At 35.0% G+C, this 72089-nt stretch overlaps 2 protein-coding genes across 2 annotated transcripts; both read right to left on the bottom strand.

Moving 5' to 3' along the window:
- Positions 1 to 33807: 33807 nt before the first annotated feature.
- LOC121417774 lies at positions 33808 to 48329 on the bottom strand. The gene is made up of 10 exons (XM_041611509.1): positions 48179 to 48329; positions 46888 to 47211; positions 43226 to 43474; positions 42295 to 42624; positions 41555 to 41772; positions 40802 to 40936; positions 39630 to 39783; positions 38467 to 38500; positions 34578 to 34843; positions 33808 to 34021 (listed from the first exon to the last, which is right to left on the bottom strand). Exons 1-10 carry the CDS (start codon positions 48327 to 48329, stop codon positions 33960 to 33962), a joined length of 1923 nt encoding a protein of 640 aa, XP_041467443.1. The 3' UTR covers positions 33808 to 33959.
- A 5818-nt stretch (positions 48330 to 54147) lies between these two features.
- Positions 54148 to 64794, bottom strand: LOC121417773 (serine/threonine-protein phosphatase 6 regulatory ankyrin repeat subunit B-like). The gene is made up of 9 exons (XM_041611508.1): positions 60835 to 64794; positions 60000 to 60182; positions 59276 to 59445; positions 58893 to 58924; positions 57851 to 58195; positions 57417 to 57664; positions 56511 to 56639; positions 54770 to 54929; positions 54148 to 54197 (listed from the first exon to the last, which is right to left on the bottom strand). Exons 1-9 carry the CDS (start codon positions 64762 to 64764, stop codon positions 54148 to 54150), a joined length of 5247 nt encoding a protein of 1748 aa, XP_041467442.1. The 5' UTR covers positions 64765 to 64794.
- Between the last annotated feature and the right edge of the window lie 7295 nt (positions 64795 to 72089).

The raw sequence follows: 72089 nt of genomic DNA, 5'->3' as shown, positions 1-72089 counted from the left end.
GCTCAAAATTGTACCTGTTATGGACTGCTTGCATTTAGCCATGAAGACTTTACATATTTCAACATTCAAAAATTGCGAGCGCGAAGCGCGAGCTGAAAAATTTTGACCTTTTTTACCTGAATAATGAAATGCTAAGCACTTTTTGTAATCTTGGAAGGACTCAAAGTATTTTATTGATGCGAGCGCGAAACGCGATCGGAAAAATTTTGGACACACTATTCATGCTTTATCATGAAAAGGATAAGTTATTTATCTGCGAGCAGACACTTTTTTATATTGTGATCTGAAACTGGATAATGATTTAAATAGAGAACAATCTGCGTATCTGAATTAACGTGTGTTTTAGATTTCGACCTAGAATTTGGGTATTCTAAGTAACTTTCTCATCATGAAAATCAATAAAGAGAGCGCAAAGCGCGAGCTAAAAATATATGATACTCCGATCTAACAAAGGGTGATTTTGACCATGACAAAGCCCTACGTTTAGCATATTGAAAATGTTATATCCCCTGCATCATGAAAATATGGTTATAATACATCCATTTGTGAAGATATCAATGACTTTTAAATATGGTTATAACTTTCTTCATATACCAATCAAAACATCGTTTGCATACAATGACGTGAATGTAGGGGGTGGGGTGTCTTACTATCATAGCATCTTTGTGGAAGCCGGGGGATAATTCGTGTAAAAAAGAGGTATATTTTATACATCAAATTAAGATTAGGCCTACGATGAGTAACTGAGGACATTAACAACGTCAAAGCCGTTAATGAAATACAGAGGCAAGTTAAGACAGCAATATTTCCCACACACTTTACAATTTCATCCGTTTACAGGATACTTTAAATCACATTAATCCCATGACAATCTAATGAATATTTCAAATATGCCCCCCCCTCCGAAAAAAATATATAATTAAATAAATGAATAAAAGAATAAAAATAGATAAATATATAAATGAATAAATAAACAAACAAATGTTGCATCACCTCCTAATTTAATCTTAAAGATTATTCAAAACCTTTCCTTTCTGCAGTATTTTTCTTTCGAATTGCATTACTATGCTATTTCCACCATTTTGAAAGTCATTCTGTGGCCTGTGAAGGCTGTGATCACCTATAATCATTTCATACGCACCCTTATTCCCGATAATAATGATTCCCATCCAATTTTTAACCAGTGAGCAAATGAGTTTTCGTTGAACAAAATATGAACTGTTCAATGCTCATTTGGTCTTTATATTTCTTTTTTTTCGTTTCTTCTCTAGTTTTATTTATTGATAATCTACCTTTATAATTTTCCGTAATTATATGCACATCTTTTTCAGATAACGACCGAAAAATTCAGGATAGCCCTTGGTGTGGGGGTGTCCCCAAAATATTGAACTTCCAGAGCAATATCATTCCTAATATTCACGTCAAATTTGGGCCCCGGCCCTCCCAACGAAATTCTGGATCCGGGTCTGGGAGGGGATGAGTTTCACCTCCTGCACGGATCTCATCAAATTTAAATCAAACGAAATTGTCTCTTGCGTCTCCATATGCCAATATCAACACAAATTTAGTTGACTTGCTGCGATTAGAAACAAAAACTGTTTTAAAAAGAAAAGATGAGCTCCCCAAAATAGGAAAAGACAGGAATTTAAATTAATTTATCTTACCCCGCGAAGCGCGAAAGCTATATAAGACGTTTTATCTAAAATAAAAATTGAGAACAGAAGTGGTATAAAATGCCTATCTTAACCTCACACCGGATTTCATTAATTGAATTAATTTCTTTAACTCGCAAAACAAAGTAGAAAGAGGGTATATGCAGGGAAGAAATCTTTCTTCCTGCGAATGGCGTTGAAGCTCTGAATTTGAAAAAAATTATCAGAAACTTTAGCCTGCTCTAATTTTGATATTTCTTAGATATTACGAAGAAAAATATAACACACAATGTGACAGGAATGATGCAAGCTAGAAGAGGGACCTTTTCTGGCTATGATATGATAGAGTGTACTATGTATAGCGTTCCTAAATGCCTCATTATTATTATTTCCCATGCACGCGAAGCACGGAAACTAATGATGTGACTTATCTTGGAAAAAAAAAATTGTCAGGTAATTTTGCTCATAATATTAACCGCTTCCTTTAGTATTGTTAAGAAATTTCAGTTATATTCACAATTTCAAACCAATGGCGGAAACAGGACAGGAGATGGATGTGCAGCGATTTAGAATAAAGTACCTACTTTTACATGCGGCACAAATTTAATGCTTCCCACTTTGCAGCAGATACTTCGCCCCCCCCCCCAAAAAAAAAAAAAAAGTTTACAGCTCTCAACAGAAGAGCCGAAATTTTGTGTCAGTGCAATACAAAAAATTATTGTTATACCCTTAGCACCCATGTATACTTTATGATTTCTTGCAAGAATGCGATTTCCATGGCTCGCAAGGAGAAAAACAGACAGTGTGGAAGGGGGGTGAAAAGGCAATTCATCGCAGAGCGCGGAATCAAAATGTTGTATAAGGTAGGAAAGAACATCTCGTTTAGGTTTTCATTCTTATGACCAAAAAAGAAAGAAAGAAAGTCATAAAACCAGCAATATTACAATTTGGAGCTCTGTATAAACAACCTACAATAATATTTTTGCGTTTTTCATTTGGAACTTCAACAAATATTGATTCAAAATATTCATTTCTCATACAAAGATCATCTCTGCGTGTAAAATCAACATTATTCTGAATATAAAGAGCAGCTCCACCGCCTTGTTTATGTTCTCTACAAGTATGAACAAGTGAATAATTATGAATATTAAAAATAGAAACAGCAGTATTAGATGTAAACCAGGTCTCTGAGATACCAATAAATGCAAAAGGGTATTCAAGTGAACTTAATAAGTATTCAAGCTGTTCAAAATTTTGTCTTATACTTCGGCAATTTAAATGTAAAAAAAAAATTAGAATTAGCATTTTTAAATCTTTCTTGAAAATTTTCCTGAAAAAATATTTACAGTCTGACATAGGATACTCAAATAAAATCTCATCATTCTGCTGTATGTTATGTAAATTTTTTAAACCATTCAGAGTAAATGGGTTAACTTTCAGATTGCAAAACTTATCATGATTCATAGGTGTATTTAAACTAAAAAACTCATTCAGCGTCAACAGATATTCATCATCATCAGTGATATGATTAAAAGGAAGTGTTCCAAGACTTTGGGTACAATGATTACATATAGAGTGAGGAAGGGTGCATCTCTTTTCAGATTTACATTTTTCATTACATACACCACATATTACATTACAATACATTAATACAATGATACTGTAAACATTTATAAATGAAAAAACAAAAAAACAAAAAAAAAACAAATAGAAAAAGTTTGAGTTCTTGAGAGTTAATTTGGATATATGGAAGCAATGATAAAAAGTCATGACAATAAAAATAAAATTCTAATGCTTGATGAAAGACAGCATCATGGTTTCAAGTTTTCATCTTTTAGGGAGAACTTGGTATTGGTAACTGAAAACAGTTTCATGTGAGTTTCTTGAATTATCCTGTACATAATGGTTCTGTATTTACATGCAAAATCAAAGATAGTCCAAGTCCTCTCTTGTTTTGATGACTTTTCGCTGGGGCTTTGGACCTTCAGAATGCGGTATCACAAAGACACGCCCATCTAAAGTCCAAGCAGCCTTCACTTTTACATGTTCTTTTGCATCTTGTAGAAGTTTTCTGTTTCTGTCCGTAAGGTCCTCCTGAATACCGATTCCTGTGTTCTTAAGTTTTTTCCTATTGGTAATAAGACTCTGTCTATGCTTGTAGCTCATTAGTTTCACTATGATGGCTCTAGGTGGAGGTTGAGTTCCAGGTTTCCTTGGTTCCTTCTGTTGGCCAATCCTATGACTACGGTCAATGTGGGTTGGTTGCAGATCAATGCCAAGTTTGGTTTGGGCCATTTTACAGATGATAGTATCAGTATCCTCTTGAGCTGATTCCTTGATCCCAAATATTCTAACACAGTTTCTACGTGAATACTGTTCGAGATTATTGATGTCATAGATGGCTTTATGAACCTCATTTGAGATTGCTTTTACATCATTCTTTAGACGAGTTATATCATTTGAGATTGCATCCATCTTGCACTTTATCTCATGTATTTCACCATCATGCATTTCCAAGTGAGTTTTCATTTCAAGCAGCCTCTTGTCTATAGTCCTATTGAGCATGGTAGTGATTGCACTAAGAAAATCTTCATCTTCAAGCAGTTCCTTTATCAGCTTTTTATTGTTCCTGGTAGACATGGATTAGTCTTCTATTGTTGCCAAGGTTCAATACACTACTAAGTAGGTAGGTTGAATGTGCAATAGGACAATAACAGCAATCAACAAAAGGCTTTCAAGATCAAATTGGGAATCTCTCTCAAGCTGATGAAAAAAAAACTCACGTGAAAGCTCTAATGTGGGACTGGTGTCCAAGATCAGTAGATCAACTCCATACAGACAGATAATTTCATTGGAAAGTTCTAAAAATGCTGCTCACCAAAAGTCCACATAAATGACTTCTCCTGCTTCCTTGTAGTAAGATCAAGGTCTAGAGTTTAGTCATATTGATCAAGATCATCACAAATTACGTAGAAAACAGGATCATTACAGAGAGCTTGTTAAGAGCTTGTTGAAGGGGTGACAAGGTTAAATAATATAATTTAATAATTTAATAATATATAATTTAATAATATAAACAATGATAATAATAATAATGATAATATTAATAATAATGATAATATTGATAATAACACTGGTAATATAATATAATATAATATACATAAAAATGATAAAAATAATGATCAGATTTATCATGATGATATTTCCATAGAAAATAGGCCTACAAACTCAAGGAGTTTCCAAATTTGAAATTTTCAGCCCGACATATATATTTATTCCATAACTGAAAAGTTCTATATCCAAGGGGGAGGGGGGGGGGGGCAGACAAAAATTTCAAAGGGAAATTTAAATATAAGAATATTTACAGAATTACCCGTCATAAAAGTTTCAGGGAAATGTAAATCCTTTAATGATTGTTAATGGTGGATTTTTTGACAAAAAAAGATGAATAAAAATGTTATAGGCCTATAGCAAAGGAGATCTGAAAGAAAAAAGCAGATTCAAAGCCGGGATTCAAAGAAATAAAAACTGTATAGTTCGGGAATTCATAGTTTCATTTATTCTTAATTTAAAAAGGAGCCGTTTTTTCCTACTGAAATTAATTATAAATTTATATATTTTTTATACGATCGTTTGTTATTTCTCAAAATCATATTTATTCGATTAGATCCATTAAATTAACGTGTTTTCACCGGTTTCCCACAGAAGCTAACGCATGGTTAACAAAAGCCTTAATGCATGACTGACCGTCAACAAAGCGGAGTGTCGAGTGAGTTCGAACAATAACTTGAAAAACCTCTTCATTTTATGAAATTATTTAAATTCAAGCTTTTTTTTTAAAATAACCAGAAATTTGCTATTTCTTGAACATTTTCTGTAAATGAGGTATCAAATTAAAGTGCAGATATTGAACGTTTCAAAAATGTGGTTTTCTTTTTTGAAACCCAGATACAGCCCGCCAAATGCCTTTTTGGTATCCCCTCTTCGAATTGTTTTTTCTCACTCAAGCGTTAATACGAAGTACTCGAAGTAATTTAAGTAAATGTAGGTACTGAAAAGGGGAGATTCTAAGCTTTACAACGATAGGTAATTTGTCTGTTGTATTTGTGATTGAATTATGATCAAACATCGATAAATCTCGGTTTCTTTTTTTGTGGGACGCACTCTATAGTAGAGCATTGCAGAAATCAAGACAGTATGTAATAAGTGCATATTAATATTCTCTGTAGAAGACTTAGTGAAATACTTCTTAATGAAACCTGAATTCTGTATTTGACACTGTACTGTTTGACATATACTATCAGACCTGGGTAGACATGGACATATTGGAATCAAACACAACCCCAAGATTTCTACACTTACCTGAAACTATAATTACAGAGAATCCTATTTTAATGTAGCAAACGTTAGACTTAAATGACTGAGCCTAGAACAAAGCAACATGAATCCAGAGTTAACATTATTTACTTGTGTGAGCAAAAAGAGCAAAAGACAAATGATACGACATGCTACTCTGAACACCACGAAGAAAAGTGAAGAGGCAAGAGAGAAATCTCCTTGCCAAAAAGTTTAGGACAAACAAAGCCGTAAAACTAGACCACCTGTCCACGACTAGATCGCCGGGCGAGGAGATTTCAAAATTCAACCTTGGAGTCTAGACTTTGGATAACCGCTTGTTAACGATCTTCTTTCGTTAACGGTCAAGTCGACCTCAGCAAAATGTTGATTTGAATCAATAGAAAAAAAACAGAGAAGCACAATGCTGAAAATTTCATCAAAATCGGATGTAAAATAAAATAAGGAAATTATGACATTTCAAAGTTTCGCTTATTTTTAACCAAATAGTTATATGAACGAGCCAGTTACATCCAAATGAGAGAGTCGATGATGTCACTCACTCACTATTCTTTTTATTTTTTATTGTTTAAATTATACAATATTTCAATTTTTACGAATTTGACAATTACGATCTCCTTGCCGGAAGCACAAAATGTTAAAATAATGGAACTCCACATGCTCAGGGAGGAATGAAATTTCATTTCACATGAAAATGACGACAAAAATAAAAATATTTCATATTTCATATAATAAAATACAAAAGAAATAGTGAGTGAGTGATGTCATTAGTTCCTCATTTGCATACCGACTGAGATGTGCATAATAACTGTTTTGTGAAATTAAGCGATTCTTTAAAATGCCATAACTTTCTTATTTTACATCCGATTTTGATGAAATTTTCAATGTTATGCTTGTTGAATTTTCTCTTTTTTTTAAATCAAGTTTTTGTTGGGGTGGGTTTGTTCTTTAAAAGTTATCATCTAAAATCTGCTTGAGACCAATGAGGTATACAGAAAACAGCAGGGGACCTTGATGCACCCACAAATGTAATAACGCCCAAAAATGTAATAATACTTTACCCACAAATGTAATAATTTTTGATCGCCCACAAATGTAATAATGACTCTACCCACAAATGTAATAAATTTGAAGGGATTTTTGGCGAATCCGTTCTAAACTAAAATCCTATAGAATTGCGTTCATATAGCACAAAATTGCAAAGTCTTTTTTTCAGACAAGGATAATAAAACATTAAAGTACAAGTCCAAAGTCTTCTTTTCCAGACCTGGCCGTTTAAAAAATTGTAATATAAGTCCAAAGTCTCTTTTCCAGACCCGGTTGTTTCAAAAATTATAATATAAATCCAAATTTTTTTTTTCCAGACCCGGTTGTTTCAAAAATTGTGATATAAATCCAAAGCCTTTTTTTCAGACCGGGTTATTTCAAGAATTATAATACAAGTTCAAGTCTTTTTTCCTGTCCCGGTTGTTTCAAGAATTTTAATACAAGTCCAAAGTCTTTTTCCAGACCCAGTTATTTCAAAATTTATGATATAAGTTTTAACTAAGATACGATAATGATATTACTGTGGAAAAAATGGGAATCGAGCTTAGTTTTTTCTCCAGACCGAATTAATTCAAACTGGTGGAATAAATGTCTTTGTTGTTGTTTCAACTTATATGGTGTATATTGTGAATATATGCACTCAGAGTAAATTGAAAATCAGGGGTAGTCTTTTCTCCAGACCCGGTTATTTGTTATTTCAACATTATAAATAGCAGTTTAAAAACAGTATAAAGACCCCATAATTTTATTCATGCTGGATATAGCGTAGTCTTTCAGCCCGACCAAGTATTTTTTTCCAAAAAAAAAACGCTAATAGTAAGAATTAAAAAAAGTCTAAGACCAAATAAACCTTCAACCTAAGAACCTGTTTTAAAAAGAGGTTTAGAGTGTCCTCTTTATTCCAGATCTAAAACAATTACGAAAAAAATATTCTAACATAAGACCTTATATTATTATTCTTGTGGACTAACACGAGTTTTAAAACGTACTCTTTCCTCCAAACCCGGCTATTAAAAAGTAACTAAAAAACTTCAAATCTAAGTCCAATTTTCCAAAGTTTCACCAAGTAAAAATATGTCTTTACACCACACTCATTTTTTTTTTCAAAATAATACTACTACCCCTACAAAACATTGTAATAACGCGTGGGTAAAGCAGACATCCTTTCTCCAGACTTGGTTATTATTTGAAAAATAAAATAGTTTTTACAAATATTCTAAAACGAATACCCAATAATCTAATTACTGTGGAACAACATGAAGACCAAATGTCGAAGATCGACTTTCCTCCAGACACAATTATTTCAGGAATAAAAAATAAATAAATCTGAATCCCAACAACAAATCTAAGAACCAACAATCCTCCAAATTAAGACCATGCAGTAATGCACATGTTTAGAGCGTTGTCTTTATTCCAGACCCGGTGATTTAAAATGATTTAAACAACCTTAAAAAACAAAAGATTCATATTCTTATTCTTGTGGAACGACACGAGTATTATGCTTAGTCTTTCGTCTGGACCCGGTTATTTAAAAGATAAAGAAATATTGAAAAAAAAAACACATTTAAGACCAATCTTCAAAATTAAACCCACTTCAAATGCTTGGGCTTAGAGTGTTGTCTTTACCCCCAACCCCCCCCCCAAGCATACAAATTAAGCAAAACATTAATCTAAAAACTTAGACCCCAGCATACTTGATTTGACAAAACAAGTTTATTGAAAAAATACAGAAAAAAGAAAAACATTTAACCCTCTTCCAGCCTTACATCCTGTAATACATGATGTAATTATTCATTCCCTTTTTCTTCCAGGCAAAGAAATTTATGATAAAAAAAACATCAAAACTTAGAGCCCGGGGGGGGGGGGGGCGTTTCATGGAAAGGAGTTGTCTGACGTTTTATCCGACACTTACCATAGAAGCACTGCTTCTTAGCCAATCAACACCAAGGAGAGTTGTCAGATCTGACAACTTGTCGGACATAAATGTTGATGAAATACTCCCCAATCATCTTATTCATGTTCAACAGGCACAAGAATATGATTGAGTCTTAGTTATGAGGATTTCATTAATCTAATTTTTAAAAATGACAAGGTCTGGAATAAAGAAAACTCTCTAAAATTTTATTCATTGAAGGTTCTTAGTTTGAAGGATAGTTGGGCCTACACCACATTTCTTTGTTATTCAATGTTGATAAGATTGCAGGGTCTTTGTTTTGTTGTTGTTATTGTGTTTTAAATGACTTTTATAACTGGGTCTGGAGGAAAGACTATGCTATATTTCCATGTTTTTCAACATAAAGAGGATCGTGGGTCTTCGTTTGCTTTTTTAATTGTTACTAATTTATTATCATTATTCATCATTTCTTATTTGAAAGATCTGGGTCTGGATGAAAGACTGCGCTATATTTCCATGTTATTGTACATAAATAGGATCGTGGGTCTTTGTTTGCTTTTTTTATTATTACTAATTTATTATTATTATTCATTTGTTATTTGAAAAATCTGGGTCTAGATGAAAGACTACGCTATATTTCCATGTTATTTAACATAAATAAGAGAGTTGGGGTCTCTGTTACCTTTCCACCAGTTTTAATTAACTGGGTCTGGAGAAAATACTAAGCTCGATGCTCATTTTTATTCCACTACAATATCATTTCTTATGTTTGTTTGGACTTGCATTATAATTTTTGAAACGACCGGGTCTGAAAAAAGACTTTGCACTTGCATTATAATTTTTTAATTAACCGGGTCTGGAAAAAAGACTTTGGACGTATATTATAATTGGCGCAAATATTCACTACTGAATGACACGCGCCGTATAAGCTAAAACAACAACAACAACAATTTTTTAATTAACCAGGTCTGGAAAAAAGACTTTGGACGTATAGTATAATTTTTCAATTAACCGGGTCTGGAAAAAAGACTTTGGACGTATGTTATAATTTTTGAAACAACCGGGTCTGGAAAAAAGACTTTGGACTTATATGGTAGTTTTTAAAACAACCAGGTCTGGAAACAAGGCTTTAGACGTATATTACCATTTTTGAAACAACCGGGTCTGGAAAAAAAATACTTTTGACGTATATTATAATTTTGAAAAACCAGGTCTTGAAAAAAGACTGTGGACGTATATTATAATCTTGAAAAACCGGGTCTGGAAAAAGACTTTAGACTTGTACTGTAATATTTTATTAACCGGGTCTGGAAAAAAGACTGCACTTTTGTGCTATTTTGAAAGCATTACTATATGATTTTAGTTTAGAACGGATTCGCCAAAAATCCCATTAAATTCATTACATTTGTGGGTAAAGTCATAATTACATTTGTGGGCGATCAAAAATTATTACATTTGTGGGCGTTATTCAGGGTGACCAGACGTCCCGTATTTCACGGGATTGTCCCGTATTATGCTCCTTTGTCCCGGCGTCCCGACAAACCCATCCCGGGCCGCCTATTTGTCCTGTATTTCAGAATATTGAATAAAATGTTGTTATACATTTAAAAGTGACGAATTTTCATTAGATAACCAACAGCTGACGAAACAGGGACAACAATTAAATCGATAACTGTAACTTTTGCAAGTTCTGCAGTGATCTCTTAATAACCCGATACGTTGATTGCAAACGAACTGGCCTCCTACCTGTGTGTGACAGGCTACAGCTAGGCATGTAGGATCGGAGCAAATTCTCAATGGTACAAACAATCTCACGTGATAAACAGTTTTTCACCAAAATAATCACAAAATCGGCAGGAAATTTTTATAATTATACTATGGATTCTCAGATTAATGATTGGAGATGTAATCGGAGGAACAAGTTATTGACTTCAAATAGATCTATAGTTGTTTCAGCTTTCGTTTTGAGTCTTGGTCTGTACGATTCCGCGATGTTACATCTAATTTTTAAGTTTGACAATAATTTTCACTTTGAAATTTTATTCATTTCTAAAACATTTTATTTTTTAAATTTTAAAAATACATTTTTAAAAACACCAAATAAAATTATGATTTTTATTAGATGATTGGATTTTTTTGTTTACTTGAAGTTTGAACTTTTCCCTTTTTCTTTCTTTTATATATACCCTATCCTTTCTGCTTGCCCTTTTTTGTTCCATCTATATTTATTTCCTATCTTTCTTTCCTAGACGTTTTCTTTTCTCTCTCTGTTCATTTTTCGCTCTTTCCTTCTTTCTCTTACTTTCCTTCTTTATCAAATATTTTTTTTTTTAAATTTCATTCATTCTTTCTTTCCTTATAATTACCTTGGCTTCCTTTTCTCTTCGTCTCCTGTTTCTTTTCGTTCTTTCTCTCCTTCCATTATTTTATCTTTTTCGTTCTCTCCTCCCTTCCGCTCTTTATTCCTTTCTTTATTTTTCCCTTCTTATTCTTTTCCCTTATTCTTTCTTTATTTATTTATTTATTTCCCTTTTTTCCTTCCAGTTTTCTTCTTTCTTTCTAAGATTGAGGGAGACATTTTTATTTCCTTCATTATTTCTTTGCTCCTTCTTTTTCTTACCTTTTTCCCTTCTCCTTTATTTTGTCTTTCAGACATTTATTCATCTTCTTGTCCTTTCTTTTTCTTTCTTTCTTTCTTCTTTCTTCATTTCAGAGAATGACGGAAACCTTTTTTTATCTCTTTAATTATTTCTTTCATCCTTCTTTTATTCTAACTCTCTGTTTTTTCCGTTTTCCTTTAAATTATTTCCTTCTCAATCATCTCTTTTCTTTCTATCCTTCATTCTTTCGTTCACATTCCCTTCCAATTCTTTATATTTTTTCACTAGTCTAACACTTTGTGTGGCTTCTTTGTTGATCTTCGTTTGTCAATTGTACCGTATTTCATTTTGTGAAATCTGGTCACCCTGGCGTTATTACATTTGTGGGTAAAGTGTTATTACATTTGTGGGCGATTATTACATTTGTGGGTGTAACAGACCTCCCACTTTTCCGTGGGGAACTCCGCTTGTTCGGGGAACTTGATCTGACTTTGCACCGTTTACACAAACCAGCTAATTATAATGATATATTTTGTCGGGGTGCTTAATATCTGAAATATGCTTGAGACTGACCACTGAGGTATACATAAACAGCAGGGGACCTCCCACTATTCTACATCTATTCTATTATCCTATATTACTCTACACTTATTCTGCATTTATTTTTACATTATTCTTTATTCTTTATATTCATTCTACATTTATATTTTACCTTTATTCTTCATTTATTCTACATTGATTCTACATTTACTTTACATAATATATTTTATATTCATACTACATTTACTCGACATACCTACATAAGATTACCTTCTGGCGACCAACAGCTCAAAATGATATTGTAAGCATAATGACAGAAAACCAGCCCCGTGATTAGTATTTTTCAGGCATAGGGGAAGATGGCATCAATCTTAGAAAAAAGGGTACATCATGAACATGGATTTTTTTTTAATGCTCCAATCCCCCCCCCCCCCCTCCCGATGATTTGTTTTTAATCTTGATTTATTTTAACGCAAATAAAATGGAAGTCACACCATGACATCAAATTAAAGGGATGGCCCAGGCTGGAGCTATTTATATATCAATAAAAAGAGTAAAATTCACAGAGCAAAATAAAGATTTGATCAAACTCGAATGACAAACAACGAAGTTATTGGATTTTAAAGGTTTGCATTATTCCGGTGAAACAGTTCTAGGTATGTCTTCGAGAATATTTATTGAGTGGGCTGGTGATGTCATATCCCCACTTGTTCAGATGTATTTCATGATATGAGATTAGGTGTATTCAAAATTTATCTACCAAGAACTAAAACAATTGGACTGACAACTGATTAGTGCATTAATTATTGCAGCAAATGATTTCATCACAATGGAGACACATCGTTTACACATGTATGAAAAAATGAGACAATCGTGATTTTTTGTATTAACATGAGAAAAGGGAAAGTTCAATATGGGAATATGACATCATCAGCCAACCCAATGGATATTCATATATATTTTATTCTATGAAGAAATATAAATAACTTGTAGATTAATCACGCCGTCCCACATTTCTTTTTGCTCTCCACTATAGCCCCCCATCCACTTTAAACTTCCTGATTTCGCAATATAATGGTTTCGACTGATATTGGCCTAATCCAGTGTCTGTTGTCACTTATTCATTGAACTTTGGAAACGATTGTGAACCGTACATGACTCGTGATCATGGTGATACAATGGATGAAAAAAATATGAGAGGGTGAGGTAGTGAGTTATGTTTCTTTCTCACCGAGAAATTCCAATAAAACGACATCAATCAGCTTTAGCTGAAAGAAAGGTATCTTTGTGGGTGTGGGATTTTGTGTGCTTTCCTTTGGCGAAATATCTACTCGAGTAATTTTGGGGGTCAAAAGGGCGTTTTTGCAATAACGACGGGAAACTCTCTACAACGCATTGACTCTTTTGAAAATGCAAGTCAAACCACAATGCAGAGCTGAGAGGCTTTTGGTATGATATGTGTACATTTTTTTTAATAAGACCGGGAAAAAAGTGAAGGGTTTTGGAGGAGATACAGTTCCAAATATTACATTTCGTGTGAGCGCGTTGAATATTGATGTTTCACAGAGAATATACTCCAGACATGTAAAACCCCACACAAAATCACCAGTAATGAATTTTATTTCAATAGCCTTGTTAAAATGAACGACTGTTAGCTTTGAAATATAGTCTACTACAATTAAAAAGAGGAGAATTCCCACTACCATAGATGTTACTTTTGAGAAATGAAGAGGAATTAAAGTTAACAAGTTTATTGAGGCCCATAACCTCACACTATTGTTGAAATGTGGCAAAAAAGGATTAGATGTCATTAAGATTGTAAAAGGTCTTTTGAATTGTTCCAAAGTTGTTACACTTATTAGGCACATCATGTTCAAATCACAGGGAAGGAGTTGTAATGCAGCAAAATTGAAGGCTCTTCGATTCATATGAAGAACAACTTTTGTCTCATTAAAACGTAATCAAAATGAAAGAAATTAATTGTTTGAACAGGGAAAAATGGTAATTATATCCCTAATAAAATGGTGCCGGGTAAAAATGGCAGAGGGAGAAATGACAGTGGTAATAATGGCAGAGGTAAAAATGGCAGAAGTAAAATAGCAAAGCTAAAAATGGCAGAGGTAAAAATGGCAGAGGTAAAAATGGCAGAGGTAAAATTGGCAGTGGTAAAAATGGCAGAGGTAAAAATGGCAGAGGTAAAAATGGCAGAGGTAAAAATGGCAGAGGTAAAAATGGCAGAGGTAAAAATGGCAGAGGTAAAAGTTGCAGAGGTAAAGATGGCATAAATTCAATTGACAGAGGTCATATATTTTAAATCTTTAAATGGATTCCCTAAAAACCCCAGCAATATTATTTTATTTATTTGCTGCTATTTTTACAATAAACTTTATGTCAGTGTGAATTTCCCCTGTAATTAATTAAGTAAAATTCTTGGGATCCAAAGTGTGCTTCAAATTTGAATATTAGAAGAGCGATTAAACATTAGAAGGCCGTGAAGGTAAGTACAGGAAAAAATAAGAAATACCAATTCAGGTGTCATTAATTTGGTGCAGAAGATATACAGCATCATTTTAAAATGTTACCCTTTCCATTAGTCAAATATTATAATTCCAATTTTCTTCTCAGAACCTTTCTTATATAATCTACTGTATGCACGGAGGGGCTTTCTGATTTTTTGGCATGGGGTTTTAGACTGACCATTTATACCTCTGCCATTTTTACCTCTGCCATTCTTACACCGAGCAAATCAAATCAAATACTCAAGTGAAACATCCAGGAATAATAATTCAAAAAATCAGACCAAGCTGTAATGATACTTTATGTAGATAGGCCAAGTAACAATTGCGAATGTACCTGATGATATTTGAAAATAATAGGAAATAACGGAAATTTTAAGTATAAGGGCCTAATGCTAAAGTGCCTGAAATCATATGAGAATTATGATAAAAATAGCAGGCCTGATATTCGAAAACCATTTTATTTTCGTCTGCGTTCTGGAAATGAAGCATAATATAGCAAAAAATCATTTAATGATTCAAATTTGATATGGAACATGATGACAAGTCTGTATTTTATCAATTGTCACCGTTCATAAAACTAAAACTGAATTATCATTAACACGGAAAACAAGAGCGAAGAGCAACCCGGTAAAACAGAAGAATGAAGCGAATTCTGTAAGAAATAAAGGCATTTATGAAATAGGTTATGCAATAAAAACAATTGGATGAATACAAATCCAATCCAATCAAAGGTCATTTGACGTGGCGCCTTTTCCTTTCGGTTGCAGAGTGCTTTGCACACATTACTGTTTGGGCAAATAAAATAATAATTAAACACCTTTAGAATAAGTAAACGGATGTCTTCACAGCAGCGGGAAGGTGATTTCATAGTTTTGCAGCAACCACAGGCATGACAGGGAAGGACGTTTTACCTGCTCGTCTCTTAGAAGTGAGCCAGATTGGTAAAAATAAACGAGTAGTACAAACTTGAAAGCGACAAATTAGGATGTTATCAGTGTATTGCTCCGGACAATTGTGATTTACAGATTTGAAAACTAGCAGTAAAATCCTGAAGGCTATCCTTTGTATCACTGGTAACCAATGTAGCTTCAGTCGGATAGGTTCTATGCGAGTCCAAACGGGAGCAAAGAAGACAAGCCTACTAGCTGAGTTATGTAGTCTCTAAATTCAGTCCAAGTTCTTCTGGCTGAGAACGCTGAAGAGACTATTAAAGTTGTCCAGTCTGTAAAGAACGAGAGTCCTTACAGCAGCATGGCATGTTTGCTGAGCCATAAAATTTATCAATCTCCACAGGTTACGAACGTGATACTTGACGTTTCTGCAGACCAAGTAGACTTAACACGTTCAAGGCAATTCATCTAATCCCTAAGGTTGTCCTGGATAGATTCAGAGGAATGGTTTAGACAACTGTGTCAAATGCTGCTGACAAGTCACGCAGGACCATCATGATCCCATTTTTGTTGCCAGTAGCCTGGAGAATGTCAGTCTGAATCTTGAAAAGTGCTGTTTCCGTGCTGTGATTTTCCTTGTATGCTGACCGTAGAGGCTCAGCCAGGTAATTGACTGGAAAGATCTCGGTTAATTCTCTGAGCATGACCCGCTCACTGATCTTTGGCCTAAACTGTATGTTTGAAACTGGGCGATAACCCTGCAAAGCATTCTTTTCTAATGATGCCTTCTTGATGACTGGCAACATTATTGCTCCTTTAAGACCAGTACGACACGCAACTGTTCAACACACAGTAAAATAGGCACACAAGTTAAGGAAATACATCATATAGAATTTCTTTAACAGCCAGGCAGAGGGTCAAGGGAACAGATCTCTGAAGTTGAACTCTTGGTGATATCATCCACTTCCTTCACGCTAACTTCAGAAAACTCAAGAAAGTGGTGAGCTACCCCCTGTATACCACAAGAAGATGTCAACACTTCAGGATCCTCAGTATCAAGTTAGCTCCTACTATTCAGCACCTTATCAGAGAAAAAAACTTTCCAAATCTGTCTGCTATTTCTCCAGGAGAATCATATGCTGGCAGAATAGTTTCATTAGTGTTTAGTAGCCTGCTGAGTATATTAAAGGCAGTTTTTGGAGTACAATCAGCTAAAGCATCGGTTGGATATTCACGTTTAGCCTTGACATTTGGATAATGTCTATGCGCAAGATTGATCACGTTTCTCGTATAAATGCTAAAGAGGAGCGGGCCAAGACGTGACCCTTGCAGTACGTCATTTGGAAAGTGAATATTGTATGATGCTACAGTGCGTCCCAGAATAAACGAAACCGAGATTTAGCGACCATTTATCATCACTTTATCATAAATAGAATAGATAAATGAACTACCAATTTAAAGCTTAGAATCTCCTCTTTCATGTGATATTACTTAGTTTATTTCTTATTCACACATAAGTGAACAAAAACAATTTGAAAAAAGGATACCAAAAACTCATTTGGCGAGAGGTATCTGGGTTTCAAAAAACCCTCACATTTCTGAAAAGTTCGATATCTGCTCTTTCATTTGGTACCTCGATTACAGAAAATGGTAAAGAAATAAAAAGGTTCTGGTCATTTGAAATAAGGCTTGTATTTCCATAATTTCATGAGATAAACGTGTTTTCACCGCTTTCCCACAGAAGCTTTCGCATGGTGAACAAAAGATTTAATGCATGGCTGATCGTCAACAAAACGGAGTGTTGAGTGAGTTTGAAAGCCAGCCTGGAGAACCTCTTTATTTTATGAAATTATCGAAATTCAAGCCTTACATGTATTTCAAATAACCAGAACTTTGTATTTTCTTGACCATTTCCTGTAATTTAGGTATCAAATTAAAGAGGAGATATTGAAATTTTTAAAACCCAGATACCCCTCGCCAAATGAGTTTTTGGTATCCTTTCTTCAAATTGTTTTTGCTCACTCATGCGTGAATAAGAAATAAGCTAAGTAATATCAAATGAAAGAAGAGATTCTAAGTTTTAAATTGGTAGGTCATTTGTCTGTTTTATTTATGATTAAGTAATGATAAATGATCGCTAAATCTGGGTTTCATTTTTTTTCTGGGACGCACTGTTCACCATCAACTAAAGATATGGTTCACTCCATAAGAGAACATGGTTACCTAAGGCAATATAAGAGAGCAGTTATCTATAATAATTTTGTGTGATTAATGGTATTGAAAGCGGCATTTAAATCTAATGGCCAATGGAAGTTCATTTTTATCAAAGCCGCCTCTGTGCTATGAAACTTCTGTATACTGACTGCATATTAGGCAATCATGAATAATCGTTGAGATGATATTGGATTTGCTGTACAGAAGCTCTTTCAACTAAGTACGATACATATTGTAAATCACTGAGTGGTCTAAGATTATTAAATATCACCTCCATTAAGGGTTTCTTCAGAAGTGGGATAACCAAGGCCGTTCTCTATGCTGATGGGAAAATAGCCTTAGAGAGATACAAGTTAATGATTTTGCTAAGAACGGGTAGTAGTAATATAGAACAAAGGAGTAAAATCTTAATTTACACTGTATCAAGAGAACGTGTATTTCTTATTAAACCTTTCATCAATTTATCATTATTATATACAAAAGTGTATTGCAGGAATTAAAGAATTTGAGAAGTGGATTATCAAAATGTCTACCCTGTACAGGAAAGTTACCAGAAGTTATGTCATCTGAAGATGTCTTGGTACCATCATGAAGTTTCACTATCTTATCACAGAAAAGACTACCCAATTTATTTAATCTATCATCCTGATGAGGTATCTCTAGATTAAGCTTGGACATATTCCACTTTCTTACATTAAAAATACCTGTTCTTAAATCTGAACTGTTTGCTTCTATCACTTTAGAATAATATGTGCTTCGTGCTCTATTCATGGCAAGCAGCGTGTTGTTACGAGCTGCTTTGAACAATTCATAATCAATTTAAGATTATGTTATTAACCATTTTTAAACAAGTTTTTCCTTCGTTATCGTTTTTCTATCCTAATGTAACAGCAGGTATGAACGACGCATGGATCAGTCATATACAAGTTTATGTGGCATTTAATTTGAGGGTAGATCAACCCCTTCTTAAGTTCTCTAGGAGGACAAAACTACATTCAGATTGAAAGTCACATACATAGCATCGTCGACGAATCAAGGGTTTGACCACCCATACACAGCTTTTGACAGTGTGAAGACCAGTGGCGGACCGTGACCCGAGGAGACAAAGCATTGGATGAGCACTGTAATATAAGGGAACAATGCTTTGCCCCTCCAAGTCTCCTCCTGGTAACATTCCGCCACTGGTGAAGACCAAATCAAATCACCTTCAAATAGATCATCTTTTATAACTAAAATCTTGACGATTCCAAAGCAAGAGGGTGGTCAGTCTCTTTCCCTCCCCTTTGGCCATGTGTCCAGCAAGCTATCAAGAAAGCTATCCCAAGATCACGCTCACTGACCCAAGGTCAAGGAGAACTTCCCTGAATGGATCTCCTCAGAAGTATTTCTGATTGAAAGGGATGACTTCAATACAATGCTTTCAGGGACAATACAAAGGCTTCAATGCATTCAGGGACCTTCTCAACAGATCAGTTTTACAAACACATAGAAAATCTCTCTCTCTTTTTTACATATATTTTCTGACCTGTTACACTAACAACATATGTGAACCAAAGTACGCCTACCCCTGAATGAGAAAAGACAGTTAAGGTAATTAGATATGCATGCTTGTTAGAAAATGAACTAAGGGTATCATTGTATACAGAAAACAATCCCAGGAGATCATCTGGTGTGTCTCTGCACAGGACACTACCAGCAACATCACTCTTTAGTGAATCTACATCCTCACAAGCAAGTTTACAGAAAGATATCTTCTTAAAACTCAAAGATGGCGTACAACAATTAAGCTGAGACATAATTTGAAAATGATCAGAAGTCAAAGGACCAGCCCATGGTCGACCAACAAATAATAAAAATGGAGTCTGCTACAGAGAATGTACAGTAAGTACCAAAATAAATGTGCTACTAACAGGAAAGTGAGTCAATCAAATCAATATGGATATTAAAATCCCCATTGACTATATTACATGAATATTACACAAAAAATATCTTGAAGATATTTACTTAATTTAGAGAGAAAAGTATATACTGATACACGGTAAGTGATCTATAGATATTGGCCAACCCCAATTGAAATGATGTATGTGATATTAGATTATGTGCAAACTCAAAAGAAGCTTTTGATCTTGCCTCAATCTTGCAAGCATCAATTAAGTCTTTGAAAAGAAGAGCAATCCCACCACCACGTGCGGTAAAGGGAGACGAAGAAGAAAACTCTCACATACAAAATCAAACACAGATGCAGGACTTACGTGTACTCCGTAATGAACGAACATTCATTGAGCACAAGTTCATGTAAGTTTGGGTTTGTGTACGACTAGAGATTCCATTGCTGGTAACATAGAATTCCAAGTGATTCAATAGCACAAATTATATTCTTCGACAATGATGGGCAGTAATCCCTCCATTGCAGAATCTCTTTTGGCGTGTAGTCTATATCAGCTGTATTGTAGAGTATGACTGGCGAACATGTGAAGGACACAGGTCTACCCCGAAGAAGAATAACCTCACTAGTTCTTGTCTTCAATGATGAAGATGAAATATGTCTTGTCCGGGGTTAGGATTAGTATCTCCATGTTCTAAAAGCTGTAGCTGAAATACTGCACTGCCATAGCCATAGGAGATGCTTCTCTTCAGAAATGTTTTCTGATGAAAGACCGTTTAATAATTGGTTGACTGACTGAATTTGTATTGCAATGTTCAGGTTCAATCAGGCTAGCATGCAGACACACAGCAACTCGCAGGATAAGCTAAAGTAGTTCCATTGTGTCCAAGTTCTGGTTCGGTGCTTATACTGGCATAATAAGATCAGTACATTTGATACACACTAACTATTACATGCACAGTGTAGATGTATCTACATGGGCAACCATACAAGTCTGCCTTAACTGAAATAGGCAATGCTACCAAAAATTAATCCTGGAAAAAATATTCAACAGTAATCACAATTTCTACAAAAGGTTTGGTAACATCTATATCTTGAGCATAATGGCATGTCAACAAGCAAACAACTTTTAGACATATCTAAACCAACAAATTAGCACATTAACTAAGAGCTAATTCACAGAAAATTGCATATCGTACAAAAGTAATTTACGGTTAGAAATTGACTTTGAACCGTTATTTTAGACATATATGTCTACCGAATTTCGTATCAATGCGTTTAACTTTCAGACTTTAAAGCCCAGAAGGAAAAATCGGTTAGACCAGTAATCTTGTCACTGTAACTAGTTTTGTTACCGTATTACAGTATTTTTTTTTACTGTGCGAGTTTGAGGTCACATGACCAAGGTCAAAGGACATTAAGGTCAATGAAATTTGGCCATGTTGGAAGTAATTATTAAGTTACTGTCATAATGTCAAAAGTTTATGGATATAGATTATAAATTATGGACATAGGGGTAATCAATCATCACTGACAAGTCTTAGGTCACATGATCAAGGTCAAATTTCATTAAGGGTTAATGAACAAGGTATGGTATCACTATATAAATTCGTGATTTTTGTGAAAAATTATTATATGTTCATTTTCAAAGCCAGCATTGCTGCTATATTGAATCACGTAATGCAGGTGGGACGGCCAGGGGCGCTCCACTTGTTCATCCAACTGCCGTATGCTGGACCTGTATATCCAGTATATTTTCACTGTGCCAGTTGATTTTTAACTGGACCAGTAAAATTCAAGTGGAGACCAACTCTATCGAATGTGTTATTGTTATTATTATTAATATTGTCATCATTATTGTTTTTGTTGTTTTCATTATAATTACATAAGTTATTATAATTATTGTTATTATTGTTAAAAACATACATATATATATATTACACATTTGTACATTCATTGTAATTATCGTTAAGGTTAAAAGATAAACAAGATATATATAATATTCCGCTGATAAGTTAGATGGTCTTGTTCCAGTTCTTGTTTGAAATCAAATTCATACTGGCAATTACATGTTATACCTTTAATTATGATGATGTTTATTACGTGGTTTTTTACAAAAATCATTATTCAAATGAAATATATCCATGCATTGACACTAATTCTTTGTTTTAAACATTCTAGATAAATGTATGCACTAATTCACATAAAAAATGTGCAATTTTTCATTACAAATCTAGAATAACAGCAGAAAATTATATCATTTGGACCATTATGACTAGTTAGACCGGTAAACCGATGTTCTAGTTCCCAGAGTAACCAGATAAAATTCTATGGGTCAAATTGGTCCAGTTGAACTGGTTCGTCCTTTTGGGAGATAAGCGATAATTTATGCTGCAGCCACACTAGTTGAAACTACCCTCAAATCGACCTAAGCATGTCATTAACATATTACAGTTCATTTCATATCTCTCGCGTCCGTTTTGTTGGTATAACCGGAGATTTAGCAAGGCAAAATAAATTAATGGTTTACTTTTTTATTGCTTCTGATTGTTATTTTTTCACATGATCGTATGAATATTCGTTTCGATCTTGAGTCTGTTTCATAATAAAGAATTTATGATTATGAGAAGTTTGCCATTATAGACAGCACTACTGTGTGAGTAAAAAAGGAACAAAAACTTGACACCTCACAATTCCTCAATCTAAGGAAAAATATGTGATGAACGCATTATTATTATATACGGCCTAAAAGAGTATGTTCTCCTAAATAATTTGATATCATATCTATATGATATGTGTTAACGACTGACTGATCAGGAGGTATAATTCTTTGCAGTGATGTAAATTTGGATTTGCGCCAAGGTAAGGCATGACTGCAATGAATGAATCCAGATATTAACGATGAAATAATCACACAAGGGTTGCATTAAAATCATTTTCAAAAATATAATTCTTATTATTTTTTAAGAATTTAAATCGTTTAATAAACACATTTAAGTATCAATTTACATTTAGTTTTATTGAAAAGAGTTAGCAAATATAAACTGAATCATATACATATATATATTTATATAGTTATAAAATAAGGTTTAATTTAAAACATATTGTAATGATTTTATTTTTACAGCAATGCATTTCCACGAAGTCCCTAAAATGACATAATAAAAGTAGTTCGAATTCACGTAATGGAATGACGTCTAATTTGCATAAATCGAAATTGGCGGCAATCGTGAGAATTGTTCATGTGCATGGTTGCTGTACAAACACTGGTCTGATATCATAGCACTTTTTAACAATATGATAACATCATTAAACTTTCACCGGTGTTATATCTTATCATAGTCTTCATGTTAAAGTTAAGATGTAAGTTCAATGACCTTAGGTTCATCAACCTCGAAATATATTGTTAAGAAGTATGCTTTGTGTCATCAGTTCCTGGTATATATAGTTATGAAGCAAATACAATTATTTAATATTGACTTTCAATGTATCATTATATTCTATAAAGAATATTGTGTGTTATAATAAGTGTAAGCCTTTGACCATGAAGAAATGGCAAAGGTCAAGGACCTTACCATTTTAGAATATTAACAGTAAGCACCACTGGTTTATGATAAGCAGGCCTCTCGTGTTAAAAAATGCTATGCAATTTATTTCAGCACAATGCATTTCCATGAAGTCCCCAAACTGAAATGCCAAAAGTCCAGATGAATACAAATGATTGAAAGGCATCTAATTTGCATATAACCAGAATGACTGCCATCGTAAGAATTGTCCATGATTAATCGCAGTAGTACAAACACTCGCCTGATGTTATATATACGAAGAATTGTAAGAGCAATTACATTCATTTATTTAGCTTTTTTAAGGATAATTATAGCATAGAATGATCAAGAATGTTCCACAGTACAGCTTTGTTGAACACTAATCTTTGAATAATCTTTGTTATCCCTTGAATGTCCCAAGAGAGACAATACAGACTGCCAAACAATAGATTGCTACACAATAGCCAACCTGCAGCGAAAAGAACAGTAGGATTAACTATGCTATTGACATGTTCAAGAGTCTTCCAGAGTGTGATTGCTCCAGAAAGAAGAATGTTCTATCTAAAGATAATATTAGAAGTTTCTAGAATAGTTGAAATGTGGATATATAAGCTGCAGTTTCTTCAAGGACATCATCATATCAGATCACTTCAAATATCAAATCAGAACTCAGAGTTTCACGCCAGACTTTATGTCAAAGCAGAGTTATTTCCACCTGGAATAATTATCTTCTGTGGAATTATTTGCCCACCATCAATGAACTTTTTGCAGTTACTTTGAGAGAGGAATTATCAGTTCTCATCGAGATCATCAACCTGTTTTAATGAACACTCTTCAACCCATGGACTGCTGAAATTGACTGTTAATCATCATCAACATCGTCTCCACGGACATTTCAAGTCATTACAGTGACTCTTGTTATTCATTGTGCTTTAACATCAATTTCATCGTCGCCATCTTTGTGAATTTATACAGAATTTTCGCCGGCCAACTGGGATTTTATCTGGATCATAAATTTGGAATAACACAAGAACTGATTTCAAGAGACGTAAGACCATAATCTTTTTATGATTTGTTTGTATATATGTATATATGGTTAATTATTTCCTGTAATCAAAAGAAAGGAAATAAAATCTAAAATTAGAATCTCCCTTGTTATTTGTTGCAGTATCGTAACACTGATCACAACACTAAAATTATGATAAAATTATTAAACTCGATCCAATTTAAACTTGTGATGTAAGTCTGGTTTGGCCTCCGCTGAAGTTTAGAGGCAATAACTTTAGGATCAATAACCGCAAAATATCAGGAAATGGATGTTTGACATCATTATTTGGTTATAAACATTGTTAGGTTGCAAAATAGTTACATTGCTATTCAATAAAGAATTACCGATTATTATTTTTTGTCATTTAACTCAAAGGGCTTCAAAAGTCACTAAATTTTAAATTCAAAGTTTTAATTTTGTTTTAACTCGTTTTACTCACCAGCTTCTGCTAAATAGAACAATCTAGTACAAGCCACAACAAAGTTAATATCTTCCATGGGTCCAACCAGTTCCATGAGGACTTTACCTGGATATTTACATGTAATACACGGGGCACGATATTGCTACCAAAACTCCCGAATACTAATTCAGGTTTTCTTTTCAAATGTAAAACTAATCAATATTTTTTATATTCGGCACTTATCCAAATCAAAATAGCATGTACCATGCAAGATTGAGAAATAGTAAAAAATACAAATAGTTTTTAGACCATTTCTTACCCTCCAAGGTACCCTTGGTAGGGAATAGTTCAACTTAAAGGCCATGGCCCACAGGCCTTCCCTCCCACACCTGATTGGGTGAACAAAGATCATTACATATAATAGAGTTACAAAATGGAATAACATGATAGTATAAAACAGGTGGGTTGCACAAAAAAGGAACCAACGTACGCTTGACATAACCATAGAAAAGCAGGAGGAACAAATATTTGATTAAAATCATGGCTGAGTGGACATCAAAAGGCTGTGTAGGCGTGGTGCAACTTGTCCTTCAATCGCAAAAAAACTTATCTCTAATATTCTTGCTGACGCACACAGACACACACACACAGAAAAAATACGTGTTTTCATTCATAGGCTATTTTACCGATTAGTGTGAAATTTTAATTTTGTACTCATTGGTGTATCATCATACCACGAAAAATGAGAAGCAATAACCACACAAAAAATATTTGTGTAGTCGACCGAAAAAAACCTAAATAAACCCATAAAGAGCATTAATCTAATGAGTGCCTACAAGAAAATACATATCTATATATATTCACTCGACAGAAAAGTTCTTGGACACTTATAAAAGTTAAAATATTCTATATTTGATCAAAGGCAAATTATTGTATGTCAACATGACCATACAATATTCCTCTTGCAGTATGACATGACATTTTCATGGGAACAGTCATGCATGGGTGGTTAAATGATTTAAACAATAGCAATGTCAGTAAAAGAAAATTGCAAGAAATTGATCAGTCAGTGCATGGCTGGTTACAGGCATTAAACAATAGCAATGTCAGTTAAAGACATTTGCAGGAAAACGATCAGTCATTCTTTCAGTTGCGAAAGTTTTTGTGGCATAAATATCCATTTAACGGTAAAAGCAAACTTGAAGTCAAATACCACTCTAAAAGTGAAGAGAACGTTATCCATCTTGGATGCATCACTATTCCACTTAAATTTTAATTAAAAGCTAGTCGATGAATAAATGTAAAATGTCAGTACCTTGGCATTAGCAAAAGAAAATCATCCTTATCCTCCTATCTTCTGCAGGGGTGGTGGCCCTAGGTCTACCTCTCCTAGGGCGGTCTCTAACTTCATCAGTATCCAAATAACGCTGATTCAAATTTGAAATTGTTGTTGGTGAAACTTGGAAATATCGAGCCACTTGTCCAAATGACTGCCCAGACTGCAACATCCCTATTGCTCTTGCACGCTTTTGATTGGAAAGCTTCATCTTGAAAATGAGTGTCCAAATGATCCATCTCAGTATGCATCCCTAAGCATTCAATTCAAATGATAACCACAGTCTGTTGAACTTGTTGAATGTATGCCTACAGGATGGCCATGATCATAAGCATTTGAATGGTCAATTTCTTGTAAAATACTGACATTTGTATTGTTTAAAGCATTTAACTACCCATGCATGACTGGTCACATGAAAATGTCATGTCACACTGAAAGAGGGATAGCGTCTGGTCATGTTAACGTACAGTAATTTGCCTTTAATCAAATATCGATAAGGAATATTTTAACTTTTACAAGTGTCCAAGAACATTTTTGCCGAGTGTGCATGATGAACATGATCCTGTATAATACACGAATTACAATAAAATGAGTTTTATGATACATTCTTAACATACATGTAGCAGTATAACCATGATAATGGAGCTAACCCAATGACGTTTCTCTTGTATAAAAAGAAATAAAATAACAAATATAGAAAAAGAGTAAAAACAAGATTCAATCTAAATTATGCAAAGATACCATTTGATTATTATACATAATGCAGAATTTTAGTATAACTTCTTAGAATCCGAAGCTACAACATATTGAGGACTTGATGGACAAACGTTTCAAGCTTCAGTTTGACATATTTACTAAACTTATTGGGATATATATCAACAGTCATTATTAAAATAATCATATCTGCCTAAATTATGTATATTACAATCATGATTAAGATAGTAATGAAAAGATAGTAATGAAAACCTACGATGAGTATACTCCAATAATGCAATACAAACGAACTTTAAAGAGATTAACACCTGTTTCCTACTAGAGAGTTCATTCTGGACAGGTCTACCCAATTTCTTGAAAGCATTTTGCCTGTCATTGTGGCAATAAAATCATATAACACTACAGTCATTTATTCGATAGAGTATACTTAACGACTAAGTCATGGTATTTTGAATACAGCCCATTAAGACATCTCGATGAAAAAAATGTGGTAGTTGTTACTGCTAAATGTCTTGATGTGCAATCATAAAAACGCAGGAAACATTAACAGGAATACATTTTTATGTTTGTTAAATTCCTTGTAAGATATCTCTTTAACTTGTACCATTATGTTAAACAATTTTAGAAACAAGTTTTCCACGATCATTCATACATTTTTTTTCTATTTATTTATTTCACATCTTTATACAGGGTAACCAATGCAGCTATACACGATAAAAAAACATTAAAAAAGATGAAAAGCTGGTATGCAATTGGGCCCTGTTAATCAAAATTGTTACATACAAATTATTAAGTACATAATATGAAAAATATACCAGAAATAAATCTTTAAAAATCCAACACTTTGTACTAAGTGGAGCCAAAACAATAGTTATGGTTTAAATTTTGTTATTACTGGGTATCTCCTTGATGTGGTTTTCTGTTTTGATATTCAGGTACTACCGCCAAGATGGATGGGTTATTTCTTCTAGGGGGAAGCACCGAAAAGTACAACCAATGGACGTAGAGGGCAGCTACACTGCTACACTGCTGTGTTTTACCGCCCTCTACGTTCGTTGGGTACAACTGTAAAAAGACAGTTCAATTCAAGACTTTAATCCAGACACAGCTGCATATGCAGAGGTCCATATCAACAAAGATAATACATGTAATATACATCCAGACAAACATACAAAGATAATACTGGAATAAACAAAGAACAAATGAAGTATAAACAGTCGAAAAAGGAGGAAAGCAAATCACTAATAACTAGGAACAAACAGTGAATATCTAGAACGAGTGATTAAGCAGTTAGTGAATAGTATATTTACATATGGCAAAATTAGTAACTTGTCTCGAAAAGACAAATTCAGATTAATACTAGTAGACCACTAGTTATGCCTCTGCTAACTAATTGCCATACCAACGCTTCCACAGTTCCGAGGTATACCTCGTACAGCTCTGTAAGGGGTTAACCAACATATTTACAATAGCATTTTCAGAAATGTCAGTTCTCTCAATAAACTTAAAAATTAGTTTTCTAAAAACGGCTTGTCATGAAGGTACAGGAGTGTCAGCGAACATTCTACTAACACTCGTGTGCCTAGGTAACTGAAGAAGCATTCTCATAGCATCGTTGTAGGCTACCATAAGTTTCCTTAAACTGTTCTTTTTATATCTGCACCACAAATGTGCAGTACACAACGGTGTACAATATGCTCGAAATAATACAATCTTTACTTCATGGGAGCACATACGGAACTTCCTGCACAGTGTGTTTCCTTGTGCATATAGTTTGCGACACTGTCTATAAATATCTATATCATCGCATAGGTCCTCTGTAAAAAAAAGTTAACAATATCTGGTCTCCTTACAAACTTCAAGGTTGGTGCCACACAGATAGAAATCTGTAAACACTAAATCTATTATGATTTTTACAAGTAACAAACATAGCATGACCTTTTTCGCATTAAATTTGACATCATTATCCATACCAAACTGAGTGCAAACATTTAATAAACTCTGCAGCCCGGCAGTTGACGGACTAAAAATTACAAGATCATCAGCATACATCAAGTGATCTATCTTGGTACAACCAAACAGCCAACTAAACAGCCAGTACTACAATCATTCAATTTCACAGATATGTCTTCCATGTACAAGTAAAAAAGGTATGGAGACAATATACTTCCTTGTCAAACACCATTAACAACAGTAAACGAGTCGGATAGGCAGCTACCTTATCTAATCATCATAGTTTGTTTACCATGCCAATATATCAATATCCTGATTAAATAATTTGGTATCTCCTATCGTACAATTTTGGAAGAGTTTTCCATAATGACTCTATCAAATGCTTTGGAGGGATCAAGAAAACATAAAAACACTGAGGAATTTCTCTTTTGAAACCTTGCAATGTTCTCTTTTAGAACAAAAATACACATGCCAGTTCCATGTTTCGCTTTAAAGCCAAATTGATTATCATATATTGAAATATATTTTTCTAGCCTACGCAGAATTATCTTCTCCAAGACTTTAGAAATTACACTTGCTAACACAATCGGTCTATAGTTATCTTTGCTAGCAATTCGACCCGCTTTGTCCTTCAACACAGGGACCAAAATACCAGATAGCATACTATCGGGTAGTATTCCGTGAATAAAAAAAAGAAAAGCATACAACAAGTAAAGGACCTAATTTGGAGTTAGCAGACTTTAAATGGTCTGCAGTTATACCGTCTAAACCGCATGGCTTATTGCCATCAAGCTTCGTATTTGCTTTTACAATTTCTTCAGGAAAAACAATCATATCATCGTGAAAAGAAACATTGTTAACTAAAAGCATTTCACTTATAACACAGTTTAGCAGATCCATATAGTGCCTTCTCCACAGTTCACATATTTCATTATCCCCTGTGACATCTTCAATGTTTGTAGGTGAGGATGATTTACTATTATTCATGTCCCTGATTTCTTTTTAAAAGTCATTGTAACTCTTATTCTGCAGTTTACTAGCAAAAGTGTTTATGATTCTGCACCTCCCTTGTCGATATTGCTAAAAGTAGAAATGCTTGATGACATTGACTTAATTAGTGAATAAGTCATCAAATCTGGAAGTCATCATATTAAACAAAGAGTAATAACCGTTAACATGCTGTTTTAAAAGTTTAACACAACTATATAAAGCAATTTCAGTATCTGCTACATGATGTATATTACAAACATGATAACATGCTATATAACGCAAAGACAGTAACACAAATTTGAGATCGACCTACATGTATATATAGTAAAAACAAAGGATGCTGGTTTCCAATTATTCCAATGAAATGAAAGCTTTAGTTGGGATATATAATTGAGAAGTCATGAATGACCCAATTATATCCCCCTACATTATGTATATTACAATCATGATAACATGCGAGATAACGCAAAGATAGTAACGTAAACGTGAGATTGGCCTATATACAGTGAAAACAAATGAGGCTGGCTTATTAATCTTAATTGTCTTCGAAGTTAATCATCATCTACTATTTAAATAAACAAAAATGCTAATATGCTTAATTTGATTAGTATAAAACTACAAACGGCGCTTAAAAATTATGTCGTTGATATGTACAGTGTACACTAACTTAAAGTTTATAAATACACATTGAATATATACGGTGTAGGTATTTACAATTACGTTTGCTTTTTACTATAGTGGATGCTTTATTATAATGACTAAAAAGGTGTTTAATTATACAAACAGCCATTACTGATAAAAAAACGCACATGGTGCAATCCTAGTAAATATTATCCTGTATACAAACGGGCAGCAGGTATCAACAAAATCTACAAATTAATCTTAGATTAATCTATGCTAAACATGCTTTCTATAAACGTTTCTAACATTTGGGAGTAGGCCTATAAAATTTTACAATGTTGCACTACTCCTTTAATATCTTATCTTGTAGGTCTATATCACGTCAAGTAGCAAAAAGGCACAGTAGGTTGTTTCCAATGATGATAACAATAATAATAATAACAATATTATTATGATTATTTTTATCATTTGTTTGGCATCACCTGTGCCTAGGAGGCGAAATCTTGTTCAAAGGAATAGTAAATCATCATGTACTAAACTAAACAACGAATGCCAACTTGTTGATGATTACGATCAGCAATACAATAATCATACAAAAGACATATTTGTATACAACTCCTTGCCGTTGTTACGTATTAACCGTTTGTATTTAGCGTTGGTTTGAATATACATCAAGTATATACGGCGTACGCATTTGCATATAAGTGTAAATGAAAAAAAAAACAATATCGCGCTTGAATGATATTAGCAAAGGTGTGTATTTATATAGTACTCTTATGGTGCTCGTCTAGTAAATATTCGCTAAATGACATATATAAACACGTTGCACTTATAAACAAAATCTACAAATTAAAGTAGCTTCAATTCTCATAGTTAATATGGATAAAATCACAATGAAATCAGGAAACAAACTGAATATCGCGCTTTGATGATAGTAACATTTGTGTGTATCTATAAATAAGATCCTTAAATTCTAATGGTGTTTGCCTAGTAAAGATTAATTTGAATATATACAAGATAATAATAATATGCAACATTTATATAGCGCTTAATACAAATGTTTCTAAGCACTCTATACTATTAACTTGGCTCAGGCATGGCCGCCCTGATCGGGCGCATCGAGCATTCATGGAATTCCTTCCTACCTGGTACCAATTTACTACATCTGGGTTGAGAGTGGCAAATGTAGATAAACGCCTTGCCAAAGGACGTTAGTGCTGCGGTGGGATTTGAACCCCGAACCTTGTGGTTCACAGTCCGGAAACTTATTCACTGAGCCACAAAACCTCTACAGATAAAGCTATAAACAATATCTACAAATTAAAGTTAACTACAAATATAGTCATGATAGTTGCAATTATTCTAGCTCACATGGCTAAATCAAAATAAAATCGGGAAACAGATTGAATATCGCGACTTAATGATGATATCATTTGTGTGTAACTATATAGATCCGAGGACTCTAATTGTGCTCGCCAAGTAAAGATTCATTTGCATATATATACAAAATAAAGGTATAAAGAAACTCTACAAATTAAAGTACACTACGCTTAAGTTGCAAGTTGCAATGATTATATGGCTTACTTGGCTAAATCATGATGAAATATGGAAACAAATTGAATATCACACGTTGATGATAATAACAATGATGTGTATTTGTATATACTCTATAATAGTGCTCGCCTAATAAAGTTCCATGTATATATATATACACGGTAGACATACAAACAAAATCTACAAATTAAAGTAAACTACAGTTTAGTTCCAATTTGTATAGCTAACATGGCTAAATCAGTGAAATATGAAAACAAACCTAATATCGCGCTTTAATGATCACAAAATTGCTGGGTAGTAAGATCCATAGACTCTAATGTTGCTTTCCTAGTAAAGATCCATTTGTGTATATATACGATATAAAAAATATACAAATTAAAGTAAAGTACAATTAAGTTGCATTTCTTATAGCTAACATGGCGAAATCAGAATAATATCACGAAACATACGTACAATCGCGCTTTAATGATAATATCACTGGTGTGTATCTATACATATTATCCAAAGACTCTATTGGTGCTCGCCTAGTAAAGGTTAAGTTGATTTTATACTACAGATATTAAAAAAAATCTGAAAATTAAAGTAAACTACACTTAAGTTCATATTCTTAGCTAGATCATGATGCCATCTGGAAACAAACCTAATATTACGCTTAAATAATAATAGCAGCGGTGTAATTATATTTTAAAAAAATACTTCCATAGACTAGCATGGTGCTCGCCTTACTTGCACAGATTCTCGTGAATAACACTGCAGATATAAACAAAATCTGCAAATTAACCTTCACAAAAGTTTACAAACGTTTGCTTGTATATACAATTTTGCAATTTTTTATTAGTATAATTACTATTCTTGGCTAAATCATGGTGAAATCAGGAAACAAACTCATTTAGGCTAATTGTAGAAAAGTCATGAATAATAAAAGAATCATTTCTCCCTACAAAAATGTGTATATTATAAAACAAAGTGAGTTATATGAATTCAACAAAGAAACTGAAATAAGACTGTACATACGGACTCGAACAAAACAACTGCGACAGATCTGGGTAAGCTTTATTTTCACAATTGATTATGTATTGTAGTCAATGGAGTCAAACGTAGATAAGTGTTTCTACGATCATTGCTAAGCTTTGTGTTACGGGCGCTGGAAATAACTCTAGGCTCAGTGTGAAAAAAGATCATGAGTAAAATTATCATATTGGCCTTCATGATATGTACATGTACATTATAACTATGATAATTATGATATAATGTAAAGTAATATGACAAAGACTGCAATGTAAATTCACTATAGACAACATGTAGACTGTAGACTAAAGAGAAAGGTGTACATACATTAAATATGGACTCGAATCTACACAGGAGGAATGGTTGGGTGCAAACTACAGAATGCAAATACATGTAGGTCTAATCTGTGTAAATGTTAGACTTTATATCATGGTATATAACTGTATTGCAGTAGGCTTACTGGAAAGAGAGAATGATAAAAAATACTAGAAAACTTTGGGGCTATATACAATAAATCATATTACATATTATGTTCAAATGCAAAAGGGACATGCTTTCGATAACCCTATATAGTATCTGAAATGTTGGTGATAATGTATTCTTAAAATTTAAATCATACAAAACAAATATTAGGTATTAGTGTTTCAATACAGGAAGAAGATATAAAAAAAAAAAGAAGAACGATTAAGGATCGACCTACGGAATAAAGAAAAATATCGGCTATGATGTCGCTAGATAAAACAACATGATACTTAATAAAGGTTGTACGACAATATCAATATAACGTGTAAATACATGTAGTATGATGGCATATGTGATATATGACTAAACAATTCAATATAAAAAACATGATTGTTTGGAAGAAAAAGCAGTACATCATTGTATCGGAATGCTGAGATTATTTGATCAATTAGAAACCCCTTTTTATATCATCTAATTGAAATTGTGATATATTCTTGTTCTCTGTCATATTAGCATACAATATTTTTAATTAACACTTTGCAGTAAATATCACCCCTTTTCTACAAATTTGAAATAAAATCAGTCGTATATAATGCACGATGTTCTTTAGTGAATGTTTCAAATCGTAAACATGAAGAACTCCTTGGGCGTTCCATCGTACAGCTGTCAGTACCTCAGCTCTCTTCATCAATCTCGTTCAGCTCTCTACATAATTCTCGTGGGGAAATCTCTTACTTCTTTGACTCCCATGATTTTCGGGTATGTAAAAAGTGCGCCCTTGATGTTGTGATCACTATAACAACATTGTTGGTGGGAACAAACGAAAATAAAAAAAAAAATGAAAAATATTTATTTTTTTAGGGGGGAAATGTCACTCTTATATAAACCACACGGCAATGGAAATGTGAGTGGTAAAAGGGTAAAAGTGTCATTTTGTGCGATAAAAATATTGAATTCATGGTTCAAATTTGTTCCTTGGCATCTGCTCTTGCGACAATGATATTGTTCAGCTCTACATTCCACACACTAAGAGAATGACCAACTTAAACCTTGTGTTTAACACTTTACCCTATCTTAACTCTGAACTTACATAAAACCCTATCACAACTCTACTACCTCTATAGCCCTGTAAAACTAATCCCAGAACAATGGTTGCATGAACAAATGCCGTGTCAACTAGAAGGTGTACAACTTTACTGCTTTATGCGAATCATCCTCGGATTTTAGATAGACTGTGATAGACATAGGGGTGGAATATGTTAAAATCAAAATGAGAGTGATGTAGCATGGTATTGATATAAATTCTTGACTGTGTGCTACGAATTTATAAATCAAAATGGCCTACTTACGTTCAGGTAAGAAGATTTCTGCTGACTGTTCTAGTCCAGCATTTTTCAAGGCTGCATGAAGCTCGTCAATCTGTTGACTTGGTCGAACCCGGCGCCTCCACTTTCGAAGCATCTCCATGGATAACTCAGGTTGGTTGAGGTATTTCTTTGTAGCTGATGGAGAGAATCCAAGCTGGTAGGCAAGGGACTTCAATTCTTTCGGTGATCGGATTTCTTCTGCCAGGATCTTTAGAATGCTGTCAGGTACACACTGCAATTGACCATGTCTACAAGTAGATGGAATAGTATGTAAATTACATTAACCACATTTTGGTAACATTCAATGCATTTATAAAGTTACCTAAGACACATTGCCTGCTGTCGATAGATATATTGTAGTATTAACCGTATCAGACATCTGAGCAGGGAAACTATAATTCAGTATTGCCTGCTTATGACTGTGATCAAATGTTTCCAATTGTTTATCCACGGACCCAATTTATTGCCCTCTCAATGAGAAAATGCGTGGAAATGTAGCAGGCAATAAGGCAGAGCTAACAACTGCGTACTCTACGCGTCAGCATACATGTACATGTCCCAATGTTAATCAAATTGAGACAACGCTGGATCCAGTGCATCACAAGGCCACAATGTCTAATTTTGATAATGATAAAAAATATTGACAGGCTTTTCTTTCGGGGAACATAATTGGCCTTAAAAGAACCATATTGCCCTAGCGAATGAGTAACATATGGTCAATTCCAGCGTAACGGACATGACATTCAGACAAATTTTTTGTAATTCAAAGGTTTATACAGTAGAATAAGCTGTCTTTTGATAATTGTTACTAAGCTTATCAGATACATTTAAGTATCAGTTACATACACATAAAATTTCAAATCGTTTCATTGAACAGTTGCGGAGAAATTGCACTCTTTGTGAGCGTAACGGACATGACACGAAATGGACGAAGCATTTTTACCTCCTATTGCTTATCAAAATTCCTGTGAATTCTTAGATTGCATGCACCTGACGTTGGTGTTAATTTAACCTTAAGATCATGTTCTATCCATAAAATGGTGTTTAACAACAGTTTTGAAGTGCATTCTGTATTCCTAGCTCAAAATGTAGCGTAACGGACATGACACACGAAGCGTAACGGACATGACAGTTTCGTCCACTTTTTGTAAACGAAAGTAATTATTTTATTACAAGATATGGTACAAGTCTAATTGTTTACATGTTAAGGCTAGAGGTTAGAGACACATATCATAACTGGTAATCTGTAATATCTCCTATTATTTTGCAATTTGAGAGGGGGTCTTTTTGTACAATATTTATAAAACAAAAAAATATTTTTTAAAATGTTATTTTACACCGGTTAACAACAGTTAATGAGTATTTTCCAGTTACTACCATCCACCACACCTAATTAAAGGAGAAAAAGTGGATAGAAAAGAATATTTTTTATTCATGCCCTAATATTTGATAATATACTAGCGTAACGGACATGACACCCTTACGAAGTGAACTTCATCAGCACTACTTAGTTTGAAAATGAAAGAAATATGAATAATGAATGTAATTACGTAACAGCAAAGTACCTTTACTAACACACTAAAGAAAAATATGTAGATATTATTAGCAGGTATCATTAATTCAATAGCTATAGCCTAAGAGATAATTTTATATTGAATACAATGTTTATCATATCACTACGGCACACTGAGAAGACCAAATCTCATTTTTTGTGAGAAGAAAACAATATGCACCATACCTGGATAAATCCAAGAAGAACATATTATGGAATATATTTTATGATAAAGAACGTGTACTAGTATAAATGTGAGTTTTAAGATTACAAAAAATGGTATTAAAAAGTATTTTAATAAAAATTTAATAGCAGTACCTGGAAACCGGTCTTTCATTATCGATTATGAGTTGAACGATAATCGGAATGTTTGTAATAGCTTCTGAGATTTTTTTTCATTCAAAATAACTATCATCCTGAGTATGATCATCCTTTCATCAAATCTTGGATGTTCTAAATCTTATGATCTTGCTTGCTGACAAATGTGGCTGTATCTAATTTTGTTGTATTGTCCACGCTGCTTGTGTACAATTGAAGATAAATCATTCAAATCGTGATTATGGCTGACCAAAAATACTGTGATTACATAATTATTGATCGCACCACATTCTTTCAACGGCTCCTTTGCTTTGTGATACTGCAAAGAAGTGCCACTGTAGATTCATGGATTCATAGAGCTACATCACGTAACACAGATATCCGAATACAAACTTGCTTTTAATTGTGAGCCCATGTCATCACTGAAGAAGTATATGTTGAGGTTGGTGAAAGTCAGATACTTTGAAGTAATATCATCAATGATCATGAATTCACAAGTTGGAGTTTTATCATGCTCCAAACTGTCAGTGCAAAAACCTTAAAGATAATCAAATGTTTGTTCAAACACAAATGATGCAGATTGTGATCTGAGTATGTTGCCAGATCTAGCTGCATCTTATCCTAATATTATGTGGCATACCGTTAATTCTCAGAAAAATCTACCAGAACAAGAGCTGAACTTTCATCATTCACCAACTTCTAAAAATAGCTTGAATGACATGCAGATTCTAGGAAATATTACATTCAGCTATCCTCAAACAATTGAAACTGACCTCAGTCCGTGACACTGAGCCTAATATTTTGTTTTTGTGAATGCTGCCATTTGCCATATACAAGGCGTCATGTCCGTTACGCGAATTGTCATGTCCGTTACGCCATTTTTATGAAAATGAGAAGTGGTAAGGGAAAATGATTGCTACACATGGTAGGGGGTTTAATTCTAACATAGAATCTGAATCTGCAGTATATTTAGACAAATTTCCTGTAAGCTGTGAAAACTTTAAGTGAAAAACGTAACGGACATGACACTGATAATGGTAAAGAAATCACACAAATCTGAAGACAGATTTCTCTAAAATTGATAAATGGCATAAAATTTAACGATTATTTTCTGTTGATTTAAACATTAATCAACTATTCAAAAGTTAAAAGAGACCTCTGGGACCTTGTTTGCTTTTAGTAGAGACAGAAAAGATGAATTGTTTAAAACTAGCCACATTTTTTGCATTTTGCAATTTACTATTCTATATTTTTGATGATGGAAAAAACTACAAAATTTTATCAATATTGCAATTTTTCTATTGGAAATTGAGACTTTAAAGATTACTTTTTAAGAAAATTTGACTGCTTAATTGAAATCTGAAACTTCATTTTTTCTGTAAAGTGAACATTTTCCATGGAATTGCCCATATACAACGAGTACAATGAAAGCTATGTAACGCGCAACATAGACCACAATGGCACTCAACGACGCCATTCTGATCTACACGTAACTTGCAAGTCAACGACCAAATTCAACCTTGATAGTGATGTAAATTGTTCAATCAAATTTCTCCCTCTTTTTGTTGGGGGGGGGGTAGTTTTTAATCATATTGCATGTCTTTATTTTATCGAATGCCCAAAATGTTCACTATTTAAAAGGTGTTGATTTTTACCTACTTGGTAAGAAACGAGCAATTAGAGGACCGACGGGTTAAGTTCCTCTCCGAGAAACCTGGTAATGAGTATGAATACCTTTCCAAAGGGCACTCTAGCGCACGAAGTGGAAATCGAACCCGGGTCACTGGAATCTAAAACCCCCGTTCCCCGACTGAGCTATCGCGCCTCAAAGTAGACCAATATTCCCAAATTCGCCCAAACTCTTGGAATATTTCTGGTTTTCCATTTTGAGCCATCCGATATAATACAATTGTTTGATATCAGTAAAGAACCATCGTTTACCGAATTCATTCGAAATGATATACCGAAGTAAATTATTCAACGGTAACGTTATGAACTTACGAATCCTTTTGATCTCGTGTATAATCTGGTACATCTGTATCAAACAACGAATAAGAAAGCAACATAAAGCTTGGAAAATTGAGAATTGAAAAGTATTTCAGACATAATCTTTTAACAGAAAGTAACTACACTACTTTAAAATATGTTGAAAATCGGAATCCCCACATCGTCACATAGCAAAAGAGATGAATAAAAAGATGTGACAAGGGGGAAACATTTGACCTAATATAACAATAATAATAATAATAGGCATTTATATAGCGCCATCTATCTAGAAATATTATATTCCGAGGCGCACAAGAAAAGAAAGAATGAGAAAGTTTGGATGAGTGTCAAAGTGCCAATAACTAATACTGATAACTAATACTGTTATCTTAAAGATAAGATTTCAGTTTGGATTTAAAGGTCTCCAGTGATTGTATAATTCTTAAATTTAATGGCAAATTATTCCAGAGAGAAGGTGCTGAGGCAGAGAAAGCTCGTGCACCATATGCTACACGTGTCTATGGAGTCTTAAGAAGTTGCTGGTGTGATGATCTCAGGCTTCTAGCTGGTGCATAAGGCGTGACAAGGTCTTGTAGATATTTTGGTGCCAAACCATTAAAAACTTTCCAAGTGAGAAGAAGTATTTTAAATTCTATACGCTTCCGGATTGGCAACTAATGTAACTTTTGGAGAATTGGTGAGATGTGTTGATATTTTGAAGTACCAGTTAAAACCCTGGCAGCTGTATTCTGAGCATACTGAAGTTTATTAACATTGCGTGAGGTTATATTAAAAAGAAGAGCATTTCCATATACATGTATACAAGCAGTATAAGGGAATAACTGCCAGATATAATTCTCTCGCTTTTCGAAATAAAATAAATACAGCTCATTTCCCGTGAACAATTTATTCTTCGATCGTATTTGAATATGTGGACAACATAGAATACAAGAACGATAATGATTGTTTTTTCTACAGAGGGGAGAGAAGAAGGGGTGTCAAAAATATGTGGCCCATCAACATAGCGCGTTTACAAGTACATTGTATGTCTTAAGAGGTGTTACTTAGAAGTAGAGTTAGATTTACTACTAAATTTGATCATACATTTTTTTTTACTTTATTTATCTGCATGAAGGAATCACGTAAAAATGCTGATTTTGTTTCATTCATGTGTTTACCTTCTATTGACGTTTCGAACTTGCTTTCTGCATATATTATTGACCCTTCCTGAATGGCAATCTCGACTTTCTTCTTTCCTTTCTCCTTGGGAGTGAACTGAAGCTCGAAGTCTACATGGTTGACCTTTCCACAAAGTATACCTTTAATCGGTATCTTCAAAGGTGAGTAGTAAGATTTCATAATTGAGTTATGAATTAAGAAAATTAGTCATTATGAAAAAAGGGAGATCCAGAAGGAAGAGAAGAACATAATTTCTTCAAGATGCCAAAACCAAGATAATGGTAAATATACCAATAATAATCTTTGTCACGATGAATATCATGATGTTTGGATGATTGATGATAATGATGATGGTGGCTATAATGATGATGATGACAATGATGATGAATATTGCGATAATAATGGATGGTGATGATGATAATTATCATGATCATGATTCATTGTTAGCGATGATGAAAATCGTGTCGATAGAATATTGATAATAATTTTAATGATGGTCATGATGGTAATGATGATGGTAAATTGGTGATGAAGATGATAATGGTAATAATGACTATTGTGATGACAGTGGTGATGTAAATGATAATAATGGTGATAATTATGGTGATAATGATGGTGGTCCGGATATAATGATAGTTCATGAATAAAAGAATAAAAATTCCCATCAAATTGGTCAGCCCGACCTCCAATTATTTAATTCCTTCCGTGACCCATGCGATGGTGTGGGCATTTGACAGTTGGAGCAGTGGTCAAAAGATACATGAAAATAAAATTATATGCTCTATTTCAAACTTTGCACCCGACAGGTTTCAATTGTGCATGTTTACATTACATAGTCAATTCCATTTTCATTAACTACTTCTGTAAGTGTCATTTGTGAAAGAATAAAACGCTCAATAACCATTCAACCAATTTAGACCATATCGATACATAACGTTAACGTACAAAAAAGTGCGTTAAGGGATAACTTAGCCAACGTGTTAGCTAGGGAACTCATTTGTCTACCTTCGGGTAAATTGACTTTTATATAAGGATTGTCTTTCATTATTCAATTTCTATCAATTCTACGAGTACAATGTTATACAATATAATAATGTAATATACATCTACTATTGTTAGACATCTTCCAACGCACATTAGCATGACAATCAAATTTGACAAAAATTATCACCATTCTTTTGAGCCTTGCAGTTCCGATGCGGCAAACGATTCTTAGGTCTCTTGTTGTTGAATCTATATAGAACTTTAACTCTTGCATGACTTGACAGTAGGCGACAGGCGAACACTTCTCTGATCTCACTATATCCTGAAATCAAATCGTGTGTAAGGTGTTTGCTGTAAGTCTACAGTTTTTGGAGTCACACCCCCTCCCCCCCCAAAAAAAAAAAAATAAGGCATGGCACTTTTTTAATCAATCATTACATCATAGGAATATGAATGCCATGGAACGGATATATTTGGAGGATATAAAATAAAATTCTGCTTTATTGGATAAATCTTGCGATTTTATAAATCCTTAAAATGATAAAGGTTTAAGGAACAGGCCTAATAGGTGCAATAAATTGTGGATACGAAACGAAGAGATTATATGTCCATAGATTAAAATAAATAAAAGCAAAACGACATAAAGAAAGAAATGACAACAATAGAGATAAAGAGCAAGAAGAAAAAAAAGTATCATAAAAATCACAGAACGAATAGAAGAACCAAGTATAAAGAAGAAGTAATCAGAATTCAAACAAAATACAGCACAGATGCAACCTATCATTATCCTTTAAAAAGGGATAGAAAAACAACCAATCAATCAAGTTTGTTAGAGCACGCGCTTTGCCCCGGTCTTTGAGGCTCAAAAATAAAGGCCAACTTAGCCTTCGTGAATATCTTTTAATATTTCCGCAACAGATTCACTAGTGAAATAATATACCTGTACATAGTGCATATAAGGATGCAGTATGTAAATGCGAAGAGTTGGATTCTGTGTAGGATCCATGATTACTGGCTGAAAAATTAAACATCTCAACTCGAGTCCCCGGAGACTGTTTGACGACAGGGCAAACACTTGTAGATGCCGAGTGAGAAAAGTGATCTCATTTCTTGAGATTTTGGATGTGGGGTTTGTCAGGCGTCTACAACCGAAGAAAGCTTCGAATTTGAAAGAAAAAGACATAACATTACTCAATAAGATCTCAAAATTTAAAATTTACAATAGTTCTTAATTTCGCTTAGAAGGCGGCCCAGATAATTACTGAAGGCTCCATCAATTTATTCAAAAATTCCAAAGTGTGCTTTCCTTCCCAGCAACCACTTTCCATTACTTTAGAGATATTTACTTATTTAGTACTCAAACTTGCATTTTCTCTATGCCAAAGTGTCAGAAAAATACACATTACAAGATATATGATTTATTTGTTATGATAGTTGTTTATGATATTGGAAGCTGCCAGTAGAGGTCCTAAGTAGGAGTGGTTGTAAGCTGGTAAGCGCATAATCCACTTAATATAGGCGTCGCCGATGTTAATACAGTCAAAATAGATCCATTGACACATTTTTTAATGTTTTAGGCGCACGATGCCTCGCCAATTGTACCAATGGAAAAATCTTCCAATACCTTAAAGTATTTTAGAATCAGCGACGCTTTTCACATTTGCGAATAAGCATAGTTACCTGGTCCTATTTTGGTGTAGAGGATAGCGGGGGAGTCATCTCTACGAACATTGGGGTTGGTACAAAGCTGTACTACCACCGTGGCTGGCTTTATCAGTTCTTGTGTGAGAGAGCTCTCGATGACAGGAGTAATGAGGACTTCACCCTGTTGTATAGGTATTCTAGGACTGTCTTGCGTTCGAACTTGAAGTGTTGCCACGGATCTCATCCCTTTCGGTATGGCTCCTTCAGGGATAGTTACAGTGATGCCAAGTTTGTCCAGGAACAGTTTCACTCCCCTATGATCCATGATCCCATGAGAGATGAAAGGGGGGAATCTAGATTCCATTGCTATAAATGAGATATAAAATAGGGCTTAACATATTTGCATTACCAAGCTGACAATACGTGTAATAGGGATCGTAAATTTAGTTAATATCGATTTACTCGACCGATTTCAAAAAGTGAACATCACCATAACTGATTACAACTTTAGATTCGCAATGATTTCTTAATTTTGTGCAATAATTTACAAAATAACAGACCTGAGGAAATTGGAATATCAAAATAATGGTCTTCATGTATACCTTAAAATGCAGGTCAAAACAATAACAAGGCTCAATAAACTTTGTGCTATAATAAGAAAGACTAAAATTGAAAAGTGGTAATATTAGATTAGACTTGAAATTCATCTAGGATGAGATTAATATAACTCCAAACAGCTTTGTTTACGGAAGCTTCTCTTCTATGCACCGCAAAGTAATGAAATAGGTGTCCAATTATTGTAGCCTTTAGAAACGCCGTTGAAACCAGAATAGTGTTGCTTCTGGTTTATTTGAAGATTACCATTTCGGAAAGCTTTTATTCGTCGCCCCATTCCGTTTTTCATTAACAATATCCCTTTATACCTATTTAATGATATTATGTTATAAATAATTTTCACAAAAAATACCTTCTGCAATCTTGAGCGCGGCATCGTTAAAACGAAAAGCCTGAGCAACTTCCAAAAGTCTCTCTCTAGTTCCGCCCTGGTCTAGCCATTTTATTAACATCTTCAGGGCAATACGGCGGATGATGTGAGCAGGAAACGTCACCACACCACTTATGATCTCCAGGAGAATAGAGGCTTTTACGTCTATTCGCTCACACAACTGCAGTAGTTCTCCAGTGGATTGTGGGATTTTGGAGATTTCTTTACGACCTGTAAAAAAGGTGCGGTTTTTATTTTTGTTTCGCAAAATAAGTATAATGATTTTATGTGACTTTGATGTGTATGTGCATTTAGAACGCTCGAGAATTCATTTACCATTTAATGGTTGGAATTATTAACTGATTGGTCGATTGATCGAAAAGAGAGAAAATATATGGTGTTTACATGGAAGCGTGTTAAGTTATATAAAAATAAAGGTCCTGATATATGATGTCCAACATAGTGTTCAATTATATCAGATAGGATGTGATAGTCTATGTAGTAAGCCTTGCAACTACATTTGGAAACGCCTGTTGAATTACACCCCATGGAGTAGAAAAGGTATGTACATTTCATTGGGGGAAGATGATCCACTGTGTCTGTAAGAGGCGTCCTCGTAATGTATTAATCTGTATTTAGTAGTGGATTATTAGTATTATCACTTTGCTGTTTGTCGTCATCCTTACTATAATTTGGCTAATCTTGTGTGTCCTTCCGTTTGTTTGACGCAGCTTTTCTCCGTGGTTTTCCATTCAATAGAGCTGGATTTTTTTTCTAAACATGGTTAAATTGTTCACAGATTGTCATGAAGGGGGTTGTTTGTGGTATTTTGGTCGCATTATTTAAAGTTTTTTTACAATTCTTAACTTGTTGGCATTCCTTTTCGCAGCCCTGAGTATAGCTTCGAAGTTCCCAGTCCCTTGCAAGCTCATAAATATTCTTAAATATTCATAGGATTAGGATGAGGATTAGGGTTAGGATTAGGATATTAGGGTTTCAGCTTGCGTCTGCAGGATTGGTACCTATATAGTGCTTACCTACTAGGCCCCGCTGAGGATACCGCTACACGCGTCACTTGCACTTGTACTCTATTCAGCAGCAGTAATCGCAAACGCGTAACACAACTCACAAGCGATGTGTATTTCTTGCTACAGTACATGTTGCAAAACTTCATCACAAAGGTTTTATCTCCCGATTTCTTTGACATACAAACATCATTCTCACTTCACTGTCACCTGCTTGCTGATCAGGTGAGAATGAAGTGAGAACATTATTTGTAGGCCTAGAATCTATGTCATCAGTGAAATCGGGAGATAAAACCTTCATGATGAATCTTTGAGAAGGTTACCTTTTCTTGATAATAAGGTCAATCGAATGACCTACCTATCCAGTTTCATTAAAACATCCTTTATATTTAATCCTGTATTTTAACAGATTCAAGTACCTGCCACTCAATGCTCCAAGGCCAAGCAGTGCCAGTGCTCTGTTGCACACAGTTCAGTGCAAGGTTAGTATTTTGACGTAAGACTTAATATTTATATTGAATGATTGATGCCGCAGTAAATGTAAATTCCAACATGTGATAAAGTTGTTTGGTTGAGTCTGATAATCAACTCAGTGCTAAGTTCCAAAACCCCAAATTAGAATTTTTTAAATAGATTTGCTATTAATTCTTTTATTTAAGGGCAAATTTGATCAAATTTTCTTCGGAACATTGGTAACACTGGCATTTTCTTTCTTTGCTACACACATTAAACAAAATTAATGTCTCTAAAATTCATTTACACATATAAATGAACTGCATCTAGTATTATGTTCGCCAATTCATATGTTAAACTTTATTTCTGTGTGATTAACAAAATACTAATGAAGTGTGATCGTAATAAACAAGCATTGGTAAAATGATTTTACAGACTGTCTCACTCATTTTATCACCCCCCCCCCCTTTCTCTCACTCTCACTTCTTTTCGATATCCTGACATACTTATATATGATTGAGCAACCCTTAATTTAAAAAGTACAAACAACCGCAGTCTAATGTACATTGTAAGGTACATGTGCAATGTACTTACATATTTATTTCTGACCCAATACATGTAATCATAACATTTCTATATCACAATAATTGCCTCTTGACTGCTTACTGAATACACCGTGTTCTAATACATTTTTCCATTTTATAGTTAGATTTGGATTTCACTCTGTAATGATTATTGAAGTTCTTCCTCCAGTTCAACCCAAGATGCTTAACTTAACTGAACCTCCTATCTATATTGAAAGAGAAGTCTGCTATAAATCAGTTGTCTAGATATATTTCACCAATAAACTACTTGGATTTCAGTTAGAATAGGCAGTGTAGCTGTACATACAAGATTGTCACCCCCTCCCCCCCCCCCCCCACACACACACTTTGATAAAGAAAAATGACTCCTACCCCCTGTGCTGCCACGGGTAATTGCTGCTAGTTACATTAATTTACTTATCGTGCTGCGTATTTGCTATGAAGGTACGCTTTTGTTTTGGTGGGAGCTATTTAGAATAGATACTTCGGTCTGTCAACAGAAGACAAGATCGGCAGGAAAGTCGAATAAAAGACCTGTGGTATCAATGGGTCTTTGATAGCGGCCGTTCCCTTGATGAAAAGGGAACTCTAGCCAGAAAGCTGAGGCTAAAACCCAGAGGCGATAAAAAAAACGATAAAGAATGCTGCATGGACTTTCGACATGGAGCAAAGATTGTTAGCGCTTTTTGATAACACATAGTAAAACTGGTTCCATTAGAATACCTGTCAATCTTTCCAGGATTTCAGGAATAAATCGTTGAGGTCCTTAAAGGACAAGCCCACCCCAACAAAAACTTGATTTGAATAAAAAGAGAAAAAAATTAACATGCATAATATTGGAAATTTCATCAAAATCGGATTTAAAATAAGAAAGCTATGGCATTTTAAAGTTTCGCTTCATTTCACAAAACAGTTATATGCACATCTCGGTCGGTATGCAAATGAAGAACTGATGACATCACTCACTCACTATTTGTTTTATATTTTATTACATGAAATATTTTTATTTTCTCGTCATTGTCATGTAAAATGAAGTTTCATTCCTCTCTGAACACATGGTATTCCATTTTTTTAACATTTTGTGCTTTAGGCAAGGAGGTCCTCATCGTCAAATTCGTAAAAGTTGAAATATTGTTTAATTCAAACAATAAAAAACTAAATAAATAGTGAGTGACATCACTGACTCTATCATTTGGATGTAACTGGCTCGTTCATATAACTATTTTGTTAAAAATAAACGAAACCTTGAAATGTCATAACTTTCTTATTTTAAATCCAATTTTGATGAAATTTTCAGCATTGTGCTTGTCTGATTTTTCTCTACTAATCCAAATCAACATTTTTCTGAGGTGGACCTGACCTTTAATGCTTTCATCTATCCAAAATTGGTTAATTGAAGAAAAAAAAATCGCTGAAGAATATTAACGCTTCAGGCGAGATTAAATCCCACGACGGGAAGTGAATAAGAACTTCGGTACTTTGACGCTTTAACTCAAAGTATCCCATGTATACTCCATCTGTGGGGACAATTTTGTTTCAACTGTAATTAAATGTTATATAGCTAGTCTTTGATTCAACATACCTGCTTTGGCATTTGAGATGTTGTACTCTGAAAGAAGCCGAGTTAGCTTTTCTTCCCTTTCTTCCTCTTTCAAATTTCCCAACCAACTATCAATGACCTGCAATGTCGCATTACGAATCACTGAAGGGCTCGATAAATCAATGAATCCAACAATGATATCATCACCAACACGAAGGGCTTTCCCGAGATCACGTGCTAACGGTAGACTTGTAACTTGAAGAGCGATGATCCTTATATCTTCTTCTTCTGGTTGCCCACCATGTAGCTGGAGGTCCTCAAGATACTCTGAGTTTTGTGTCTCTGAGCTTCTACTTGAACTGTCATCTAAGAATATGCATGTAATTTCAATTCACGTAAAGTTCTATCAGAAAGTACACTGACAAGGATATTTTATCAAAATCGTTTAATCTTTGGGCTATGTTCAGACATGCCATATACGAACTATTTGCATGCATTTTCATACCTTATATGAGCAAATTATGAAATGTTAATTGGAAAAAAAATAAAGTTCACTTGAATTGAATTCAATATTGGTGGGTCACGGTACGTGTAAATGTATCTATGACAATAATATGTATTGCTGCTCCTACTACTACTACTACTACTAACAGTAATAATAGTGATAATAATATTGACAATAATCATACAGGTTTTTGCAATCTCTTTTCACCCTTTTACCGGGGACGAACATGTGACGCTCATAATCAAAGCGAGGACGTTTACGGCGATGGTCCTTTTTTTACTCTCTCAAATTGCCACAGGATTGTTTTTCTTCAGATTATACAAATAATGTACTATAGCTGTTTTATTCTTTGTCTTCGTTATGCTAAAAAAATGACTTTGTATATAATATTACTATGATACTTTCTTCAGATAGCAGACCGCCGAACCCCTTTCCAAACTCATCTACCAAGTCACCATCCCATCAAGTACCTCCAAATCTACAACCTTCAATGTCAGCCTTTCCTCCTCTACGTGATCAACCTCCGTCTCCTGGTACCTCTCATAATTCGCCGCGCTACTCAATCAACTTTTCTCAACAACTACTCCAACAAATACCTTCCTCAGGTAGTCATATCAGTGTTGCACCATCCAACAGACCATCAGCACCTCTCATCAGATACCAAAACAACGCCGTCAGTTTCCATACCAACAGACGCCACGTCCAACGAATAATCCTTCACTAGACCGATCACACCCACAGCCGAGCCCTAAGCCACTCCTTTTTAGACCACAATACGCGACGCCAATGAATTTTTCACAGCACACACGCTATGGTCGACCATCCTACGCATCAGTGACTCGCTCTTCATCCCAATATTACATGCAAGGATGTGAATACTGCGGCGAACCCAATCACCGCGCACTGCAATGTAGGCACGGCGCTCCAGTTCAGTGCCGTCAATGTTTACAGCCTGGTCACAAGCATAAAATCTGCCCATATACAACATATAACACGTACTAAGATAGTGGCCAAGAAGAGAGTGTCTCCAAGGTTACTTTGAATGTACAGTTAAATGATAATAACAAAACTAATTCTGTTCATGACGATAATACGCTATCAAAAATGTGAAGATTACGTCTGTTACCGTTTCAAATAGAGCTGTCTCCCGGGATTACCTTATTGATAAATGTTCAAAATCTTTCAATCTTGTGGATGGAAAAGTTCCTAAATTACCCACAGGAAATGTGTTTTTGCATGTTAATATCAGAGTTTTTGTCAATAAAATCGAGTCACTTCGTTATATTTTGTCAAACAATTCCATTGATGTTCTCTGTGTTAACGAAACCGTTTGTGTAATTCAGTATCTGATGAAGAGATTTCTCTTGATGGCTTAAGGGTTGAACGTAAGGATAGAACACGTCACGGTGGAGGAGTAGCCGTTTATGTATCTGACAAGATTTTGTGTACACGAAGAAAAGACCTTAAAAGCCAAGATTAAGAAATGATATGTCTTCAAATCACTTTATCTTTTCAGAAAAGTATTTTAGTCATTAGTATATATAGACCCCCGTCAAGCGATGTTTCTTTTTTGAAAGTTTTGAACAAAGTTTGGAATCAATTTGCTCGTACAATACTTCAATTGACGAGGTACTTATTTAAGGAGATCTTAATTGTGATAACAGTGAATTGAAGGATCTGTACTTGTATCATAAATTAGAAAATTTAATGAGCTCGTACAGTTTCGTTCACTTAATTGACACCTTTACACGTGTCACAAGTAATTTATCTACAATCATTGATTTCGCTTTTACAACTCACTCTTCAAGAATAATCAAGCATGGTTGCATTTTTACTTCTGTTAGTGATCATTACATGATTTATTTAATACGTAAATTACATTCAAATACCATTATTTCTGTTCTTAAAACGATAACTTACCGTCCAAAAGATTTTGACAAAGATCAATTATTTATTCTTTTTGATCCAGCGCAATGGTTTAAATTAAAGGATATTAGTGATGTAAATGAATTTTGGAGAACTTGGAAACCTATTTTTATTCATATTTTGGACAAGGTTGCTCCTAAAAAGTAAATAAGAGTGAAAAATCGGTCACTCCCATGGATTTCTGCTGACATCAGAAAAATGATAAGGCAACGTGACAATGTTCATTGTAACTTTTTGAAAATTAAACATAAGATCATATCAAAAAATGATTTTTCGCAAAATGTTTTGTGTAAGGATTTATGGAATACTTACAAAAGGCTCAGATACAAGGTCAATATTTCTCTTTTTGAACGTAAAAAATAATATTTAAAAAATTAAATCAAGAATAATGTTAATGATATGCATAAAATGTGGATATGTCTTAAATCTTTATTGCCTGCGAAACGTTCGTCTGTTCCTTCTATTATATATGACAATGAAATGGGTTTTTTGTCAGATAATGATATTGCTGATGCTTTTAATGATTATTTTATTCAAATTAATGCTAAATCCCAACGAGAGATGAATACACATGTTGAAAATGATAAAAATAGTTGTATTAATACTTTTTTGGATCCGACTTTTACAAGTATTTTTAACTTTGAGCCTTTTAAAGAAGAATTCGTTGAGAAATTTATTTCAAAGTTGGATATTAATAAAGCAACAGGATCTGATGATATTGATGCAATATATTTATTAAAATCTTAAGCTTTTATCGTTTCTTCTATAACAAGGCTAATTAATTTAACTTTTGCATCTGGTGTTTTCCCCGATGACTGGAAGTATGCTAAGGTTTTTCCATTATTTAAAAAAGGTGATTTTTATTCTGTTTCCAATTTGCGACAAATTTTTATTTTACCGATTATAAGCAAGATCTTTCAAAAATTGTCCATCACCAGTTATATGATTACTTGATTTCAAATAATATTCTTAGTTTAGCACAATTCGGTTTTCGACCGGGCCATTCCACAGCTTCAGCCCTCGGTTTTTTAACTGATGATTGATTAAATGCTATAGACAAAGATCAAATTACAGGAGCACTTTTCATTGATTTAAGACGTGCTTTTAATACTGTAAATACGTCTATTTTGTTGAATAAATTAAAGAATATTGGTTTTTAAGTGATTTGTCTTTAGCATGGTTTCATTCGTATTTAAATAACAGAAAACATTATGTTGCGATTAAAAATGCTAAATCAAATAATCGATGTATCTCCCTTTGAGTTCCACAAGGATTTATATTAGGTCCTTTTTATTGATGATATGTTAAAAGTTTTGAATCATGGAAAGTTAGTAATGTACGCTGACGATACTACCCTATATGTAAGTGCTACGTCTATTCATGAATTACAAGTAAAACTTCAGAATGATTTTGATGCAATCGCTAAGTGGATCAAGTTAAATAAGCTATGTTTAAATGTTGATAAAACCAAATATATGAACATTGGAAGTAAAAAAAAAAGACTATATGTATTGAAAGTGCAATTTCTATCAAGTATGAAAGTATTGAAATTGAAAGTGTAATAGTTTTAAATGTATTGGTGTTATTATTAATTTGTTATGGTGCAATCATGATGACTTTGTATTTACAAAAGTATTAGCAGGACTTGCCATGCTCAGAAGAGTGAAACCATATGTTGATGAAGCTTCAATGAAATTATTATAGATATGTCTTATTCAAACCCAAATGGATTACTGTTGTGAAATTTGGGGGAATAGATTTTTATGTCAAATTGATAACTTGAATAAATTGCAAAAGAGGGCAGCAAGACTTATTTTTAACTGTAATATATACACCCCCCTCTAATGAAATATTTACTCGCTTAAGATGGATGCCTTTTAAGAAAAGAGTAGAATACTTCAGGTGTATATTTATTTATAAATGTCTTCATGACTTATCAGCAGATCTTTAAAATGTTTTTAAAGAAATTTCTCAAATGCATAATGTAAGTACTCGACAAAGCGCTCATCATGATTTAATTATAGGAAAATGCCGTACTGATTATTATATAACTGCTTTATATTATGATGGCTGCGTTCTATGGAATAATCTCCCCCAGAGTGTTAAAAATGTTAAAACCCTCAACAATTTCAAACTCTCTGTTAAAAGACATTTCCTCAATCTTGCCTAGGCCGATCAACTGGGATGCAATACCATTCCCCCTTATAGGACTGATGCTATATTAACTATCATCTTTTTTTATGTATTACTTTATATAATCACTTTATCATTTTAGTCACTTTATCATGCTTTATACGTCTGTATTTTAATAATATCATATGGACTGATGATTGTATATGTATTATCACCATTGACTGTTTTTAATTGTATGTAGTTGTATTGATTGTTATCCAGGGCCTCATGGAAGATCAACTTTTGTTGAATGAGCTACCCCGGTGAAATATGAATAAATTGAAAAAAATAATAAATAAATAGATAAAATAAAATAATAATAAACAAAAAGTGAGGGTCTTAATTGTCAATTATCCTTTTTGTCATATTTTTATTCCAATTGGATGAATTGAATTCCTAATCGTTACCATCAATTAAACTTTTGCGTGTACCTTTTCTGTTGAATGCTAACAATATAATTGTTGTATTAATAGTACGGTTAGGTTTATAGAAAATGGCCTTTTTTTAAGCCGTTTGTTTTATTTCTACTTATGATTTTGGTTTCTGAATTTATTATTTTTATTTTTTGGTTGCTAACGCAATATTTAAACAATAAATAAGACAGCGATAATAATAAATCATAATTGTTATGCTTACAGCGATACCATGTATTAATAGCTACAGTCTTACACTCTTACCTTCACCTATATTGAAAATCGACTCGAAAATCTCAGGCTCGCTATGAGTTGCCTCTGATCTGGTCCTTTCCACATGAATTTGCTTTGGTTGATGTGAAACATTTTTATCTGAAAAGTAATATCATTACATGATTACCAGAAATAATTGTATTCCTTTTTAGCAATTGGTTACATTACATTAGGTTGAGTCCATTTTTTTTTTTGGTTGATAAGTATTCTATTTCTTATGCAGTGTCAACATTAATTATATTTTTTGTTTGACATTAAACTTTTAAATCTTTGTTTTTCTTACCTTCTTCATTCTTCACAGTTCTAGCTGACTGGACCGACTCCCAAACACGTTTGAAAGTCTTCATAGCTTCTTCTTCTGAAGTTTGGGATGCTTTCCACTTAGAAAGCATTTGAATGTTAGCATCTCTCCTGTTTAACAAGCTCTTATGCTGAATGTGTTCAAGCTCTCTTTTGGTTAGACCAAGCCTTTCTCCGATAACGAAGAACTTGTTTCCCTTGATCTTCCGGGAGAATTCGACAAGAAACTTGTCCGTGATTTCACTGTTCGGTGAAGGATTTTATGTTTAAGAAGAATACATAAAAAAATATATATGCATATGTGATTGTGGTATGTACATGTATCTCTATAAGGTACCATTTTGCGTTTATGTTCCTGATATATCCAATTTCCCCTTTTAAATGCCGTAACATATCCAAAGAGTCTTCGTTTTATTGTAAAACTAATTTTTATTTCGTTCCTTGATGGCACACCTAGCTCGACTGTTTTATTTGCGATTCTTTTTTAATCGCTCTCCATCGATCGAATAACAACATTATCAAATGGTTGTAGCAACAGGACTAGACCAACTATATAATCATTGACTCACCCAACAGAGGAGATATCTTTTAGATGTAGATGAATCCAAACAAGAAGGTACATGTTAGGAAAAAGAAAATAGGAAGGGTTAGAGGTTTAATTCATTTGTGGATACTAGGCGTGGTATGATAAAATGTGTTTGTTCCAACGTGCCTGATATGTCTATGAAATTGAATTTGGACATTGCTGTATTTATTTACGGCAGAGTCGTTGAATTATTTGAATTATATAGCACTTTATGGATGAGAACCTGACAGGGATCTTGCAACGGTGATAGCCAATCTGTAACGTAGTTGTAAGAAACTTAGATTCGAAATCCAAGAAACAAGATGTAGACAAATATAAACATAATGTGATAACGAACGTCGAATAACTTCAGATTTTTATAAGAATTCAACATAAAGACTTTTCATGTTTGTGTACTGCTAATATTTTGGTTGTTTTTTTAATGAATTCGTGCATTTTCAAGATTTCCAGAAATATATAACGAAAAATAAAATGTAATATTACTAAATTAATAAAGAGCAAACCTAATTCTAGATCTTTGGTAGAAGACTCCAAGGATTTCATGAGTGAAAGCAAGTTTCCCTTCGCTTCTTGACCAGAGGGTTGCGTTTGTCGCCATTTTTTCAGCATGTCATAGAAAGCCTGCTGTCTGTCTCGGAACCGGTTGTATTCCATGACGTCTAACTGTTGAACTCGGAACCCAAGAGCGACTCCTAAATCATAATACTGATTTACCGTCATCTTGTCAGCAATGGACTGGACATCAATATCCTGGAGGTCACTCATTGAGATTTCATCAGCTACACTAGAAGTACAATTTATCGAATAAAAAAATTGCACTCTTGGCCATATCTAAATCGGTTCTGAAATGATTGTCTGGCGCAATCTAAAGATGTTTTTTCGATGTGCAGTTGTGGCATCTTTAGCACTTTCAGGATAGTCAGCCCCGCGAGCCAAGACAGTAATTATAGTTTCACAAATATATGGATTTCATATATCATAAATATATGGATACGAAAGCAGACCTTAAGCCGGTTATGTTCATTAATGAATTATATTTTGAATCTATGATTTAACGTTCACCATTTTTTTTTTCTTTTTAGGTTTTGCAGTAAGGAATAAGGATATAACAATGTTAAACGTATTGCTTACTGGGCGAATGAAGAAGGTTGTAATGAATGGTCGGTCACAAGTTCACCTGTCGAAAAAAAATGTGAATACAAATATTACAGAACTTGGTCACTCGGATGACTATTGAAAAAAACATACAAATAGCGAATAGGGTCATCAGCGCAAAAAAAAAACACCAGACACAAATTTGAAATTTCATTTTTTTTTAAATAAGGTCGGTTGGGTAACATGATCTACATTTCCTTTAAAAAAAAACTTTCCACTTACTTCAAAAATAAAAATAAACAAGCAGAACCCTATTTTATTTCACAATTTATTGTGGTAAACAAATGGCAGAGAAACGTCATACTACGTCAGATTTCTATGAAAGCATGATAATTAGAATGAGTGGGTGTAATGCATTGTGTACGACACCACAACGTCAAGCTCTTCGCGGATCGAATTATCAAAATCCATTTTCGTATTGAAAGTCTAGCAATGTTCTAAAATTCAACGCCAAAGACTGAACCTTTGACCGTACCTGCGTCTTAATTTCATACTATCTTGCTTTCCAGGTTATATTACTCTTCATTATAGACTACAAACATAATTCTTATTAAATACAATCAATTATCATAAAGCAGACACTATGTGTTTTACCTGAACATCTGATGACAAAGGCAAGAGATATTGAAATATCGATTTTTCCACTCTGTGTTATCATGATAGTAACCGGGAAATCTTGATCCTCATCACGTGATGTCACTGGTAGAATGACCATGTGTTTCAGTTTGCTTTGGATGTCTTTTAAGAGAAGAACCTGTAGTGTGTAATCAGAATAAAGTCTTAATTCAATCAAAGTACAAAGAAAGCACCTTTTTACAAGAATATGTACAATTACCTTTTTGCTGGAAATGTCTTGATTGGTAGTTCCTCCGACCCTTTCCTTAAAGCTACTTGGTTCTTTGCTCGATTTTTACACGTCTAGTTCAATTATGAAACATAAAAATGCAGCTCAAAGGAAGCAAGCTCTCTCACAGGTAGTGTCTTTGTAACACCCCTGATTAGATAACAACTATGATAATGAATATTATAACATCTTCAATTCAAAGAGTAAGAAAGGAAAACGATTGTTACTTCTTTATCCTCTTATCTTAAAAATCGAAAAAAAAAATTTCAAATAAAGATGCTGATAAACATTCGTCTAATTTGAAGCCGTATCCGAAAGAGACTTTAAAGTCATCTAATAGTTCGATGGTGATAAAAATACGCCAAAATTGTACCGAAGATCATTATCCCCTGGTAGACATAAACCGGCTTCACATCGACTATTTCTGTGATACAAGTCGCATAAATATTTATGTCATCATTTAACATTATTGGACAAATAAATTTCAGTGGTTAGGGTTAGGGTCTGGAAGCGGAGCTCTGAGTCCACTAGGGATGATAGACATCTAATTGCAGTACTGACGCCGGCCTCAAACCTCATGGATCCGACTTAAAAAAGGGAGGTGATACACATAAGCCGAGCCGCCTCACACTGCCAAAAATTTGGTATTGATTTAGCACCAGCCCGGAATCTATATCATGTCCACACGAGAAAAGTGTTAAACAACACCAGTTTTATTTGGTCTAACACCAGATAGGTGTTTAAACAACACAAATTAGTATTAAAATAGCATCGGTTTGATTCCAAACTGGAGTTGTGTCAATACTTCTCCGTTGTGGACATATATAGATTCCGGGCTGGTGTTAAATCAACGCCGGAGTTTTTGCAGTGCATAAGCCGGCTTCAGTTCACTTTGGACGTATGTGTATCACCAACACGTTAAAGGCATTGTTTAACTTCGTGAGCGGCCGATTTAAAAAATTCTCAAACCAAGATGAAAAGTTTATGGGGTGAAATTAAGATGGTGTTTCCGGTCACTATATATTTCAATTTTTGAAGCACTAAATAATTATTTTCATTTCAGAACAAGAACCATTTATATCATTGTTTAACTTTGTGAGCAGCCGATTTAAAAAATTCTCAAACCAAGATGAAACATGTGTACAAGTGCATGTATTAGAACTAATAAACCCTGAAAACAACCATTATTGAGAATGAAAAGCTAAAACTAAAAGGCAAACCCGATTTCGCAAATAGGCGTCTTAAAGACGGCTAAATAGTACACATAAGTTTATGTGATGAAATTAAGATGGTGTTTCCGGTCACTATATATTTCAATTTTTGAAGCACTAAATAATTATTTTCGAACGCATTTTTTTTCTGGGCTTCATTTTTGTAACATATCACAGACACAGGTTTCGAGTGTGACCTAGCTCAGATTTTTTTTAAGTCAAACCAATGTTAACCAATCACTTTAACACTTCAACAAAAACATCCTTTTTAATCACTTACTCTTCTGCTTTCATTTCCATCATCACGAAAGGATGCCACACTAACATCACTCGATTTTGTCGCAATGTTGATTGGAACTGAAGGATGAGCCTTCCTGTACAACTGTTTTTCCTCCTGTCTTTGAATCTCCTGTGAAATAAAGAGTTGTAGACTTACTGAATACTTTTTGTATTATGCAGTAAGTCTAGAGATATCGGACTCAAAATACCCGTTGATATAAGAAAGTGGGATATTAAGAAGACAATAGGTGATTGGCAAATAAAGTTACACAATACACTGAAATATAATGCACACCTTTGAGAAACAATCTGAACTGTTGTCAATCTTCTATATACGCCGTTGATGTAGGAAATTGCATAATCATTTCATTATTCCATGTTCCACGTACTTTTCTAATTTCCTTGAAAATAAGAATTAATAATTTGACACAAAGAGGAAATTTGTCTCACATTAAAAAAAGGGAATAATAATATAATGGCATTTAGGACAAAATAGAGAGTGGGCCTTTACATTCCTTTATCTCCAGATCTTGCTAATTGCCATTTGAAATAACATTACTTGGGACCAGTTAAAGAAAATTGGGAGAAATATGATATGTCTAACCTACCCTATCACCATGAGTTGGCGATACGTGAGCAAACACTTGAGCAAAACCACTCGTTTAATTCTTATAGGTGTTGTTCCTCTGTCGTTCCTCGTTCTCGGAAAGTCGAGAAATAATGCACAGATTTTTTTTCGAAATCCGAAGCCAAACTTATTTCATCTGAGGCCCTTATTCCTTCTGCCACACTGACATAAACACCCCCATCATTCACATACTCGCACACCGTTACCCTTATTTGTAAATGCCCATTCACCCTCAAACACTTCAAAACCATCTATCCTAAGCAACATGTTGTCCCTCACCTCTTCCATCCCTGGTAGGTTGGCATGAACATGAAGATGAATGTCAACATCTTGTCCTCTCTCTATGCTGTCTGGGATGTAAGGAGAGCATAGAAGTTTCTGTCGAATCACCTGTTGTTCTAGAGGAATCAGAACCCACCAGTAAGCGCAGTGTGTGATGTAGAGCTCGAGGTGTCTCTTGAACACTTTGCAGTATGGTGGCTCGTCCGATGAGTTGGATGTTCTTCTTCGCGAAGTTACTGGTAGGTCTGGATTTAAGAAGGGACAAAAAAATCGTTAAAGATGTCTGTTGAAATGGTGAGAGATTCTCATCGTGATGATGGAAATGAAATGACGGTTTTAAAATATGGTAACCAAGCTTGATTGAGACAAATAATGTTGAAGATGCTGAGAATTTCGCATGGAATATATTAAATCACACTTCAAAAACTTACCCTTGACCGAGTCCCATACACGAGAAACGATGTCTGGCTTCACTTGATCTGGATTAATGACCACTGAAGAGTGTGGTATCCTGATCTTAACAGGTTTTTTGAACATCATGTTTTGAGGATCACATCTGATCCCGTAACAAGCCACTGATTCATCTTCTTGGAGGTCGATACCAGGTAGCTCTCGTAAGACTGTAAGGGTGATCTCGCCCTTGTCATCATGGAGAAAAGCGCCAGGAGGGATAAAGATTGACACGTCATGGTTTCCTAGATCAACTTCTAGGTTGTTGGCTGTCTTGGCTTCAACGGAAAGATTACTAGTGCTTGATGGTGCATCTATTGTTTTTTCTTTTAAGATTCAATGTAGAGAAATAGCATTACAATATCCAACTAGATGTTAAAGTGTAATACAAATTTACGTATTAAACATTACCAAATAATGTTATCCATTTAATTTAAGCGACCCCAATCTGATAAATCCATAGACACTGTATTTTTTTTTACTTCATTCCATTTAACAATTGAATTCACACCTTATAATCTAATGTAACTACATTCTTGACATTTTACTTGACATCCTAACTGTATAAATACCAATGACTCTTTTTATAATTTTCAGGCGATGAGGTGCAACATCTCGAAACATGTTGTGTATATTAAAATGTTATGTTCTATTCTTTATTTTTGTCTTAAATTTACGTAAAAAACAAATTATCCCTACAAAATACGGTAAATTACAGACTGCGATTATCATTACGAATTGCTTGACCAATCTTAGCAATGTTTAGTTACAAGTGTTTTATAATGAACATTGCCTTTTCCTTTTCGTGTTCACGTTTTGAACGTTTTGAGTATCATATACTTTTACTAACTTGAAATATAAAAATAGACTGTAATGTTGAGACAAAATTTGTCAACTGAATGTTTAATATCTGGAAATGGAAACATTTTTCATGGTGAGAAATAACAAATTTCAATACAAAGTTTATAGGGGTGAATGAATTAATGATGAGCAAAAATTACTATCTAAAATGTCAAATCTTACCCTTTGAATATACAATATCCTCTGTAGGTGACCTGAAATAAGATGAATAACATTCATGCATACTTTAGTATCTAACTAACCTCATATATTGTAATAAGTTCATGCATTTCATTAAATTATGCGATTTACAATTCTGTAGAATGACAATGCGTCAATTTCTGTTCAAGAAAATATGCAGTTTCTATGTATATAGAAGTTCAAATATCAAAAAGGAAGCGCTGGATTTTTGGAAGCTGAAGGAAGTCCGTATTAATGTTTTCAAGAAAAAAAATCAAATTTAAATCATTACAAAGCATAAATACAATTTCATTGACCCTCATAATATATCTCAGAATTTATATTAAATAATGTAGCTAGCAATTCAATAGAATAAAACTCAATACCTATCGAACAACCTTAACAAGATCATCTGCTTGATCACGTGATCCTTAGCATAGTGGATTGGTAGATTGCCTGCATCATCCTTTACATCTATCATGGCTCCTTGCTCAAGAAGATATAACACCAGTGCTTTCTCAGGAGGTAGAGCACCATTGTAGTATTCATTGGATATCTGTAAAAGAGAAACACAAACTTCATTTCTAATCAAGACTGCGTTCAAACCAAAGTCAAACAAACATTTTTCTGTGTAGATAAATTACTTAGCATTCCCAAAAGTTAATGATACGAACCTTCTTCATCAGTGAAGTTTTGATAAATAAATTTGTCAAGGACCTTTTAAAATAAGTTTTATCCAGCATCAACAGCATTAAAAAGGGAAATAGGAAGACATTTTTTAAAACAAAATATTCACTGATGTAATAAACCCATTATGAAGGCAAAAAAGTGTTACAATCGTGGTTAAAATTTTGCAAATATGAATAAAGAAAAGAAAATCGTCATTTATAAACAATTGGTGATTTACCCATGTGCTTCATGTTAAAGTCAAACGCTGTGGTACAGGGCGACATGGGCAACCCTGCCCCATGATTTTTCAATCAGTGAAACAACTAAAGGGGAGAAACAAGATGGAAGAAGGTTATCAAAAACTCTAACTCTTGTGAACACCAACTTTATGTGCATCCCTGTTATTCATTCGACCAAAAAATACATGCCCGGATCTATTACCTTTTTCAATATTTCAGTTTCCTTCACAGTCCTCTCAGTCCTGTAGCATAACTTAATGGCTTTATGTAGACACGTCTGACCGTCAGTTGATTGGGTGTTCAGATCACATCCATAAGAGATTAATTTCTCTACCAGGGATGCATCACCACGAAGAACGGCGATGTGGAGAATAGGTAGATTGTTCTGTATCAATTGAAATACGGAGCGTATTTTATTATTGATACGTGAGCCAAAATGACCTAATCATCTTCATGTGGGTAATCATAAACAAGAAAATCTATAAGCAGAGTACTTTGGGTACCTTTCGTTCTTATGTTGATACTTCATACACAAATATTACAATGTATCAATAGTTTATTGATATATGAAAATAATTATAATTGAAACAATGTTCTACTCATTTCATAAAGAATAGGTTTTGTTACTGACAAAAATTTTATTAAGATCGACATACTCCAATAATTCCCATAATGTATATGTTGTATCTAATTTTTCCTTTATTATTGTCGTATTGGTTATTACTCTACTGTGTATAGATTATATTCCTAGCCCTCTGAGCAAGCTGGAGTTAAATAAATATTGGACACTATTATTACTGATGCTGCTGCTACTGCTACTATTACTATTATGATAATGATAATAATAACAATACTACTGATGACACTACCAGTAATAGTAATAATAAAATTAATGTATAATGACAGAACTGACAATAAAACCCAATGATAACGTTAACAGTAATGCTGATAAAGATAATGTATTATGAAGAAAATAAAAATAACAATAATTATGATAGCAATAACACTAATAATAATGAGAGCACCAAAATATATACCTTTAAATTAAAATCATCAATGAGTAGATCGATGATGTCCTCGAACTCAAGAGTCAATGCGTGATGTAAAAGTGACTGACTAGAAGTGTCATCGGAACAACATGCTCCTCCTGAGAGTAGAACTTGAACAAGCTCGAAGAAGCTTTGTTTAACGGCAATGTGTAATGGTGTATCACCCTGGTTATTGTCTTTGTTAACCTTAGCTCCTTGACGAAGCAAATGCTTGGTGATATCGAGATTGCCATTTTCAACAGCGAGATGTAAAGCTGTGCAGCCCTTGTTATCAGCATAATTAACCTCAGCTCCTTGATCAATCAGATACTCGCACATATCAAAATGGCCGCCTTCAACAGCAACGTGCAAGGGGATCCATCCCTTATCATCGGTCATATTGACATCTGCCTCATAACTTATGAGGCACTTGGTGACTTCAAGATGTTTATTCTGAGCAGCAAAGTGTAAGGCAGTTCGGCCATTGCTATATCTATCATTCACCTTAGCACCTTGACTGATCAAATATTTGGTGATGAATTGGTGACCGTTTAGAGCAGCACTACAGAGGGTCCAACCATCGGCATCCCCCTCGCCAACCTCAGCTCCTTCACTGATCAGATAATCGCACATGTCAAGATGACCTTCTTGAGCAGCAACCTGCAGTGGAGTGTGGCTATCACTATCTCCCTTATTGACCTCAGCGCCTACACTGACCAGAAATCTTGCGATGAATATATGACCCTTGGAAGAAGCACGGGACATAGTCCATTCGTTATCATCTCCGATTCTTGCCTCGGCTCCTTGACTGAGCAGATAATTGCAAGTTCCAAGATGATCTCCTTTAGCAGCATAGTGTAAAGGAGTAAAGTCATTGGAATCTTCCTCATTGACTTCTGCTCCTTGACTGATAAGATATTTGATAATGAATGTATGGCCGTCGGATGCAGCACCACTTATAGTCCAGCCATCATCATCTCCGTTTTTCACCTCAGCTCCTTCACTGAGTAGATAATCACAGGTACCAAGATGACTCTCCTGAGCAGCATAGTGCAAAGGATTCAAACCATCACCATCTCCTTTATTGACTTCAGCTCCTTCACTGATCAGATATTTTGAGACTTCAAGATGATTATTCTTAGCAGCACAGTGTAATGCAGTCCTACCATCATTCAATCCTTTATTCACGTCAGCTCCTTGACTGATCAGATATTCACATGTATCCAGATGACCTTCTTGAGCAGCAACATGTAAAGGAGTCCAGCCAATATTATCTCCCTTATTCACCTCAGCTCCCTGACTAATCAGATATTTTGCAACCTCAATATGACCATTGAAAGCAGAAACACGCAATGCACTGTGACCATTATCATCAACCCTATTCACCTCAGCTCCTTTACTGATCAAATGTCTGGTTACATCAAGATGACCATTCTGAGCAGCAATGTATAACGGAGTCAAACCATCATTCTTTCCTTTATTCACCTCAGCTCCTTGACTGATCAGATATTCACATGTATCCAGATGACCTTCTTGAGCAGCAACAATTAAAGGAGTCGCACCCTTATTATCCCCCATATTCACCTCAGCTCCCTGACTAATCAAATATTTGATGACCTCAACATGACCATTGAAAGCAGATTCACGCAATGCACTGTAACCATTACTATCAACCCTATTCACCTCGGCTCCTTGATTTATCAAATATCTGGTTACATCAAGGTGACCCTTCTGAGCAGCACTGTGTAATGCAGTCCAACCATCATTCATTCCTTTATTCACCTCAGCTCCTTGACTGATCAGATATTCACATGTTTTCAGATGGCCTTCTTGAGCAGCAACAATTAAAGGAGTCGTGCCCTCATTATCTCCCTTATTCACCTCAGCTCCCTGACTAATCAGATATTTTACGACCTCAATATGACCATTGAAAGCAGAAATACGCAACGCACTGCGACCTTTATTATTAACCCTATTCACCTCAGCTCCCTTACTGATCAGATATCTGGTGATATTAAGATGACCATTTTTAGCAGCACTGTGTAATGCAGTCCCACCATCGTTCATTCCTTTATTCACCTCAGCTCCCTGACTGATCAGATATTCACATGTATCCAGATTACCATTCTGAGCAGCACTGTGTAATGCAGTCCCACCATCGTTCATTCCTTTATTCACCTCAGCTCCCTGACTGATCAGATATTCACATGTATCAAGATTACCATTCTGAGCAGCACTGTGTAATGCAGTCCAACCATCGTTCATTCCTTTATTCACCAAAGCTCCTTGACTGATCAGATATTCACATGTATCCATATTGCCATTCTGAGCAGCACTATGTAATGCAGTCCAACCATCGTTCATTCCTTTATTCACCTCAGCTCCTGTACTGATCAGATATTCACATGTATCCAGATGACCTCCGTGAGCAGCAAGATGTAAAGGTGTCCAGCTCTCATTATCTCCCTTATTCACCTCAGCTCCTTGGCTAATAAGATATTTGATGACCTCTGTATGACCACTGAAAGCAGATTCACGCAAAGCACTGTAACCGTTATCATCTACCTTATTGACCTCAGCTCCCTTACTGATCAGATATCTGGTAATATCAAGATGACCATTTTGAGCAGCACTGTGTAATGCAGTCCCACCATCATTCATTCCTTTATTCACCTCAGCTCCCTGACTGATCAGATATTCACATGTATCAAGATGGCCATTTTGAGCAGCACTGTGTAAAGCAGTCCAACCATTATTCTGTCCTTTATTCACCTCAGCTCCTTTAATGATCAGATATCTGGTTACATCAAGATGACCTTTCTTAGCAGCACTGTGTAATGCAGTCCCACCATCATTCCTTCCTTTATTCACCTCAGCTCCCTGACTGATCAGATATTCACATGTATCCAGATGACCTTCTTGAGCAGCACCGTGTAAAGGAGTCCCGCCCTCATTACCTCCCTTATTCAACTGAGCTCCTTGACTGATTAGATGTTTAGTGACATCAAGATGGCCAGAGACAGAAGCGAGATGTAAAGCGGTTACACCTTCATCATCTGTTTTATTCACTTCAGCTTCCTTGTTAATCAGATATTTGGTGATATTAAGATAACCATTACTAGCAACACCGTGTAATGCATTCCAACCCTTGGCATTCCCTTCGTTCACTTCCAATCCTTGACTCATCAGGTAATCGATAATTTTAAGGTGCCCATTATAAGCAGCACTGTGCATTGCAGTCCATCCATCACAATCTATGCAAATTACCTCATCGTCCTCTTCTTCTTTACTGATCAGATTAAGCTGATCATTGAAAGCAGCACTGAGAATCTCATAACGACCCACTTCACTTTCCCTCACCACGTGATTCTTAGTCAAAACAGTGTAGCCTTCTTCACCGGGGCTCTGTCTACATAATACCCATCGGTCATGATTGCCCTTGCTAACTTCAGCTCCTTGACTGATGAGGTATTGCACCATGTCAAGCTTACCGCATCCTGCTGCAATGTATAAAGGTGTCCAGCCTTTCGAATTGCCCTTATTCACACTGGCGCCTTGACCGAGGAAGTATTGCACTACATCCTTGTGACCATTCTTTACGCCGTTGAGTAATGCACTGTAGCCTGTGTTGTCCTCTTTGTCCACATTTCTCCCGTGGCTAAGTATTTTTTTCGTTGCTTCAAGGTTTCCATGCAATGTGACAAGATGTAAGGGTGTTTGTCCATCTTCATTCTTCTTCTCTACATCACCACCATTTTTAATGAGAAACTCCACGATATCATTGTTGCCACATTGTGCAGCCATGTGTAATGGAGTGTTTCCATTTTTATCTGGATGGTTTACCCCAGTACCTTGTTGTAATAGGTCTTTAACCGCTTGAATATCATCTCGAGATACTGCACTCTGAAGATCTTGATTCTTACGATCCATATTAGCCATTTTATGATTTCACTTACTATATTTCATCAAGCACTCTAGAACACAGCCCGAGTTCCTTGGGTCTATATGTAAACGTCATATCAGTTATTTCGGCTGCAGAAATGTGTTTCTATGCTCGTCTGATCGATTTTGAGTCTTGTTGCAGTCTCGAGTTTCGATTGCTCGTTGATCACCTTAATAAATTTCAAACCATAGGCCTTGATGCATCGGTCTCCAGATAGTAACCTAACAGAGCCCAACGACTGTAGATCTGCTGTAAACCGAAAATAAGATATTTTGGTTGCAGAAACGTGTTTCTTTTTTGGTCTAAAAATTTTTCTCTTGAACTCTGTTGTAGACTGCAACCTCTAATAATAGTGCACTCTGATCACTGTAGATTCATTAGGAAGACGTTCCTCATGAATATATAATTCAGCATAGATGTCAAGCGGCCCTGTCTAGCGCCAGGCCTAATTCGCTTAGGAGATCCCTCGCTTCGCTCGGGAAGCGGCAGCCGCCAGTTCCTCGAAAAGAGGCTAGGGTGTATACAGCCATCAAAAGGGGCACCCCCTCCCCCGCATTGTCTCTACTACTGCTTAATATTTAATGCAATTAAAAAATATAAATACCTTGTAGATTAATCCCACATTTCTTTTTGCCCTCCACTTAAGCTCCACCCCATCCACTTTAAAGAGAAATGCCAGTATTTGCAGTAAACACTGATTTCATGAGAAAGTCTGTAAAACCATGAAAACCAGGCTTGTCAGAATGTCCTCGATCTGGTACAGTTACGTAAACTGAACTTTTTTGAAATCTTGAAATCTACGCTGAAAAATGTTCACACTGAAGATCACCGACACACATAGGCACACGTGGGACGGTGTACTATTATAGCTGGAATATAGACCCGACGGAAATGACCGAATCCGCGTTTATTTTGCTTATTTCTCAGCAATTACACAATTTCTCCCAGAATCTTTTGGCATGTATTTTTTATTCATACAAACGGACACTTGGATGGTCATTATATTAGATTCTGTAAAATGTCATTTTGAGATCGTTACCAAAAATGGAATCTATCTTTAAACTTTCTTGTTTCGCAATATAAAGGGTTCATTGAAATTTAGAAACGATTGTGAACCGTGCATGACTCGCGATACAAGGTGAAAGCAACATGAGAGGGTGAGATGATGAGTTCTGTTTCTCTCACTGAGAAATCCCCCCCCCCCCCTCCCCCTAAAAAGCACCAATCAGCTTTAGCTGACATGATGGTATCTTTGTGGGATCAACACACCGGAATTTGTGTGCTTTCCTTTGGCAAAATATCTACTCTGGTGATTTCTTGGTCAAAAGAGCGTTTTGCAATTACGACGGGAAACTTTCTGAAGCGCATCGACTCTTTTGGAAATGCAAGTCAAGACACAATGCAGAGCTGAGATGCTTTTGTAATGATATGTGTACTATTTTTTTTTGGTAGTAATACCGGGAAAGAAGTGGTGCGTTTTGGAGGAGATCCAGTCCCAAATATTACATTTCGTGTGAGCGCGTTGAACATTGGTGTTTCAAAAATAATATACTCCAGGCATTGGAAACCCCAGACAAAGTCACAAGTAGTGAATTTTTATTTCAATAGCCGTACTAAAATTAGCGATTGCTAGCTTTGAAATATAGTCTACTACAATTAAAAAGAGGAGAATGCTCACTACCATTGATGTTACTTTTTAAGAAATGAAGAGGGATTAAAGTTGACAAGTTTATTGAAGCCCAAAACCTCACTCTATTGTTGATATGTGACAAAAGAGGATAAGATGTCATTAGGATTTTGAAGGGTGTTTTGATTTTTTTTTTGTTACACGTATTGGGCGCCTCATGTTCAAATCACAGGGAAGGAGTCGTAATGCAACAAAATTGATTCATATGAAGAAGAACAATTTGTCTCTAATTAAAACGTAATCAAAATGAGAGAAATTGATTGTTTGAACAGGGAAACAATAAGAAATATCAATTCAAGTGTTATTAATTTGGTGCGGAGACTTCGGTGACAGCCCGCTAGACCGAAGGTCCGCGAGACCGAGGGTCCGCGAGACCGAGGGTCCGCGAGACCGAGGGTCCGCTAGACCGAAGGTCCGCGAGACCGAGGGTCCGCGAGACCGAAGGCCCGCGAGGCCGAAGGTCCGCGAGACCGACTTTTTTCCCTTCATCGGTTGCCGCGGTCGAGTGGTTTAAGGCGCCTCGTTGCAGCGGCGTAACAGGTACTTGTTATCAGAGGGGGCGGGGGGGCAGATCCAAATATTTCCGAGTAATTCCGTCTAGAATTAATTGCTAGGATTTCAGTTTAGGTGGCAGAAGTGAGCACGGGAAGCGCGTTCGGGGGGGGGGGGTGCAGGGAGGGGAGTGTACCTACCCCCCCCCCCCGCGAGATAAGAGGAAGGTCCGACGTTTCTTTAAATTGTTCCTTAGCTGCTCTCGCTCATCTTAATCCATCCTCTGCCTGTTAACGGAGGGGGGGGGACAAATTTCGAATTGCGGAACCCCCGACGTTTCTTTGAATCGTTCACTAGTCTGCATCCGCTCTTATTACGTTTTCTGCCTGAAATGGGGAGGGGCACAACAAAAAACTTCCCGTTAACTAAGTCTAAAATTAGTGGCAAAGCTAGGATTTAGTTAAGGGGGCGGTAGTCAGCACGCGAAGCGTGTGTGAAACACTTATACCCTTTTTAGACAGGCTAAAATTTCCTTAACCCCGTACTATTGGTGGGGCTAAATGGCAATTTAGCCCCACCTATAGTACGGGGTTAAGCTTAGCCCACTTTCGTTTTACACAGCGTTTTTGCAAAGTGGGCTAACCCCACCTATAGTACGGGATTATTTGGCCCTGCAAAAAAGCAGGGTTATCCCACCAATTGCGGTGCTAAGAGCAATAGTACGGGGTTAAGATCGCATGTGTAAAACGAAAGTGGGCTAAGCTTAACCCCGTACTATTTGGCCCCACCTATAGTACGGGGTTAAGGAAATTGTAGCGTGTGTAAAAAGTGTACGAGTGAAGCACTTGTACTACGAATGATCGACAAAAACCACTAGTCCGGGGTTAGCGAGTTTCGTGTGTAAAAAGCAAGCATTCCTTATCCGGGGTTAGCAGTAACAATTTGGCATGTGTGAAAAGGAAAAAAAAATAGTACGGGGTTAAGGATAGTACGGGGTTAGCGATAGTCCGGGGTTAAGAAAATCCTGTGTAAAAAGGGCATTACTGAGCGCGCAAAACGCGTTCCCGGGGGGGGGGTGCAAGGAGGGAGAAGCTGCGACGGTCCCTTGAACTGTTCCTTGTCTGCTCTCGCTCGTCTTACGTTCTCCTATACATTTGTATTTTCTCGCTCACGTTTCCCCCTTTTTTTTGGGGGGGGGGTTGGCGTTTGTTTGTTTTTTTTGGCTACGAGGGTGTAATAAATTGTTCATTTATTTATTCATTCATTCACTCAACTATTCTTTAACAGATTCCCTTTTTAACATCATTTTTTATATAGATAACATTTCAGCTTCTGCCGGAGTATCATTAGACTGGGAATAGTTTGTAAAAATGCTTTTCATAATAATTTTTAACATTTTAATGCGTAACACATCTCACCCAGGAAATTTGGCAATTGACCACTGAAAGTGCACGGTAAACTCAACCTAAGATATTTATAAACAGTTTTCTTTTCTCTCAATTTAAAGTTGGGAGTAGAATTATCGAAATCTCTATAGTCAAGGGCTGATTTTAATAGTATGTGGCAATTAAAATGTATCGATTTCTTTCTTTGTAAATGCTGTATTAGGCCAAATTGGGGGAGGGGCTGGAGTGCACTATTAACAAGGGGCAGATGAAGCTTACATGATATGCGAGCAAAGCATCGACAACTGCAACAATTATATTTTTTAAACCCTGAACTAGGCCCTTTAAAAGGCTATAAAAATATTATGAGATGCTGAAGCGAAATATATTAATGAGGGGAGCAAAGCGAACGAGCTTCAGAAAAATGTGGCATTTAAACCGTCAGAAGACTCTTTTTATTATCTGATGCATTTACACTACGAATGGGAAGGGGGCGCTTATGCCTCAATATTAATATTATGAGTTTCTCCATTGTCTACATAATCTTTTTTTCTCCTTTGCTTCTACGCTCACCTCCAAGTGCCACCCCATGTTATATTTGAATTTCTTTCAAAATAATGTTTAACCCTGGCGAATGCTTTATACGGCAACACCGGGGAACAACATTCAAAGAAACAAAAAAAATTCTACTTAAAAAAAAATCTTCTATATAAAAAAAAGGCTGGCCAGTACATCAGAATACTCAACCCTTGGCGTAAATCCCGGGGGATGGGGGATATAACCCCGCCCCCACACACTCACTTTTTGGAGTGGGCGGTTGGCGTGTACAAATACCCCCCACACACACTTTTTAGGGAATAAAATATATTTAAGTAATTAGTAAAAAAAACTTACTTCAAAATTTCTATTTGAAAATGCGATTGAAAACCAAAACAGTGGTTATTTTGGGGTCGCTCGCTTCGCCCCCTCGTAATATTTTAAAATTTATATTATGAAATGTGATTAAAAGCGAGAAAATTGGTTCTTTATGGCTCGTTTGCTTCAAAAGGTAAAATGAAAGATGTGCCCGTTCTCAGGTGCATGCCATTGGTCAAGTGGGATTGTACATATCATGAATGTTAATTTCGTCGTGAGTCTGCCAGAAGGGCGTTAACTCCCGCTCACACTGTACAATTCACATAGAGAGCGCTCAAGCTAACGCCCTTCTGCCAGACAGAAAAATTGAAATTGGAGCTCGCGCATGCTTCCCTTCGCTTTCTGCCCCCTTTTCTGCCAGCTGCATGCATTGGCGGCGGAAGCCAAAAAAATTAGGGGGTGTCCACCTGAAATTTTCGTATGGACACATGTAAAAAAAATTGACAAGCAAAAAAACAAAAAAAAAAAGGTTATCAAATAAAAATTTAGGGGGGGACCGTCCCCCCACCTAAAATTTAGGGGGGACACGTCCCCCCGTCCACCCCGCTTCCGCCGCCTATGGCTGCATGACGAACTTTTTTCATTATGTATTCACCGTATTCTAGGGAAATAAGCATGAATGTTCAATGTTCCAGGTGTATGTATTTCCATAATATTTCCAGTTTTCTTGTTAAACATTAAATGCACAAGATCATGAAGCAGAATTACCATAAAAATAAACGTTAAAGGACAAGTCCACCCCAACAAAAACTTGATTTGAATAAAAAGAGAAAAATTCAACAAGTATAACACTGAAAATTTCATCAAAATCGGATGTAAAATAAGAAAGTTATGACATTTCAAAATTTCACTTCATTTCACAAAAACAGTTATATGAACGAGCCAGCTACATCCAAATGAGAGTCGATGACGTCATTCACTCACTATTTCTTTTATTTTGTATTGTTTGAAATATGAAATATTTTTATTTTCTCGTCATTGTCATGTGAAATGAAGTTTCATTCCTCCCTGAACACGTGGAATTCCATTATTTTAACATTTTGTGCTTCAGGCAAGGAGGTCCTAATCGTCAAATTCGTAAAAATTGAAATATTGTATAATTCAAACAATAAAAAACAAAAGAAATAGTGAGTGAGTGACATCATCAACTCTCTCATTTGGATGTAACTGGCTCGTTCATATAACTATTTTGTTAAAAATAAGCGAAACTTTGAAATGTCATAACTTTCTTATTTTACATCCGATTTTGATGAAATCTTCAGCATTGTGCTTGTCTGATTTTTCTCTATTGATTCAAATCAACATTGTTCTGAGGTGGACTTAACCTTTAAATGAGTAGAGGTAATGATTAAGTAGTGTCAGTAAAATTAGGCAACGTAAGTTTCTACTGTAAGTATCGGAAACACCCCCCCCCCCTATAAGAGAGCCCTTTCAGTATAAGTGTTTCGCACGATTCGCGTGCTCACTACAGCCCACTACCGGGAAATGTTTTGGCTCTACCCCCCCCCCCCCTCCGAAAACGGGCATACGCCGCTTCAACGAGGCCCTTTAAACCACTCGTCACCTGATGAAGGAAAAAAAAGTCGGTCTCGCGGGCCTTCGGTCTCGCGGGCCCTCGGTCTCGCGGGCCCTCGGTCTCGCGGACCCTCGGTCTCGCGGACCTTCGGTCAAGTGGTCGGACCCCGAGACTTCAACTTCGTATTAAATCCAAGTATTGACACATTTAAAGTAGGAAGCAAATACAAAACTCCTTGTTCCCTGAAACAGCTTATGACAAAAATGTATCTTATCGATATTTGGAGAAAGGTTCACATCGATAAAAGACAATTTACGTGGCGTAATAAATACTTGCAAATATCATCAAGAATTTATATGATATTAATTAGTAAAGATTTAAGAAGTAAAGTACTTAAAACTGATATAAGACCAGTAGTCAATGGTGACCATAACGCTATCACCGTTACAATCAAAACTAATGGAACTAATAAAGGTCCAGGTGTTTGGAAATTGAATACAAATTTATTAACAAACAATGATTATTGTGAAGAGGTTAGACAAATAATAGGCGATCTAGTCTGTGAAAAGACAGAATTATCAATGTCCTGGCGTCAAACCTGGGAATTGTGCAAAATAAGAATACGAGAATACTCCATTAGATATGCAAAACATAAGAAAAAAGAAGAAAAGGACGAAGGCATATTAGAAGAAAAACTCTTAAAGCTGAACGAAAAAATTTGGAACTCAAAAAATGATAACAATGAAGAGATTATAAAAGATTATTAACAGACTACTGAACAATTAGAAAAATCTATAAAGAAAAATGTATGGGTTCAATTATTAGGTCAAGAGTAAATTGGTCTGAGGAAGGTGAAAGGTGCTCAAGATATTTAATGTCATTACAAAAGAGAAATATTGATAATAATTGTATTTTGTTATTACGTAACGATAAATGCAAAAGCATAAAAAATCAGCAACACATTAGAAAGTATGTGTATAAATATTATTCAGAATTATATAAGTCAAAAGAATGTCAAGACTTGGCAGAATATGTTCTTGATTTACAACTTCCAACGTTATCTAGCGATTTAGCTGATATGTGTGAAGGAATTTTATCTGAATCAGAGTGCAAAAAAGCTGTATTTGATTTTGAAAAAAATAAGTCACCAGGGAGTGATGGTTTCAATATAGAATTTTATCAAATATTTTGGACAGAAATTAAAGTTCTACTTTTGCCTGCTTTAAATGAAAGTTTTGAGTGTAACGAATTATCAAACTCCCAAAGACAAGCCATTATAAAATTATTGTACAAAAAAGGTGACAAATCTAGATTGGAAAATTGGAG

Source organism: Lytechinus variegatus, chromosome 6 (assembly GCF_018143015.1).
Source record: "Lytechinus variegatus isolate NC3 chromosome 6, Lvar_3.0, whole genome shotgun sequence".
NCBI classification, from domain to species: domain Eukaryota; kingdom Metazoa; phylum Echinodermata; class Echinoidea; order Temnopleuroida; family Toxopneustidae; genus Lytechinus; species Lytechinus variegatus.
This window is presented reverse-complemented; position numbering and strand designations above follow the sequence as displayed.

Bases quoted from the DNA above. Each gene is read 5' to 3' on its own strand.
- LOC121417774 (XM_041611509.1), bottom strand. From the start codon at position 48,329: ATGGGCAGATTTTATGCTTGTGACCAGGCTGTAAACATTGACGGCACT. The intron at 40,937-41,554 runs GTATATTATTTC...ATTTGATTTCAG, and splicing joins CTTATATGCACTATGTACAG to GATATAGTGAGATCAGAGAA. The intron at 34,022-34,577 runs GTAAGTAGGCCA...ATGTTGTTATAG, and splicing joins AGAAATCTTCTTACCTGAAC to TGATCACAACATCAAGGGCG.
- LOC121417773 (XM_041611508.1), bottom strand. From the start codon at position 64,764: ATGGCTAATATGGATCGTAAGAATCAAGATCTTCAGAGTGCAGTATCT. The intron at 56,640-57,416 runs GTGAGGGACAAC...TTTATTTCACAG, and splicing joins ACCTACCAGGGATGGAAGAG to GAGATTCAAAGACAGGAGGA. The intron at 54,930-56,510 runs GTAAGTGATTAA...TACACACTACAG, and splicing joins ATGGAAATGAAAGCAGAAGA to GTTCTTCTCTTAAAAGACAT.